The sequence below is a fragment of the Ipomoea triloba genome, chromosome 7 (genome assembly GCF_003576645.1).
Source record: "Ipomoea triloba cultivar NCNSP0323 chromosome 7, ASM357664v1".
NCBI lineage: Eukaryota > Viridiplantae > Streptophyta > Magnoliopsida > Solanales > Convolvulaceae > Ipomoea > Ipomoea triloba.
The window spans coordinates 10,446,134-10,518,222 of record NC_044922.1 but is presented as its reverse complement, the minus strand read 5'-3'; the positions used below and the strand labels follow the sequence as shown (position 1 = coordinate 10,518,222).

Here is a 72,089-nt window from a genome sequence, read left to right as displayed (position 1 = left end):
GATGAGGAGATAGCGGAAGATCATACTAACACGCCTATGACATCCCCAGGATTCACACCTTCTCCGATGTCATTCAATTCCCCGTCTCTCCCGGACATGTATTCGCCGTTGGATTCTTCAATGTATTCTCCACCACCAAGAGAGCCCGGACCGTCTGTACCTCCCGGAAAGGGTGTATGCTTCTTGAAACAGTTGATTGATTAAGTGATAAGGTATAGGAACCTAGAGGGTGTGTTATTGCCAATACTATCTAGGAGGGCTCCTAACCTTGTGCCAAGGATTGAACGTCTTCAATATGCTTTGGAAGCTTCACTTTGCACCAATTTGCACATACCGACCCAAATTGAAAATTTTTGATGAAGTGCTTGCATGCTTTCACCTTGTATTTTGTTTGGACCCCAGTCAAGGATCTCTCGAAGTGGGAGTGTGAATCCTTTGAGTTTTAGAAAGATAAGAATAGCGAAGCCTGGAAACTGAATTAATCTTAGCAGGACATGGGGCAAAAGGAGAGCCTAAGTGAGCTTTGAGTGAAAACAATCCCTAATCCCTAGAAAAAAGGCATGAGGGGTTGATATGGTGAAACGTGAATAAAGGCAAAAGGCCATTCCTAGAGATAAAAGTGAGGTGAGCCATCTTGTCTGGATAAGGGGTAACCATTGCATTGTCTTCGAAAAAGCATGGATCTCCATGTGAAGTCGGTTACCCCGAAGAGATCTTGAAAGATGAGAAAATAGAGAGGAGGTGAGCCACTTCGCTAGGATTCAGGCACCCATTGCACTGACCTTCGAAAAGGCATGGATCTCCATGTGAAGTCAGGTAGCCTGATGACGTTATCCTAGGAAGTGAGAAAATAGAGTGATCGCCCAAGCCATGGCGATGAGCGGTCCATGTCCCTGCCCTCACTTATATAATGTAAAGAGGCTTTGGCGTTAGGTTGGAAATTGGCTAAGGGGTGAGCACCGGTCCCACTAGTCGAATCGGCTTGAGGCCCCTAGAAAATACAAGGTGAAAACTCTTTTGTCACTTACATGCTTGAAGGGTCTAAACAAAATCTTCTCATAAATTATCCATCTCTCGAGACCTTGACTTCCTTAGCATATTTCTCACATTTGGTTGGCACGAGTTTAGCAGTCTTGGTAGATAGTGTAGGGGAATTCACCCGCTCAACTCCGAACACCTACACATCACTTGATCGATTAACCGTGAGAGAAAGAACTATCCTTGGTGCTTATATGATTAGTGTTTAGGAAAGTATGCTTGCTTGAGGACAAGCAAGGTTTAAGTGTGGAAACTTTGATAAGCGCCAAGGATAGCACTTATAAGGGGTCTTTATTAGATTAAAAGCGCTTCGTTTTAGCATCCAATTACAATAATTGCATGCATTTTAGCTCAAATGCGATTAAAATCTTCTAACAACATTTCTAGAAAGAGTTTTGAAGTATTTCACAGGTTGGAAAGGGATTTGAAGCTAAAATAGAGCAAAAGACAAACAAGCCGAAATGCAGTAGCGTCCCACGCAGCCTCACACGCGTGTGGCTAGGCGTGGAATTATTCTAGAGAGCCACCACGCCACTCACACGCGTGTGAACAAGCGTGGTCGGGCCAAAGGCCATTTTGGGAAAGTTGTTCCTTTTTCTTTGTCACCAATATAAATCCCTTTTGCCCTAAACCTAAAGAAGGGAAGGAGATCAGAAAAATTGATAGAATAGAGTAGATAGATCTAGAGGGTTTTCTCCCCTCTTGGGGGAAAATTCCTTCCTTTCATAGTTTAGAATAGATCAAGGGCAAGAATGAAGATTGGGATTTCAAGATCAAGGTTGTAAGACCCCTTTTTCAAGGGTGGTAACCATTCTCTTCAATTTCTAATTCAATACTTGTTTCTTTGAATTTTCCCTTCTTGTTCTTGTTTCTTAGCATGCAAGATTAGATTAGATATGGGATTGGTGGCCCCATGGTAAATCTATGTGGATGTTTAATATTATTGCTTTGATTTGTGAATTGCTTGCTTGTTGGATGATGAACTTGTGTGGATGATGTTCCTCAAGCTTTGTGCCTTTTGTGGCCACATTAGGTAGCAAACCCAAAGGAAGTGAGTGTGTGCGCGATAGCGGCCACTCACGAGTCTAACTCACGAGTCTAACTCACCCACATCTTCGCTCTTAGTCTGGAAGGACAAGATCTGAGAGTAGTGGTAGACAAAGTGTTCAATGAAATGCCCCAACCGAATAAGGATGTGGGAGTCCAAAGTGTGACGTCACTTGGTGATGTGCCACGAACTCCCTAGTCTATTCCACGACTTGAACTCGCAAAACCATCCAAAGATAGACCACATGGAAAAGCCTAAAGCCCAAATCTCCACTTTACTTTTCTTTATTTTACACAACCACTATCAACCTTCCCCTTCTTACAAATGAATCCAACCCTTAGCACTCCCGTAACTCTTCCTCTTCAACTTCTTAGATGCCAACACACTAACTCGATTCCCATTCGTCATCCTTGAGAGACACGACACTCGGGGAGTCTTTACTCTTCGTTTTACTATTTCCATGTCCGACAATTACCTCACCGCAAAACGACTACTTCTTCAATTAGTCTTTTCCACATATAAATACAACCAATCAATCCATAGCCTCCCCCATCATTTCATTCTCCACATTAGTAGGCTTCTCCACCCTGTATCTTCCCCATCATTTTTTTTTGCATCAGTAGGTTGACGAACCAGAGCCGCCTTGCTGGAATGGATCATATTTTCGTTGACTCATCAATCAAACGATCAAAAGCTTCCAAATCTCACTAGCAATAGTAGAAGACAATGTAGAGCGCTTAGACTCATCTCTTTGCGTTCTTTCTGTATGAATTTTCTAATTTTCTAACTATATTCCTAATAAGCACCAAGAATAGCTTATTTTAGGGGTCATTTACGGGCTAGAATTGTAGAGTTTATTACCCATTTCATAAGAATATCATGCATTTAGACTCAGATGTGACCAAAACATCTAACGAGAGTATGGAAGATGTTTTTAAGGTATTCTACAGCCAAAGGGGGGACTTAAGGCCAAAACTGAGCAGAAAATGAAGAAACCGTGAAGCAGGAGCCTCCCACGCAGCCTCAAACGCATGTGGAGGGGTGTGGAAACATTCCAGAAGCTCCCCACGACCACCACCACGCGTTTGGAAAGATCGCGGAAAAATGTCTTCAGGGCTCGACGCGTCGAGTGCCCTGTGACACCCTAAAATTCAGCTTCGGGAAAAATGTCTATTTTGCCCCTGTTTTGTTCCCACTATATAAGGATGCCCTTAGGAATCAGATTTTAGCATACAATAGCATAGATTAGGTCTCTCTTAGGGATTTTATCCCCTCTTGGGGGAAATTCCTCTTCTTCTAGGTTAGATTAGATCAAGGGCAAGGAAGGAGATTGGAGTTTCAAGAACAAAAGTTGTAAAGATCCCCTCCTTGAGGGTGGTAACTATTCTCTCCTATTCTTAATCTAATATTTGTTTCTTTGAAATTTCCTTTCTTTTTCTTGTTTCTTTAGTATGTTAGAGTAAAGTAGAAAGGGGATTGGTTGCCCCAAGGTTAATCTATGTGGATGCTTGATATAAATTACTAGATTAAATGTGAGATTTTTTATTGTTGGATGATGATCTTGTGTGGATGATGTTTATTACTACTTTGTGCCTAAGTGTGCACCTTAGGTAGCAAACTCAAAGGAAGTGCGCGATAGCGGCCACTCACGAGTCTCACTCACCCACATCTCCGCTCTTAGTCCGAAAGCACAAGATCCGAGAGGATTCGTAGACAAAGTGTTCGATGAAATGCCCCAACCGAATGAAGATGTGGGAGTCCAAAGTGTGACGCCACTTGGTGATGTGCCATGAACTCCCTAGTATATTCCACATCTCTAGCTCACGAGACCATACAAAGATAGTCCACATAGAGAAGCCTAAGTCCCCGATCTCCGCCTTTCCATTTATTTTTACCACAACCATTATCAACCTTCCCCTCTCCTACAAATGAATCCAACCCCTAGCCATTCCCGTAACTCTTTCTCTTCAACCTCTTAGATACCAACACACTAATTCGATTCGCATTCGCCATCCTTGAGAGACACAACACTCGGGGAGTCTCGACTCTTCGTTTTACCACTTCACATTCACACCTCATCACCCTAAATTACATCCTTCAATTCCCCGATACTTCAATATTTTTTTGTAGTTTATATCGCTTGGTATGAGCTCGAAGATACTTAAGGAAGCTCTACTTCAACAAAAGGTAAATGAGGAGGAAGTTGCTCGGTAACAGAACCCTAATGGTTTAGTTTATGGAAGGGCGTAGAGATGCGATCGAGGATGACGACGACGGTGATTTTGATAATTTTGTAGGATTTTATTTAACTAATAGTCGGTATGTTGACTTCGAGGTTTGTATATGTTATTCAAGTTTCTATGTTTTCTTATACAAAGCTATAATTGTAAATTTATATTAGGCAATTATATTAATATAATTAATTATTAAGGCAAGTATAATTTATTTTGTACTGTGGACACACTATTTTTAATAATTTCAATTTAATAATATTATATCTTATTTATTATATATTATTGGTATAAAATAAATCATGCATGCCTTAATAATTAATTATTAATATTATTGCCTAATAATTATTTATTGTAATTCTCTTCACTTTTTTAGTGTAATATTATTGACACAAAATAAATTATACTTACTTTAATTCAAAAAATATATAATTATTTCTTAATTTAATTTCTTAATATTTATTATTGGTAATTATTCTGATAATTTTTCACTTTTTTTGTGTTATTATTATGGTAATTTTATGGTAATATATTTCAAAATTGTGACAATTCCATTAATAACTATGCTAATTTATTGTAATATATTTTAATATTAAAAGAGAAAAAATATTATAATTGATATAGTTAATGAAATTATTATAGTAATTGCCACAATATTTGATATTTATAATTTATATAATTAACTTCATTGAGCAATAATCACAACTTTTAAGCAAATACCAAAAGGCGAGGACATGATGAGCCGACAATCTTCAAATAGATGGGTCGTAAACTGAAGACAAAGCTCTAGACGCATCGTATTGTATATCATTCTAACTTTTCTTCCTATTTCTATGAGCATATTTACCTTGGTTCACAAAGGATGAGTCGCATGATTTTGTTATAATGGGTATAGTATTTTTAGAAAATTTATTTGAAGCCCATAGCACACTTTTTAAGTGTGGAAAGATACTTTAATGCACAATCTTTTAAGACCCTAATCCTTTTTCCTCTATTCCTAATGAAAACATCGAGGACGATGTTCACTTTTAAGTGTGGAAAGGATTTATGTTTCTTGAAATAGTTGATTAATTGAGTGATAAGGTATAGGAACTAGAGGGCGTGTTATTGCCAATACTATCTAGGAAGGCTCCTAACCTTGTGCCAAAATTTGAATGTCTTAAATATGCTTTGGAAGTTACACTTTACACCAATTTGCACAATTGACCCGAAAGTGAAAATTTTTATGTGTACTTGCATGTTCTTCACCTTGTATTTTGTTTGGACCTCAGTTAAGGATCTCTCGAAGTGGGAGTGTAAACCCCTTGAGTTTTAGAAAGATAAAAATTGCGAAGCCCGGAAATTGAATTAATCTTAGCTGGACATGGGCAAAAGGTGAGCCTAAGTGAGCTTAGAGTGAATACAATCCCTAATCCCTAGAAAAAGGCATGAGGGGTTGATATGGTGAAAAGAGTAAAAAGGCAAAAAGGCAAATCCTAGAGATAAAACAGAGGTGAGCCATCTAGTTTGGATACGGGGTAACCATTACACCGTCTTCGAAAAAGCATGGAGATCCATGTGAAGTCGGTTATCCCGAAGAGATCTTGATAGATGAGAAAATAGAGAGGATGTGAGCCACTTCGCTGGGATTCAGGCACCCATTGCACTGACCTTCGAAAAAGCATGGAGCTCCACGTGAAGTCGGGTCGCCTGATGACGTTATCCTAGGAAATGAGAAAATAGAGTGATCGCCCAAGCCATGGCGATGAGCGGTCCATGTCCCTGCTGATGTGTAAAATGGTGAGTGTAAATATGTGGGTGTAATGTCGTTCCGCTGAGGATTGGGGCTATGGCACGTATTTATGTGAATTAAGAAATTCTAGGCACCAGAGTATGAGAATAAACTAGAATCCAAATAAATAAGACTGAGATATGGAAGGAAAAAGGAAAGCAGATTATTATGGGAATAAACTGTATGATAAAGGAATGGGTCAGATTAGGGGAATTGCAATCTTGATGTTCTAACGAACTTAGAATTAGGGAAAGAAGAATTAACCAAGGGATTTATGGGCAATGCGCACAAGAATTCAATTCAGCTACTTTCGTAATCAATAAATAGAATTAGGCTAGGATTGCCCCACTTTCGTGATGCATCAATCTTAGTCTTAAGCACCTAAGCATTGTAAGCCCCCAAATTACCACTATTCTTATAGTAGGAAAAATTGGGTTGAAATTTGTAAGGCTCGAGGTCTTCACCCAACTTTCGTTGTAATGAATCCCTCTCCTAAACTAGTAATCAATTGTGGCCATCAATTAATAACAAGTAGAAATTAATCCCCAATTCAACATAAACCCTAGGTAAATAATTCAATCCCTTTATACAATAATCACAAATTGAACATCAAGATTAACAATAGATCCCTAATCTAAACCCATAATCGAACTACTCACTATCCATAATGGAATGCAACAAACTAACAATATTTAAATTCATAAGCATGGTAGATAAATTGTAAAGAGATAAAAGGAATAAGAAAACTTATTGATTGAAGACCAAACTCTTGGAGTTTCCTCCGTACACTCTTGCTTGAAAAAGAACACAACGCTAAAACTAAAATATGAAAACTAGAATGGGAGGAGATAGAAGGAATTGGTGAGGAATGGTGTGTTTCTCCTGCAAAGAAGAGCTCTATTTATACTTGTTCATGAGGAGGCAAAGCAGGATGGGTAGTGGTTGGGAAATTGGAAAAGTGAGGTGCCCACAACATGGTGTATAATGCATATGAGTGTTGAAGGCACATGGAGTCCATGTTCTACCAGATCTGGAGTTTATGGCCTGAATCATAGATGAAGCTCTTGAAGTCTTCTTTCCAATGCCGTTTGAATCATCCCATTTGGATATTCCTATAATGAGATATGATCAAAATACCGAGCAGTGGTCAGATTAGGGCGAAATCTGGAACTTCGACCTCAAGGCTGCTTTTGACCATTTTTCGGTCAGAATTACAAAATTTGTATCTCTGGAAAAGTTGCCTTGAAGTCTTCTTTCTAATGGTTCAAGAATCACTTAATTTGGACATTCCTAGACTGAGATATTGTTGAATTACCGAACAGTGGCAAATTGTGCGTAAATTTCAGCTCATTATTATTTTGCTCCACTTTTGCCTTGATTTGTTGTTGTGATCAAGACCATTAAAAATACCATTCTTTTGACTCCATTATTGGCTGATCTTAAAAATGGACCTAATCTTCTTTGCTTTTGTCTTCCACTTTAATTCATCATCATCCATCTTCTAACTTTTGTTTTTGTCCCTTCATGATTCTTTACATCTTCATGATTTTCCTGATATTTCCACAAGCAATTAAAAACATTAGGATGACTCATTAAAGATGAATATTACAAATTAAACTTTGGTTTTCTCTAAATCATCCAATTAAATGCAATATGACATAATTTTCTTTACTTTATTCCAAATAAGGTGATTGTTGCAAACATTAATCAAAGTAAAGAAAATTAAGGTTATATTGAACACAATTTATACAATCTAGTGGACAAATAAGCTTAAATATGGGGATTAAATATGATCAAATATGCACTTATCAACTCCCCCACACTTAAACTTTTGCTTGTCCTCAAGCAAAAACAAAGAATAAATTGCAAATCATTGCATTGAAATTGTCCAAACTCCCTTATTGCACAACCTATCAAACCACATATCCAACTTGCTACAAAACAACTTGCTACAAGAATCACCTTAGCTTGGCTCACGAGTTCCATTCCCAAGCCAATAACCAAACACCAAAACCATTAAAATGTGTGAGAATCTAGTGTGCACAAATGCTAAGTTGGGATTATGAAAAACTTGGCTTTTAATGAGATTCCATAGGCTTTCCCTTCATACTCCCATTAGATCGATCCTTGAAATACATGAAATGATCAAATAGGTCTTTATTCGGCTTATAACGGGGCTAAGGGTAAAGGTTTTAACAAAGAAGGGGTAGGGAAAGTAAACAAAATGAGAGAATTTCACACATATTCACAAACTAAGCTAGAAGAGATCTTGACAATAAGGAGCACTCTACAAAGAAGACTAGACAACACTCTCAAAAGGTGGGGATTTGACACAAAGAACAAGAAAGGAATATACTTTTTTTTATTCACTTTTCCCTTTTTTTTTTCTTTCCCTTTTCATCATCTCAAACTTCTTTTTCAAACTTTTTCAAACATCTTTTTCTTCATTTTTTTTTCTTTTTCTACTTTTCAAAGACTTTCACTTTTTTTTTCGAAATAACAAACAAACTCCATTTATTTAGCAAAACCCCCACACTAAAACAAGACTAACAAGAGTGATGTAAACAAAGATAAGCTCCAACATGAATCTCTTCTAACTATTGAACAAGTGCTACATTCTCTCAAGGGTGGAAGGGAGATATATTTTTTTCTTTTTGGCTAAAGGTTAAGGGAAAAATTAATAAGGGTAAAACAAAGAAAGACTAACATCAAGGGGAACAAGTGCTAAGCACTTTATTTAGTGAACTAAAGGCTCAAAAGGGGACAACTAGGGGTAAACACATATTAACAGGGTAGGCTTTAAGGCTAAGGGTTAAACAAAAATGGCCTATATCATTTCAAAACATGCAAATCTTAGATTTCACTTGGAGAGTAATGAGGCAAGTTCTAGCAAAACAACTATTACCGGAATCTCACATAAGCCTTCACTAGTAATGCACAACACACTAGATCAAGAATTGATTCAATTATTAAGTGGCTAACAAGGCTATTGGCAAGAGAATAGATCAATCATGTAACCCCTTAGCTCATCAATCACAAGATGAGTTGCAACAAGTTCCACCAAAACAAACCACAAACCAACAAAGAGGGAGTGATCACAATTTCAAGCAAGGAAAGGTAATTTACCCAACATTATGCACAATGAGTCATCCAAGCAAAGTTTCAAAAATTTTCAAAAATTACCCAATTTTAGTCTTCCCCCCACACTTAAAAATGCATCGTCCTCGATGTGAAAGAAAATAAAGCATAAGGGGGAAAGGGTAGCACAATAAGCACAAGGAGCACAATCTCTACTATCTACACCAAGTAAAGCACTATTCACAATTAAAAAGAGTAGAGAAGGTAGATGAGACTCCCCTAATGAATCCCTTATGACAAAGAATTATCATGAAGCCTTCTTGGAATTGAGCATACTCCTTAGTATCATTCCTAGAGTCAAGAGAATATACACATGAAAGCACAAGTGAAAGCATGATATATCAAAAATAAAAGTATAAAGAAAAATAAAGAAGAAAATACAATGCAATAAAATGAAAGATAGCATGGGGTGCCTCCCATGAAGCGCTAAGTTTAACGTCGCTAGCTCGACTTAACCGTATGGTCATCAAGTGTAGATGGGAATAAAAAGATCCCAAACTACTTTAGCCACCTCCTCCTTCGATTCTGGAGCATTGAAGAACTTCAACCTCTGACCATTGACCATAAATGGATCGCCAGTAGTACCAACAATAGTGACCGCACCAGATGGAGATTGCTCAACCACATTAAACGGTCCTGCCCATCTAGACTTGAGCTTTCCAGGAAACAATTTCAAACGGGAATTGTACAACAACACTTTATCACCTGGCTCAAAACTCCTTCTTAGGATCTTCTTATCATGAAAGTACTTGGTCCTCTCTTTGTAAATCTTGGCATTCTCATAGGCATCCATCCTAAACTCCTCAAGCTCATTCAAAGACAACAACCGCTTCTCACGAGACAAACTCTCATCCAAATTCAGCTTTGAAACCGCCCAATATGCCTTGTGCTCATACTCAACCGGCAAATGGCATGACTTCCCAAAAACAAGCTTGAAAGGGGACACACCAATCGGAGTCTTAAACGCAGTTCTAAGCGCCCATAGTGCATCATCCAACTTTAGTGACCAATCCTTTTTGTTAGGACTCACCACCTTCTCAAGAATTGACTTGATTTCTCTATTGGCCAGCTCAACTTGCCCACAAGTTTGCGAATGATATGGTGTAGACAACCTGTGGTAAATCTCATACTTAACTAAAAGTTTCTCCAACAACTTATTGCAAAAGTGAGTCCCATTATCGGTGATAAAGGACCTTGGCATACCAAACCGGGAGAAAATATACTTCTTCACAAACTCCACCACAGTCTTTGCATCATTCTTTGGAGTTGCTATCGCCTCCACCCACTTAGACACATAATCCACTGCTACCAGAATGAACTCATTACCGAAAGATGAAGGAAACGGACCCATGAAGTCCATCCCCCAAACATCAAACAACTCAACCTCTAAAATCTCTCTCTGTGGCATCTCATGTCTCCTACCGATAGTGCCAGTCCGTTGGCAGCTACCACACCTGCTCACAAAGTCTTTAGCAGTAGAAAATAGAGTAGGCCAAAACAAACCTGACTGTAGGACTTTTAAAGCAGTACGATCAGCACTCATATGGCCCCCATATGGTGAAGCATGACAATGATGTAAAACACTCTCAAACTCTTCCTCAGGAATGCACCTCCTCACAATACCATCAGGACATCTCTTAAAAACTAGTGGCTCATCCCAAAAATAATCTTTCACATCATGAATAAATCTCTTTTTCTTATTGTAATCAAAGTCATTTGGAATAAATCTCTTTTTCTTATTGTAATCAAAGTCATTTGGAATAAAACCACTTACCAGGTAATTCACTATGTCTGCAAACCAAGGCACGGAGGTACTCACCGCAAGCAATGTTTCTCCCTTGAATGAATCATCAATGGGCAACTCATCATGCTTCTGTCCCTCAAGCCTGGACAAATGATCCGCAACTACATTTTCTGTGCCCTTCTTGTTTCTTATCTCCAAATCAAACTCTTGAAGCAGGAGTATCCATCGAATCAACTGAGGCTTAGCATCCTTTTTCTGAAACAAATATTTCAAAGCTGCATGGTCAGTATGAACAATTACCTTGCTCCCCGTCAAGTAGGATCTGAACTTATCAATAGCAAACACCACTGCCAAAAGCTCCTTCTCAGTTGTTGCATAGTTCACCTGAGCTTCCTCAAGCGTATGACTAGCGTAATGAATCACAAGGTAACTTTTGTCCTTCTTTTGGCACAACACAGCTCCAACTGCAAAGTCACTAGCATCACACATCAATTCAAAAGGCAAAGACCAATCAGGTGGTTGAATAATGGGAGCATGGCAAAGGGCGTCTTTCAACTTTTCAAAAGCAACGAGACAAGAGTCATCAAAATCAAAGGGAACATCCTTAGCAAGCAAATGGGTGAGAGGCTTAGCAAGCTTAGAGAAATCTTTAATGAACCTCCTGTAGAACCCAGCATGACCCAAAAAACTCCTCACTCCCTTCACAGAATTAGGGGGTGGTAACTTAGCAATCACTTCAACCTTCGTTGGGTCAACTTCAATTCCCCTTGCAGAAACCTTGTGCCCGAGAACAATGCCCTCTGAAACCATAAAGTGACACTTTTCCCAGTTGAGCACAAGATTCACCTCCTCACACCTGCACAACACTCTCTCGAGATTAGTGAGACATTCACCGAATGACTTTCCATAGACAGAGAAGTCATCCATGAACACCTCCATAATCTCCTCAACAAACTCTGAGAAAATGGCCATCATACACCTCTGGAATGTAGCTGGTGCGTTACACAAGCCAAATGACATCCGCTTGAAAGCATAGGTGCCATATTGATATGTGAACGTAGTCATCTCTTGATCATCAGGATGGATAGAAATCTGAAAGTAACCTGAAAAACCATCTAGAAAGCAGAAATATTCATTGCAGGACATTCTCTCAAGCAACTGGTCAATGAAAAGGATGGGAAAGTGGTCCTTCCTAGTAGACTTGTTTAACTTTCTATAATCAATGCACATACAGTGCACAGTGACAAGTCTAGTAGGAATCAACTCATTATTTTCATTCTTAACAACAGTGATACCACCCTTTTTCGGGACAACATGTATGGGACTGATCCACTTGCTATCCGAAATAGGGTAAATAATATCATTATCAAGCAATTTGAAAATTTCCTTCTTAACAACATCTTTCAAATTGGGGTTTAGCCTCCTAAGGGGCTCCACAGTGGGCTTGGCATCACCCTCTAAATAAATTCTATGCATGCAATACTTAGGATCAATGCCAATTAAATCCCCAATCGTATACCCAATAGCTCTTCTGTGCTTTCTAAGCACAGCTAACAATCTCTCAACTTGCTCCTCTTTCAGGGAGGAACTAATGATCACAGGATAAGTAGAATTTGAGCCAAGAAATGCATACCTCAAACTGGAAGGTAAAGGTTTCAATTATACCTTCGGAGCCTGCTCTACTTCAAATGGAGCAAGGGAAACAACTATGTCAGATGAATTCTCATGCTCCTCTGGATCTGTGTCAGAAGAATCCTCTTGCTCCTCTTCCTCCACCTCTGCACTACACTGCTCCAACACTCCGACCATGTGACACTCATCAATGTAAGAGGGTTGGTGTTTGGCCATCTTAAAGATATCAAATTCAATTTTGTGGCCAGCCACCTCCATCACAAGCTTTCCCCTCTTCACATCAATGAGAGCCCCAGCAGTGGCTAGAAAAGGCCTACCAAGGATAATAGGAACCCTAGTATCCTCCTCCATATCCAGAATCACAAAATCCCCCGGTATGAAATATTGATCAACCATCACCGGGATGTCCTCAAGAACTCCTACTGGGTGCTTAATGGAGCGGTCGGCCATCTAAAGAGTCATAGTAGTAGGCTTGGGATTACCCAGGTTAAGCCTCTTACAAAGAGAATATGGCATAAGGCTAACACTTGCACCCAGATCACATAAAGCACTACCCACTACAAATCCCCCAATGATACAAGGAATGGTGAAACTACCTAGATCCTTCAGCTTAGGAGGCAATTTCTGTTGGAGAACCGCACAAGTCAAAGCTCCCTCACTGAGATCCACCACTGCACTCTTCTCCAACTTCTTCTTATTACTCAGAATATCCTTCAAGAATTTCTTGTATGAAGGAATCTGAGTCACTACATCCACGAAAGGCATAGAAATCTCCAACTTGTCTAGCATCATCTTGAACTTGTTCTCTCTCTCAGTCTCCCTGGATCTCCACAATCTCTGTGGAAATGGCAAGAGATTGCAGGGAACGATTGAGTCACCACTCTTCTTATCCTTCTTCTCATGCCTCTTGCTCAGAGCACTTCCTCTTGCACGGGAGCTTTTCTTTTAGCACTACCTGCAGGTTCCTCCTTGTTCTTATCAGGAATGTCATCACCTTCTACTTCAACCTCCTCTCTGGCAGCTACCGTTTCCTCATCTACTCTCCCAAGCACTGGATCATCAGAAGGAAAGGGAGGATCCTTCAAAGATAATCCACTCCTCGTGGTCACTGCATTCACCTGATTCCTTGGATTTTTTGTACTAGCTGGCAGTCTACCACTTGAAGACGAAGCTTGGTTAGGATTCTGATTACCTCATCCTTGTTGCTGAGCCTTGAGACTCTCTATCTCTACTTGTAGCTTGCCCATCTGAGCCATCATAGTGTTCATGAAAGTCCGCATGTCTACATCCTGAGAAGGTTTAGAGAATCCCTGGCCTTGACTATTCCCATAGCCTTGATTGCCTTGGTGAAACTGTCCCTGATTCTGATTCTGGTTATTCCTCCATTGAGATCCTTGATTTCCTCCCTTGTTCCCTTGATTTCCTTGAAAGCCTGGTGGTGGATTTCTCACTTGATTGCCCTGATTGTTCCAAGAGGGAACAAACTGATTTCTCCCTTGCTGCTGGTAATTCCCATAACCTTGCCCTTGTCCCTGTGGTCTAGAGTAACCGACCAAATCAACTTGCTCTACATTAGGCTGAGGAACTTGACTACTAGGATCTAACAGGTAACAAGTCTAAGAAGCATGATTGCCACCACAAACTGCACAACAGGCTATAAGAGGAACCTGTGGCATAGAATAAGGAGTAGGAACATAAGAACCATGAGGAACTGATGAAGGCTGAGTAACAGCCTAAACACTCTGAGTAGGAGCCTGCATCATCTGCTTGAGCATGTGCTGGATGGAATCCAACTGAGCCTGCATCGCCATCTTGTCATCTACTTCAAACATCCCAGCCGATTTCTCTTTCTTCGGTGGATCACTCCTCTCATTGTACCAGTAAGCAGTGTTCGAAGTAATTCTCTCAATCAGCTGCTCGCCATATTCAGGACCCATATCAATGAAAATACCTCCAACAGATGAGGTATCAAGTATGGTCTTTGCACTATCCAACAACCCCTCATAGAATGACGAGATGAAATCTCCTGGAGTCATCAGATTTTTAGGACACTGCCTCCTCAACCCTTTGAACCGCTTCCAAGCCTCGTAGAGACTCTCATTTCCAAACTGCTGAAAATTCTGAATCTACTTCTTAAGCTTAGCAGCCTTGGACGGAGGACAGTATTCCTGCATGAATGCCTTGTATAGCTGTTCCCAAGTAATGAAGTGATTGGCTGGAAACGAATTCAGCCAACTCAATGCTTGATCTCTTAGGGAAAAAGGAAACAGCCTCAGCTTGATGGCATCACTGGGAATTCTATTCATCTTGATAGTCTGGCAGATCCGGTCGAAGTGAACCACATGAGCTTTAGGATCCTCTACTCGAGCACCTCCAAACTGATTTGCTTGGACCATCTGAATTAGAGAAGTCTTCAGCTCAAAATTATTTGCCTCTACTCCTGGATAAACAATACAATCCTCCTCATCAAACTCAGGAGCCAGATGAGCTGCCATGGGTGGCTGACCACCCTGCCGAAACATAGGAGGAACTCCCTGTGGAAACTGCTGAGCAAACTGGTAGAACAAGTTGGGATTCATCTGGTAGAGAAGATTCTGCACCCCAACTTCTTGGCCCTGCTGCTGAACTGCAGGACGCTACTGCATGTGAGGAACTCCCAATCCTCCCCAACATGTGCATTCGGGTTCGGATTGGCCATGAAGTATTGTGCCTGATTCTGAACATTATTCACTGGAGGGTTGACACGAACTCTATGGTTTTCCTCAGTAACCTCTCTCTACCTAGGATTATGCTGTGTATTGACATCCTCATGGGTAAGCTGCTCGGTGTTGCTATTGTCTCTGGTCTCCATGTCTTCTTTGAAGTTCTGGAACTCTCGAAGCCACTCTCGTAGCACCCTTCTTTCCCTCCTTAAATTCCTCTCAAGATCTGGATCGAAGGAATGAAGATTTTCACTCTCCCTAGATCTAGTGCGCATAAAAAGAGGTAACCTGTTGCCAAACACAAACACAAACACCTTTGGAAGAAACTGGTTATGGGTTAGAGCAAATAAAACAACTTGGAAATTTTGTTTTTTTTTTTGAATGAAAACCTGATCTCCTAAAAATTCTCTATTTCTAATGCTAGAAATAAAATAACCACACAATACAACCAAATAAACCAATCCCCGGCAACGGCGCCAAAATTTGATGTGTAAAATGGTGAGTGTAAATATGTGGTGTAATATCGTTCCGCTGAGGATTGGGGCTATGGCACGTATTTATGTGAATTAAGAAATTCTAGGCACCAGAGTATGAGAATAAACTAGAATCCAAGTAAATAAGACTGAGATATGGAAGGAAAAAGGAAAGCAGATTATTATGGGAATAAACTGTATGATAAAGGAATGGGTCAGATTAGGGGAATTGCAATCTTGATGTTCTAACGAACTTAGAATTAGGGAAAGAAGAATTAACCAAGGGATTTATGGGCAATGCGCACAAGAATTCAATTCAGCTACTTTCGTAATCAATAAATAGAATTAGGCTAGGATTACCCCACTTTCGTGATGCATCAATCTTAGCCTTAAGCACCTAAGCATTGTAAGCCCCCAAATTACCACTATTCTCATAGTAGGAAAAATTGGGTTGAAATTGGTAAGGCTCGAGATCTTCACCCAACTTTCGTTGTAATGAATCCCTCTCCTAAACTAGTAATCAATTGTGGCCATCAATTAATAACAAGTAGAAATTAATCCCCAATTCAACATAAACCCTAGGTAAATAATTCAATCCCTTTATACAATAATCACAAATTGAACATCAAGATTAACAATAGATCCCTAATCTAAACCCATAATCGAACTACTCACTATCCATAATGGAATGCAACAAACTAACAATATTTAAATTCATAAGCATGGTAGATAAATTGTAAAGAGATAAAAGGAATAAGAAAACTTATTGATTGAAGACCAAACTCTTGGAGTTTCCTCCGTACACTCTTGCTTGAAAAAGAACACAACGCTAAAACTAAAATATGAAAACTAGAATGGGAGGAGATAGAAGGAATTGGTGAGGAATGGTGTGTTTCTCCTGCAAAGAAGAGCTCTATTTATACTTGTTCATGAGGAGGCAAAGCAGGATGGGTAGTGGTTGGGAAATTGGAAAAGTGAGGTGCCCACAACATGGTGTATAATGCATATGAGTGTTGAAGGCACATGGAGTCCATGTTCTACCAGATCTGGAGTTTATGGCCTGAATCATAGATGAAGCTCTTGAAGTCTTCTTTCCAATGCCGTTTGAATCATCCCATTTGGATATTCCTATAATGAGATATGATCAAAATACCGAGCAGTGGTCAGATTAGGGCGAAATCTGGAACTTCGACCTCAAGGCTGCTTTTGACCATTTTTCGGTCAGAATTACAAAATTTGTATCTCTGGAAAAGTTGTAGTCCTTGAAGTCTTCTTTCTAATGGTTCAAGAATCACTTAATTTGGACATTCCTAGACTGAGATATTGTCGAATTACCGAACAGTGGACAAATTGTGCGTAAATTTCAGCTTATTATTATTTTGCTCCACTTTTGCCTTGGTTTGTCCTTGTTGTGATCAAGACCATTAAAAATACCATTCTTTTGACTCCATTATTGGCTGATCTTAAAAATGGACCTAATCTTCTTTGCTTTTGTCTTCCACTTTAATTCATCATCATCCATCTTCTAACTTTTGTTTTTGTCCCTTCATGATTATTTACATCTTCATGATTTTCCTGATATTTCCACAAGCAATTAAAAACATTAGGATGACTCATTAAAGATGAATATTACAAATTAAACTTTGGTTTTCTCTAAATCATCCAATTAAATGCAATATGACCTAATTTTCTTTACTTTATTCCAAATAAGGTGATTGTTGCAAACATTAATCAAAGTAAAGAAAATTAAGGTTATATTGAACACAATTTATACAATCTAGTGGACAAATAAGCTTAAATATGGGGATTAAATATGATCAAATATGCACTTATCACCTGCCCTCACTTAAATATGGGGCTTTGGCGTTAGGTTGGAAATTGGCTAAGGGGTGAACATCATTCCCACTAGTCGGATCGGCTGGAGGCCCCTAGAAAATACAAGGTGAAACCCTATTGTCATTTGCATGCTTGAAAGGTGTAAAACTTTTTATGTTATATCTATCTCCTGAGACTTAACTTCCTTAGCATATTTCTTACATTTGGTCGGCATGAGTTTAGTGGTCTTGGTAGATAGTGTAGGGGATTTCACCCACTCAACTCCGAACACCTACACATCGCTTGATCAATTGAAAATGAGAGAATGGACTATCCTTGGTGCTTATATGATTAGTGTTTAGAAAAGTATGCTTGCTTGAGGACAAGCAAGTTTAAGTGTGGAAACTTTGATAAGCACCAAGAATAGCTTATTTTAGGGGTCATTTACGGGCTAAAATTGTAGAGTTTATTACCCATTTCATAAGAATATCATGCATTTAGACTCAGATGTGACCAAAACTTCTAACGAGAGGACTTAAGGCCAAAACTGAGCAGAAAATGAAGAAACCGTGAAGCAGGAGCCTCCCACGCAGCCTCAAACGCGTGTGGAGGGGCATGGAAACATTCCAGAAGCTCCCCACGACTACCACCACGCGTGTGGAAAGATCGCGGAAAAATGTCTTCAGGGCTCGACGCGTCGAGAGCCCTGTGACACCCTAAAATTCAGCTTCGGGAAAAATGTCTATTTTGCCCCTGTTTTGTTCCCACTATATAAGGATCATTATCCAAGCCTTAGGAATCAGATTTTAGCATACAATAGCATAGATTAGGTCTCTCTTAGGGATTTTCTCCCCCTTGGGGGAAATTCCTCTTCTTCTAGGTTAGATTAGATCAAGGGCAAGGAAGGAGATTGGAGTTTCAAGAACAAAAGTTGTAAAGATCCCCTCCTTGAGGGTGGTAACTATTCTCTCCTATTCTTAATCTAATATTTGTTTCTTTGAAATTTCCTTTCTTTTTCTTGTTTCTTTAGTATGTTAGAGTAGAGTAGAAAGGGGATTGGTGGCCCCAAGGTTAATATATGTGGATGCTTGATATAAATTGCTAGATTAAATGTGAGCTTTTTTATTGTTGGATGATGATCTTGTGTGGATGATGTTTATTACTGCTTTGTGCCTAAGTGTGCACCTTAGGTAGCAAACTCAAAGGAAGTGAGTGTGTGCGCGATAGCGGCCACTCACGAGTCTCACTCACCCACATCTCCGCTCTTAGTCCGAAAGGACAAGATCCGAGAGGAGTGGTAGACAAAGTGTTCGATGAAATGACCCAACCGAATGAGGATGTGGAAGTCCAAAGTGTGACACCACTTGGTGATGTGTCATGAACTCCCTAGTTTATTCCACATCTCTAGCTCACGAGACCATACAAAGATAGTCCACATAGAGAAGCCTAAGGCCCCGATCTCCGCCTTTCCATTTATTTTTACCACAACCATTATCAACCTTCCCCTCTCCTACAAATGAATCCAACCCCTAGCCATTCCCGTAACTCTTTCTCTTCAACCTCTTAGATACCAACACACTAATTCGATTTCCATTCGCCATCCTTGAGAGACACGACACTCGGGGAGTCTCGACTCTTCGTTTTACCACTTCACATTCACACCTCACCCTAAATTACATCCTTCGATTCCCCGATACTTCAATATTTTTTTGCAGTTTATATCGCTTGGTATGAGCTCGAAGATACTTAAGGAAGCTCTACTTCAACAAAAGGTAAATGAGGAGGAAGATGCTCGGTAACAGAACCCTAATGGTTTAGTTTATGGAAGGGCGTAGAGATGCGATCGAGGATGATGACGACGGTGATTTTGATAATTTTGTAGGGTTTTATTTAACTAATAGTCGGTATGTTGACTTCGAGGTTTGTATATGTCATTCAAGTTTCTATGTTTTCTTATACAAAGCTATAATTGTAAATTTATATTAGGCAATTATATTAATATAATTAATTATTAAGGCAAGTATAATTTATTTTGTACTGTGGACACACTATTTTTAATAATTTCAATTTAATAATATTATATCTTATTTATTATATATTATTAGTACAAAATAAATCATGCATGCCTTAATAATAAATTATTAATATTATTGCCTAATAATTATTTATTGTATTCTCTTCACTTTTTTAGTGTAATATTATTGACACAAAATAAATTATACTTACTTTAATTCAAAAAATATATAATTATTTCTTAATTTAATTTCTTAATATTTATTATTGGTAATTATTCTGATAATTTTTCACTTTTTTTGTGTAATTATTATGGTAATTTTATGGTAATATATTTCAAAATTGTGACAATTCCATTAATAACTATGCTAATTTATGGTTATATATTTTAATATTAAAAGAGAAAAAATATTATAATTGATATAGTTAATGAAATTATTATAGTAATTGCCACAATATTTGATATTTATAATTAATATAATTAACTTCATTGAGAAATATAATATTTCTTCCGTGGCAATATTTTTAGAAATTTCATTAAATTATAATCAATAAAATATGAAATATAATTAAGGAAATGAAATTATAAAATTAACAAAATATGTATTCAAAAATATTTAGAAATTTTTTTAAATACATACATATGCACTGCATTAATCATACAAAATTTAAATGCTAATTTTTTAATTTCCAAATATAAATTTTTAATTATAAATCTAACAATATAAATCTATATACTATATATAAAAGTAAAATCCTCCTATTTATTCTCCCGCCCAAACTTTTGTAATCAATTAATTAAAGATTTTATTGGTCAAATAATTAATAATACTTATTTGGTAAGAAAATGTAAAATGGAAATTAACTAATATCTATAAATTGGTAATATTATTTCTATTCACGTATAATACTGTCAAAATGGGTCAAAGCTCGTGGGCTGACCCGCACCCGCCCCGCGGTACGGCAGGTTAGGGTCATAAAAAATAGGCCCGCGAAAATGCCGGCCTAACGTGGCGCGTCAGCCTGCGGACCAACTAATTAAAAAAAATTACATAAGTAATAAATGAAAACTCCCAAGTCTCCCAATTCTATTTCACTAATTCCCAAACCTAATCGCCTAATCCCTAAACTCTTGCGATTTTCCAGTTTCTTTTTAATCCATAATTTCCAGTTTCTTTAATCACGTTTGTTTTTTTTTTTAACATTTAATCACTTTTGTTTTTTTTTTTTTGAAAGATAATCACTTTTGTTAAGTTTGTGTTGTAAAATTGGGAAGTGTATTATTGCATTATTTATTTATTTGGCAATTTTGCAGTATTCAATTTTGAACTTTGTTAAGTTTTTGAACTGTGAAATTGTGAATTTTGTTTAATTTGTGTTGTGAAATAAAAAAATAAAAATAAAAAACAAAAAGCCCGTGAGGCTCGCGAACCCGCACGGTGCGAGTTAGGGTTGACTAAATTTTAGCCCGCGGGCCTAACGGGCCGGCCCAAAAGCCCGCAAAAATTTAGGGTTCACTATCTCTAGTACAACAGCCTATGTTCATGCTTTGAACACAAAGCCAACCGTGAACACCTCCACCAGGCTTTTCAACTCAAGACGAGTTTACTTTTCTTTCTACTACTATCGAATAGAGATTACAAAGGTTGAAGTAAAGGTATTTCCTTCTTCTCCAACTAGAGAAATTGGCTCTAAAATCCAAATCTTGACATCTTGAGCAGCGCAAATCTCTAAATTATGGATATGATCGTTGTAGCTTTTGTCTCTCTTTTCTTTAGAACATTGGTGGCTAGAATACTTTTTGCATATGAATACTTAGACGATACTTGAAATTGACCAGCACCTTCTTCTTAATTTCAAGAGGGTATTTATAGGCACGTTGAAATAGTTTCGTCGGAGGGAAAACAAATTTAAAACTCCTATGGACCAGCGGGTAATCAGGATAGTAAGTGAGCGTGTCAGATTTTCCAGTCGTTAATGACTATTTTTGCGTTGAACAACGTTACTTTTTGTTATGCACAAATTGTCAGGGCATTAAAGGAAATATCTACATTGGGATATGTTCCTAGAACTTTTTATTCATCGGAGACATATGCTAAAACTTTTAAGGTTTCAGACTGTACAACTCAGAGAATGTCTCGAGCAGTCCTTTCGAATGGTTAACTAGGTTAACGCTTCAAGACCTTAAATCTATTACGTCTCATATACGAATGGTTGACTTTACCATTCGTCTCTTGTTACTCCTCGAAAGGTAGGTCTTTCCTACTCTTTGACCTTTGCGACCTTTCGATTAGGAATGGTTAACCTTACCATTCGTTCTTGCTAACACTTCAAAAGGTAGGCCCTTCCACCTCTCGGCCTTTGTAACCTTTCTTCTTGAGTTCTTTTACTCTTCGAATCTTTAGTCTTCAGTCTTCAATCTTAAACCACTCGAGAGTTAACCACTCAGGTTAGTCTTCGACTTGTTGTTACGACTGACCTTTCGAGTTATCATTCAGATAGATGGAAACGTTACTACTCGATGTACCATTCGGTAGGATTCCAATGTTTAGCAGAATGAATCCTAACTCTAAAATATAAACTAATTGCGGAGATCTAAAATTTCTATCATTTGGTATCATCAAAATCTAAAAACAGATGTTATTTAACACATTTTTTTAAAATTTGATATGATCCGTCAAATTTTTCCAGATGTAAGCCTAAGATTGGTTTTTATTTCTCTTCTAAGGACTTATTCTCATTTGATCCTATATATATATATATAGGCTTAGGATTCATATATAAAGCTAAGATTTGTAACACTTTGCAAAATATTTAAAATTGCATGGCTTCAAATTAGATAATTCAATATAGTTCCCCACGATTCATATGATAACACTGCACAGGTTCACATCGCTTCAAATTAGAATACACAAAATTATGAATATGAAGAAGCTGCAAAAGACGCAAGATTGAGATTCAAATTAGAATACACAAAACTATGAATATGAAGAAGCTGCAAAAGACGCAAGATTGAGATTCAAATTAGAATACACAGAACTATGAATATGAAGAAGCTGCAAAAGACGCAAGATTTAGATTTAGAAGATAATTTGATCTATGAACATATTATATTATACCTTCAAAGGCTCAGGACAGTTATGTTATAATTGTTATCATAGGAATCCTGGGAATTATATTGAATTACATGGCTTCAAATTAATATGTTCTTGAGTGTTTAATATATAGATTTAATAAAAATGATTAGGAAATTAGATATATTATAATTAAATAATAAATATGGTTAAGAAAGTAGATATATTTTGTTAATAAGAAATAAAGAGTTTCATAATTAAATACAAATTTTAAATATTTTGCAAAAAAGGACCCGGTCAATATTGACTTTTTTTTTTAATGATGTGACATCTTCTCCTTCACCGCCGGTGTATAGCATCATTAGGTGTAAGAATGTTACCGAGGTAAATTACTTGCACTTGTAAATGATTTTATTTGCACTTTTTCTAACTTTTAGATGCTATACACCGGCGGTGAAGGAGAAGATGTTACTGAGCTTAAGTTTCAATAACTTTACATAGGTGTACTTAACGATAACATCTAGTGCAACTAATGATAACGTTATGTGTACTTAGTATTGATGCTCAGTGTATATTTTACTTGCATTTGTAATACATTTTACTTGCACTTTTAACACAATTTACTTGCACTTCGATGATTAATTATTTGCGAAAATGCTACCGCATTTTTTTAAAAAATTAGTGTTTCTAATCCATTAGATTTGGACACGTGGATGGGTGTGAGTGGTTCTTAGTTCTCTCCTAAGCTACCCGTTCTCATCTAAACGGAGTCCTATATATATATACATATATATACATATATATACATATATATACATATATATATATATATATATATATATATATATAACTGTTCAAATGTGGTTGGGGTGCTCAGGTGCGGTTGTGCGGTGAGAGGATAATCATTGATATTGCCAAAATCAACGTTCAGTATTACAAACGTTTAAAACACGCAGTGACAATTGGGTCAATTTCCATATGGGTCAAACTTAAGTGTATGATTCTTCTTCTTAAGGTGCATGATTTTTGTGCTTAAGTTGCGTGGTTTTGAGCTTAAGGTGCGTTAGTTGTTGAAACTTAAGTGTGTCGATCTAAAGCATTAGGTGCGTGGTTTGTGTGCTTAAGTTGCGTAGTTTTGAGCTTAAGGTGCGTTTAGTTGTTGAAACTTAAGTATGTTGGTCTAAAGCTTTAGGTGCGTCGTTTTCCATCTTAAGGTGCGTGATTTTCCTTCTTAAGTTGCATGGTTTATGTGCTTAAGGTGCAAAAGTTATTGAAACTTAAGCTGCGTCGGCCTAAGGCTTTAGGTGCATGGTTTTCCTTTTAAAGGTGCATGATTTCCTTCTTAAGGTGCGGTTTTTTTTTTTTTTTTTTTTTTTTTTTTTTTTGCAGTTCCAAAACAAAAGGAATATTCTTTACAAGATTTTCTCCAACTTAAGATGCGTAGATTATAATAAGCTTAAGGTGCATCAATTTAATATTTTAAAAAAAAAAAAAGAATAGATCACCGCATAACCGCACGGGAACGCTTTCCCGCACCTGAACCATTCTCTCTCTCTCTCTCTCTCTCTCTCTCTATATATATATATATATATATATATATATATATATATATATATATATATATATATATATCATACCGTTCAAATGCAGTTGGGGTGCTCAGGTGTGGATGTGCGGTGCGAGGAGAGCCATTGATATTGCCAAAGTCAATGTTTAAGATTAACAACGCTTAAAAAATGCAGTGGCAATTTAGTCATTTTTTATATAGGTCAAACTTAAGGTGCGTGGTTTTCTTTCTTAAGGTGCATGGTTTTTGTGCTTAAGATGCGTAGTTTTGAGCTTAAGGTGTGTTAGTTGTTGAAACTTAAGTGCGTTGGTCTAAAGCTTTAGGTGTGGGGTTTTTCTTAAAGTGTGTGGTTTGTGTGCTTAAGGTGCACCAGTATGGAATCTTAAGGTGTGTCGGCCTAAGATTTTAGGTGCATCGTTTTCCTTCTTAAGGTGCGTGGTTTTTTTGCTTAAGGTGCGTCAGTTGTTGAAACTTAAGGTGCGTCAGTTGTTGAAACTTAAGGTGCGTCAGCCTAAGACTTTAGATGATGGTTTTCCTTCTTAAGGTGTGTTGTTTCCTTTCTTAAGGTGCGTTTTTTTTTTTTTTTTTGCAATTCCAAAACTCAAACAATATACTTTATAATATTTTCTCTACAAAGCCATATTTATGTTAATCTAGCTTAAACTGTGTAGATTAGAAGCTTAAAGTGCATCAGTTTAAATTTAAAAAAATATATATATATATCACTGCACAACCACACGGGTGTGTGTGTGTGTGTGTGTGTGTGTGTGTAGATATATACCTATGATACCCCGAATTTAAATCATGCCTTGAACCCTGGTAATTCTTCCTACTGTGGGTTTTTTTTTTAAAAAAAAAAATTCTTACATTAAATATTTAAGTGAGGAATTGAAGCTAAAAGTATAATTAGAGAGTCCAAGTAGCATTTTCCCAGTAAAGTAATATACAAAACAAAGCTTTATGCCTGGGGCCAGCCACTGCTTTGACAAGCAAACAAGAAGGTTCGTCATTAGCCTACCATCTTTGAATAGTCCTATTTTACAACTGTACTATTCTCCGCGTATGTACGGACGATGTGTGGATCACTTCCACTGATACGTATAAATTGTGGGCATTTCTTGCAACCAGCCCATATGCAACTCAACCTACCTCTCACCATCTACAATGGCAGCTTCTTCCATTATCCAGTTCTTGTCCTTCTCTTTCCTTCTCTTTCTCTGCTCCTCTTTTGCCCAAACCTCCTTTCGCCCTAAAGCTCTCGTCGTGCCCGTCACTAAACACGCTCCCACTCTCCAATACCTCACCAAAATCAACCAAAGAACGCCCCTCGTCCCGGTGAGCCTCGTCGTGCATTTAGGCGGCGAGTTTCTGTGGGTTGACTGCGATAACAACTATGTTTACTCGTCTTACCGCCCGGTCCGGTGCCGGTCCGCGCAATGCTCCCTGGCCACGAAGAACAGCGGCTGCGGGGATTGTTTCTCCGGGCCTAGGCCCGGGTGTAACACCGTGGGGTTAATTTTATTAATTGGGCCTGGTTCCTTTAAATAAAATATATTTCCTATTCTGGTTTATCCAATTGTTAAGAAAGTCCAATTCCTTAATTTAATTTTGTAAGGGATACCACTTGGGTCTTTTTGATCCCTTATAAAAATTGAATATTTAATTAGGCTCAATCTTTGAGGAATCAAACCTTGTACTAATTGAATTAATTCTTGATTTGGATTTAGCACATCCCTTATGTGAGAACCCATATTACATTTAACCACCCTAATATTTCATACATTATGTATGTATATATTTTTCCCCTAGTCTTCTTCTTTCTCCTACAAGAGATTCACACCATTTCTTCATCCCTAAAAACCCTATTCACACCATCTTTCATCCTAGCAAGGTTTCAAGCAAGATTACTCTTTTAGGATTTATTGTGCTTGGGTAAGTACTAGTCATTACTCTTTTAGGATTTATTGTGCTTGGGTAAGTACTAGTCCCTATTTAGATTGCATTTATTGTGCTTGGGTAAGTACTAGTCCCTATTTAGATTGCATTTTATCTTACAATTTCCTAGTCTTTCTATAAGCTTCTTATGGTTTTCTTTGGGGTGTTCTTGGGTCAAGATGACCAAGGTGGTGATGGAGGTTTGGTGGATTGAGCTTAGGATTGGTGTTGCTTCTGGATCATTAAGCTTCAAGAGGTAATCCTCCATGTTACACTAAAACCATCTTCACTCTTGTATATATGTATATGATTTGGTGTTGTGGAATCTTGTGAAATATCTTTGGTTTTAGCCTTTGATTTGTTGGATTGTTGAGTGATGGGCTGTACTTTTCTAGGGTGAGGTGTGGTATGTGTATTGGATGTGGTAATGATAAAACGAAGAGTCTAAACTCCCCGAGTGTCAGTCTCGAAGGAGGGACGTGGAGGTTAGTCTATGCTATTGCTTTCAATCGAATAAACGTGTGATGAGACGTGTGAGGGTGGTGAATGGCATGAAGGAAATGTAAGTGTGCAAGAGGTAACTAAAATCAAAGTAATAAGTGATAAGAAATGAGAAATAACAAATAAGAAATAAGGGGATAAGGGAATGAATTGTGCTTGTCTATGTTGCTTCATCGTGTGTCTCAAGTAGTGGTTTAATGATGCAATTGTGTTGGCTATTCAAGAGTGTGTCATCTTCGTCCTTTTCCACCTTGGTGTACTAGGGCTTCTTAGGCTTAGGAGTACCATTTGGCAACCAAAAGCCCTAAGAGACATTTTATCAAACACCTAGGCTACACACTTTCCTACTATTCCCAATCATGGAATTCCATAGGATCTAAGATTGCAAAAAGCTTCAACTCAACTCAAATCAATACCATGATACAGTCAAGGTCTCAATCTCTCAATAGATTGGCCAAATCTATACAAGATCTAATCAAACCAACAATCAATAGACAAGAATAGATCTTCCAACATCAAAGCAATAAAATCCACAATAAGAAATAGGATCTTCACACTAGCAACATAGATTCACACAACCCAATCCCTAGACAGAACTAGCCAAACATAATCATAGATTTAAGATCATAGACTAATTCAATCCAAGAACTAGATATGTAAATAAAAATAAGATTCAAATAGATATCACCTAGTAAATGAAATGGTAGTCTTCAATCCAAGCTTCAATTCTTCATTCTCAAAGAAAATGTAAAACCTAATCTAAGAATAGAAATTTGGGAACCTCTAAAAACTCTAAGAATTGCTCTTTCCTCCCAATAAACTCTCTCTGAAAAATTCTATCAAGCCTCCTTAAATAGTCTCTCCCAAAATTGCCCTAAAATAATTTCAACGCAATGTCTCGTTCACGTGACCTTCACGCGTGAATGGCCACGTGAATGCATACTGGAATTCATCCATGTGGCATTCACGCATAGACGCAACATCCTGGGCCCACGAGACTTCTGTCCTGCTCGGTTTTGCTAGTTTTGCTCCTCTCTCGTGCCTAACGACTCCCGGGACCTGTGAAATGCCTCAAAATATACCAAGGGTAGCTTTGCGTGTGGTTATTGAATTAAAGCGCATAATCTCGTAAATTAGTCATATAAGGATATCGAAATGCTATAAAACTATCCCTATTTATATCCAAATATATAGGTATCTTGGGAGCTTATCATTGAGCCTATATTGTGGATCTATGGACTTGTGTTCATTGTCCTTCAATCTTGATGTGTATGAGTATCTGTTGTTATGGATTCCATGTATTATTTGGCCTCTGAAATGTCTAATATGATGATATTTTGTGTACTAGAATGAGTTATCATGTATTTTGTTCTAAGTTTGGGATCGGTGCTTTCGGGTTGCGCTTGTGGTGCATCTCAGCAGTATAATGTGTCCCGCTGGGATTTTCCACAAGGTGACCGCGGTGTGGAGTGGCGGACCGAGGGGTTCCGCGGGGTTGCTCCGCCTCTTTCTCACGGAATGGAGCGGCGGACCGTGGCGTTCCGCCGAGTCGTTCTGTCAGCGGGAGTGGGGTGGGTTGGCGGTCTGGTGTGTTCCGTCAGCTTGTTCCTCCAATTCATTTTCCTTCTCTATTCCAGTGGTTGTTTTGTGGTCTATTGACTCTGTTGTTTCACCTTTGATTCTGGAGTATGTTATGTACATGTTGTTGAGTATGCTACCCTAATTGTTGAGTATTGGTTCATGATTATTGGTCGGTTATCTTTGATTATTGATCGAGTATTTATTGGTTAATTCTTTGGCTAATGTTCTGAGCATGTCCTGTATTCATGTTCTAAATCTGAGTACTATTGGTATGAGTATTTCCTTTGGGAATGAACCTGAATTTGTATGAGCTATTGTGAGTAACTCTTCGGCTTCTTGAGTCTTGTGTACCCTTTGGAAGGTGGCTATTCGGAATATGGCTCTATGTGCGCCTCTTGTTATGGGAGGAGTTATTTGGGCTTTACGCCTCTGTGGTAATGGTTTTCATGCTTCTGTGGTTGGGCTTTATGCCTCTGTGATAATGGGCTTTTATGCCTCTGTGGTCGGGCTTCATGCCTCTGTGGTAATGGGCACCATGTGCCTCTGTGGTCGGGCTTTATGCCTCTATGGTAATAGGCACCGTGTGCCTCTACGGTCGGACTTTATGCCTCTGTGATATGACATTGGTGTTATGGTTTGGCAGTTTTGGTTTGGATCTTATCCTATGTACCGTGATTTGGGGTCACTCTAAGGGAGTGATGTGAGGTTGGTGATTGGTTGGTTTCACTTGTGTTGTTCAGTTGAGTTTGTGCTTTCGTTGAGTATCGTATTATGGAACTGTTGTATTGTGCTTTCGTTCTTTGTTAGTGGATTCATTTGAGGTGTCCTTGGTTTGTCATTCATTCAGCCTATTGTTGTTGCGTCATCTGGTTTTTAAACAAAGGACAGTTTCGTTGGCGTATATATTCTATATGCGTGTGAAAAATCTATTTACAACCTATGCTATACTACTCTATTTCTCACGAGTGTGAGTGGTGGATTGCTTAGCATTTCTTTGCGAATATTTTTAACTGTTTTCCAAGTATGGAGTAGATTGAGCCGTGAGAAGGCTAGCAGTAGATTTACTTCGCCTTTATGATTAGCTTAGTGTTTGTTGAGTTTATTCAAACATTTCAGGCCTGCGTGCCTTAGACTCATGATATGTATTGACTTATCTAGATTATGATTGGCTTTGAGGATTGATGAGTTGGATTTTGGATTTTGCCTTAGCATCTAGGTGCTGATTTACCTAGATGTGGCGTAGCACCCTCTGTGGTTTAGTATTGATTCCGCATTAATACAATTTGGTTCTGAGATTTACTAGCTTTTGCCTTAAGTATGTTGCCTATCTTAGCGTGAAATTTTAGGGGTGTTACAATTGGTATCAAAGCCTGTGTTGAGGTCTAAGTAGGAACCCTAGGACTTGACAATTTGAGACTCAAGGACCTGATCAGTAGAAGTTAAGGTATAACGTGACTCCTAGGATGTGTGAGAACTAGGACTCGTGATAAGCTCCCAAGATGACTTATTATTTAGGTCTATAACGAGGTAGTTTATTAGCAATTTAGTATCCTTGTGTGACTAATTCACGATATTTTGTGTGTTGATTAGATAACAACGTGCAAAGCTACCTTTTGTATATTTTAAGACGTTTTACAGGTCCTAGGAGCCACTCGGCAAGAGAGATGGGTATGTATAACGAGCAAACAGAGCAGAAAAGACTCCCGGGACAGCTAGGATGTACCTTCCACGCGTGGGGCCAACATGGACGAATTCCAGTAGTCATCCACGTGCCCATCCACGCATAGATGAGTACATGGATGAGACATGCGAAGGAAATTAAAGTAGGGAAACTTTGGGGAGGTTATTTAAGGAAGCTAGATAGGATTTTTCAGGAGTTCTCAATTTTCTAGTTCTTAGAGGTTCCCAAAAATTCCATCTTAGAATTTAGTTTTCATATTAGAGATTTACATTGAGAGAGATTTCCATTTTGTATGAAGAAGTGAAGATCTAAAGCTTGGATTGAAGTTGTAATTTAATTCACTAGGTGACTTCTATCTTGAATCTTATTTCTAATTTCTATTTCTATTTTGCAATTCATATATATAGATTGAATTAGATTTATGATTTTGAATTCATGAATATGCTTAGCTAATTCTATCTAGGGATTGAGTTGTGTGAATCTATGCTTGCTTAGTGTGATTTCTCATTTCTTAATGTGGATTTGATTCATTTGATGTTGGAGATCTATTATTGTCTATTTATTGTTGATGTGATTTGATCTTGAGTAGATTTGGCCAATCTCTTGAAAGTTAGGACATAGCTTTTGCAATCTTAGATCCTATGGAATTCCATGATTGGGAATAGTAGGAATGTGTAAAGTCTAGGTGTTTGATAAAATGTCTCTTAGGCCGGGCTTTTGGTTGCTAAATGGTATTCCTAAGCCTAAGAAGCCTTAGTACACAAATGTGGAAAAGGACTAAGAGAGCACACTCTTGAATAGCCAACACAATTGAATTATTAGTCCATTACTCAAGACACACCGTGAGGAAACATGGATAACACAATTCATTTCCTTACTTTCTATTATTTGTTATTTTACTTTTGTTTACCGTATTTGATTACACACACTTTAAATGCCACTCCACTTTCACCAACAACCTCGCATGTTCCATCACGCATTCCTTTAAACAAAAGCATAACAATCTCCCACATTGCCTCATTCGAGACCGACACTCGGGGAGTCAAGACTCTTCGTTTTATTCCTTTTTACATCTTTTGACATACCACCACTATCACCGCAATCAAACAACTTGTCAAAATGGCGTCGTTGCCGGGGAGGCAATAGGTTGCTATTCCTTTGCTTTTCTTTTTAAGTGAATGCTTTTGCGAACTTGAGTGTTGTTAATTCCATTTTTTTGTTTTACTTGTTTTGTTACTTTCCCTTCATTGACTACTTCTAGTCAATAGAGGATTATTTGTTTTCTTGATCATTTTAATAGGTGAATGCACACAAGAGCGGAGGGAAACTAATGATTACTTACTTACATACCGGAAATCAATAAGGCAACGAGAAAGAAAAACATCCGAACTGAACAAATGGCTTCTACAAGTGCTACTAGAAACTCTCAAGGGAGAGGAACACTTATACCAACCCCACCACCAATCCCGAATAGTCCACCTGGAATACTTAATCCGAATGAGCCAACAATAGAAAAACCGCAGATTGACCAAGTAAATCAACCGGAGCAGATTAGAGTTGAAGAATATTATGAAATGCCATAGGGATAACAGAGATCGATAGTAGACTACATGACACCGGAATTCAATATGCATAATTTTATTTATGTTCCACCATTGGAGAATATCAATTTTCACGTGCATCCGACGATCCTTACATTGGTACAATCCATATGCAGGATTACCTCAGAGGACCCACGCGGACATATAACGAGATTCCTCCGAGCTTGTGGAATGTATAGACAAGAAGGAGTGAGTGAAGAGGTCATTCAATTGAAACTATTTCCATTCTCAGTGATTGGAGAAGCTGCAAGATGGCTCGAGAGCAAAGATGACCACCACTTCCGTTCTTGGCAGCAACTACATAAGGAATTTGACAACACTTGCGTGCGTAGGGGTGAGATGTCATGTAATGTGGAATGTAAATGTAAAGATAAAACGAAGAGTCTGTGACTCCCTGAGTGTCGGTCTCAAAGGAGGGACGTGGAGGTGTGTCAAATGCTAATACTTTCGATTAATTGAGTCATGTGATGCATTGAGTATGGGTAGTGAATGTGGTAAATGGTAATTTAAAGGTGCAAGTGTTCATAAGGTAGTGCAATGTGAAGATAAAACGAATATAAGAAAGCAAGGGATTGTATCGTGTTCATCTATGTTGCATCCTAGTGTGTCTCAAGCAATGGATAAACGGAGCAATGATGTTGGGTATTCAAGAGTGTGTCTTCTTAGTCCTTTTCCACCTCTTTATACTAGGGCTTCTTAGACTTAGGCGTGCCTTTTAGCAACCAAAGTCCTAAGAGACATTTTATCAAACACCTTAGCTACACACTTTCCTACTATTCCTAATATGAAGTCCATATGATCTACGATTGCCACAAAGCTTCAATCTCAACTCTAATAAAAATCATGAAAGAGTTAAGAGCTCAATCTCTCATTTAGATTGGCCAAATCCATACAAGATCTCATCAAAACAACAATCAATAGACAAGAATATGAATTCCAACAAACAAAGCAATTGAATCCAAAATAAGACACACTAGTAGAGAATGACAATAAAAATTGGACTATTAGCACCTGTTGTTGAAAAAAGAGTTTCTAAAACAGACAAGGTGACATTTTTGTAAATTTTTAAACAACACTAGCATCTGTTAGTTTAAAAAAACAGTCGCCAATCCTTAAAATAAAAATACGCTAGCGTTTTGGAGTCCGTTGTTTTAACAACTGACGCGTGTTGTCTTATTAAAAGCATAAAAAAAACCCTAGCCCCTCCTCATTCTCTCAATCTGTTCGATCAAATCTGCTAAGTATCCCTCTCCTCCCCTCCCCTCCCAAACGCTGGCCTCCATTAACATCTATGGCCGACGGCAGTAGGCTATCCCAAACGACGACGGGCGAACTCTTCTCCACTCGACCCCGGCGATCTGATCTGCTAAGTGCGTTGCTAGTTATCGCCTCTCCCAACCGCGTCGACCTCCGATCCCATCTACGGTCAACGACGAAACTATAGCAACTGACCGGTGACCTGGGCGAGCTCCTCTCCACTCGACCCGGCGATTGCAATAGCTCCAGCGCAGTTCCACTTGACTACGACGCAAATCTTCAATAGGTACGGTATTAGCTAATTTTTACGGCACAGTTCCACTTGACTACGGTATTGACGGAAGCGCATCTGAGATGACCTTGTAGAGAAGGTGAAGAAGCAGGTATTGTATCTGTTTATGTGTCAGTGAACCAGAAACTCTGATGAAATATCCTCAATCATTTTTCCTAGGACCTCAAAGCAAACTGCAATTTGGGTTCTATGTTTTTAGTGAAATTTTGTGCTCTAGGATTGGAACTCCATGGAATATGCTATATATGCTTTCTTCAATTATTTTATTGTCATAGATCCTTTCTAATTCTTATTGTAGACAACTTGACAGAAGCACTGCACTCATGCTCTTATCACATTTTGATGGTATGTCCATCATGTTTGTTTTTCTTTCTCAGCAACCAAGGGAGACTTGCAATAGTGATATCATGACAAGGAAGGTTTTGGCTATTTATGATAGGTAGCTGCAAGGTAATCAACTCTGGTCTAGCACATTTTCTTTTCTGACTTGTTATGGTTTTCATTATTTTTCATTACTAGTGTTTTCCTAATTCTGCATCTACTCATGGAAACAATTCTAGTTCATCATATAACAACTATAATTATTTACATATTTGTACAGTGGGACAAAATTTAGTATGTTACTATGAGTGATTGATCAAAATGCTTAAATTATGATGATATGCTCAAAACAGTTAGTTATTAAATTTACATTTCTTATACTAAAGGTTATGGGACTTAAAAGGGTACTTCTTCCAATCTTATTCTGGTTAAGAGATCAATAAGAAGTCTAATTTGGTTTCTAGCATTTTATTCTTGTGTTTATGTGTCATCTTCATTTGAAACCTTAACTAATATTCCCTTTGTAGAAATTAACTAACAGTTCTAGCTCATTTTAAACCTCATCATACTTAACAAATCACAAATGTCATAACTGCAAAAAGAACTATTGTTCTACAACTTTATGTCAACTAACAATCTGTCAAGAATGATCATTTGCTTCCTATTATGTTATTCATGTGCCAAATGCCCAGATTATATTTTAATAATTATTGAATGAATACTTGTTATTCCTTTCATTTTTCTTTTTATGCATAAATGGTAAGGCCTAATTTTATTTTGTAACCAATCTGCTTATCCCAACTCCACTAAGTCTTAGTTTAATCTATTACAACTGCTGATCCAATTGTTGCTGCATAGGTGGTTTAATCAGCATGTCTTGACAATCCCTTGCATATTGTCTGTTGCAAGTCCTTGAGCAGCACAAGTTTATGGACTTAATGTACTAGATGAAAGGATTCAGGTATGAGCATCTTTATGTTTATGGAATATATATATATATGTGTGTGTGTGTGTGCGTGTGAGCCTATATTGTAGATCTATGGACTTGTGTTCATTATCCTTCAATCTTGATGTGTATGAGTATTTGTTGTTATGGATTCCACGTATTATTTGCCCTCTGAAATGTGTAATCTGATGATATTCTGAGTACTAGAATGAGCTATCGTGTATTCGGTTTTAAGTCTGGGATCAGTGCTTTGGGGTTGCGCTTGTGGTGCATCTCAGTGGTATAATGTGTCCCGCTGGGATCTTCCGCAAGGTGACGACGGTGTGGAGTGGTGGACCAAGGGGTTCCGTAGGGTTGCTCCGCCAGCTTGTTCCTCTAGTTCATTTTCCTTCTCTGTTCCAGTGGTTGTTTTGTGGTCTATTGACTCTGTTGTTTCACCTTTGATTCGGGAGTATGTTCTTTACATGTTGTTGAGTATGCTACCCTAATTTTTGTGTATTGGTTCATGATTGTTGGTCGGTTATCTTGGATTATTGATCGAGTATTTGTTGGTTAATTCTTTGGCTAATGTTCTAAGCATGTCCTGTATTCATGTTCTAAATCTGAGTACTATTGGTATGAGTATTTCCTTTGGGAATGAATCTGAGTTTGTTATGAGCTCTTGTGAGTAACTCTTTGGCTTCTTGAGTCTTGTGTACCCTTTGGAAGGTGGCTATTCGGAATATGGCTCTATGTGCGTCTGTTGTTATGGGAGGAGTTATTTGGGCTTTACACCTCTGTGGTAATGGGCTTTTATGCCTCTGTGGTTGGGCTTTATGCCTTTGTGGTAATGGGCTTTTATGCCTCTGTGGTCGGGCTTTATACCTCTGCGGTAATGGGCACCATGTGCCTCTGTGGTCGGGCTTTATGCCTCTATGGTAATGAGCACCATGTGCCTCTGTGGTTAGGCTTTATGCCTTTGTGATATGGCATTGGTGTTATAGTTTTGTGGTTTTAGTTTGGATCTTATCCTATGTACCGTGGTATGGATCACTCTCTAAGAGAGTGATGTGAGGTTGGTGATTGGTTGGTTTCACTTGTGTTGTTCAGTTGAGCTTGTGCTTTCGTTGAGTATCGTATTATGGAACTGTTGCATTGTAGTTTCGTTATTTGTTTGTGGATTCATTTGAAGTGTCCTTGGTTTGTGATTCATTCAGCCTATTGTTCTTGAGTCATCTGGTTTTTAAACAAAGGACAGTTTCGTTGGCGTATATATTCTATATGCGTGTGTAAAATCTATTTACAACCTATGGTATACTACTGTATTTCTCATGAGTGTGAGTGGTGGATTGCTTAGAATTTCTTTGCTAATATTTCTAACTGTTTTTCAGGTATGGAGTAGATTGAGCCGTGAGAGTGCTAGCAGTAGATCTACTTCGCCTTTATGATTAGCTTAGTGTTTGTTGAGTTTATTCAAACATTTCAGGCCTGCGTGCCTTAGACTCTTGATATGTATTGACTTATCTAGATTATGATTGCCTTTGAGGATTAATGAGTTGGATTTTGGATTTTGCCTTAGCATATAGGTGCTGGTTTACCTAGATGTGGCGTAGCACCCTCTGTGGTTTAGTATCGGTTCCGCATTAATATAATTTGGTTATGAGATTTGCTAGCTTTTGCCTTAAGTATATTGCCTATCTCAGCGTGAAAATTTAGGGGTGTTACAATACCCGCCAAGAGATTGCCACGGGACAGGGGCAAGAGTATAGTTCGCATTCTGTGACCTCACCCGACTCCTCAAGATAAGAACCTAGTCCAAGGTTCAAATAAGATGGAGTATTGTCCAAGATAGCTCTCAATGCCTGGATAGAGATGAATCAAAATACCTTAGACCTCATGAGAAACCCTTAGTCCTGAATCATCAAAGACTTAGAAACATCCCATTGTAGCTTCAAGTACCTCAATGATGCAATCTTCAATCAACTAGAGTTAGATCTAGTTTTCTTCGATTCAAGAACAAATCCACGAACCTGAATCTAAGGTTCAAGAAAAAAAGATTGATTCAATTCCAAGAATAAATTTGCTAGTCGAGTCCACGAACGGACCACTAATTTAGTCCACAATTAGCCATAAGATTTCTTACACAAGTGTAAAGAAATACTTAAGAATTTTATTCAATGAAATCCTCCTTAAAACTACTATGGTTGTGCTCTATTTATAGCTATAGAGGCAGCATTATAATTCTAAATACAATGGAAAAAAAGATTCTTAAACCTAATCTAGAAAGCAAGTAAATATAGTCCTATTTAGAAAAGGGTTTAAGGAATCCTTTCTAAATACAAAGTAATGTTCTTTTTCATGCCAAACTATTTAAATTAATGATGACAAAAAATAATATGGCTGATTTGGGCCTAATTTAATCTCCAAAATCAGCACTTAAACAATTATAAATAGCCTTGAGTTCTTCTTCATCTTTAGCAATTGATCTTGACTTGGATTTTCACCATCTTTGAACATAACCAATGAAGAGTTGTCTTCATTGTTTGGACTTGGACTTATGATTTAGCCAATTGGTACTCTTAATGGATCTTTAGTCTGCTGGGCCACATCACCTCGTCCCCATTCTCATTCTTACCAGGGAATAGAAACTATATATCGTCCTAGGGATTGCCACGGGGTAGGGGCGGCAAGAGTATAGTCCCCATCCCGTGACCCCACCCCACTCCTTGTCCCCATCATCATTCCTATCAGGGAATAAAAACTCCTCATTTCTGTACCTGCTGAAAATTTTCAAGAACGAAAAATCCCCACCCAATAAATGCTATACTACAATTTTTAATAATTAAGTAAAATTTTTAAATTTAAATTTTTAATTTTTAATTTTTTTAGTACTCAAAAAAGTAAAAATTTTAAATTTATATTTAAATATTAGAATTTAATTTAAATTTAAATTATCAAATTCCAATTGATACTATTAATAATTAAAAAAAATCATCATTTTAACTTCCCATCCAAAACACTCTTATACTATTAAATTTTGCGTAATATTGTAAAAAATATGATAATACTATTCATATTCGTACTGTACTATAATTGTACATTAGAATATGGTAATACAATTCCTAATACAATATATTCTTTCGCACTTTCCTATTCTTAATACAATTCTAGATTAAAATTACTAATATATCAATACAACTAATAAAAACAAAATCTTACTTTTACAACTCCCGGCCCAAACTACCTCCCAAGCTATTACTATACAAAATCTAATGCGGAGTAACTATAATAGTAAATAATAGCTTAATAAATATGACAACTTATATATATATATATATATATATATATATATATATATATATATATATATACATATATATATATATACATATATATATATATAAGTATATATATATATATATATATATATATATATATATATATATATATATATATATATATATATATATATATATATATATATATATATATATATATATGTACATATATATGTACATATATATATGTACATATATATGTACATATTTATACATATATATATACATATATATATGTACATATATATGTACATATCTATTCAAATGTGGCCGCGCCTTCCCGTGTTGTCGGTGCAGTTCACACCATTCAATATTAGAAAATGCACCAGTCAATGTTAGAAAATGCAACACTCAATGTTAGAAAACGCACCACAATGAAAATACACAAAAACACCATTAAACACACCACACACCCAAAATAATGCACCATAACTCCCCTGCCCCTAGTGGTGCATTTGCTAACACTGTGCGGTGTATATTTATATACCTAATGGTGTGTTTTTTTATGATGCGTACCTAATGATGCACATTTGTGTGGTATATTTTCTAACATTGAGTGGTGTATATTTGTATACATAGTGATGTGACCGCACTGACCGCACGTTAAGGGCCGGCCACACTTGATCATGACCTTATATATATATATATATATATATATAGAGAGAGAGAGAGAGAGAGAGAGAGAGAGTCATCATTAGGTGCGGTCTGGTCATTAGCTGTGGCCGTGCGGTATATTTTCAGCCATTATATATGTTACAAAACACACTATTCTACATACTAAAACGCACCAGATGACCGATAAAACACATTCCAGACTATAACCAAATGCACCTATTCACTTAAAATTCATCAATATACGTGATAAAACGCATCATTCTACATATTAAAATGTACCACAACGTGCCTCATGTTAGATTATAAGTATACACTATTTACACATATTAGAAAACATGTGCTAAAATATGCACCATTCTACGTATTAAAATGCACCACAACATGTGTTAAAATACACAATTTCACTCGTTGAAAATTTCCATCCCAGATTATAAACATGCACTATTACACTTATTAAAAAATATGTGTTAAAATACACACCATTTAACATATTAAAATGCACCAGAGGACAGATTAAAACACACCATTCCACAACACACTTATTAGAAACACATATGTTAAATACACATCATTATTCGTATTAAAATGCACCAGAGAGCGTATTAAAACACACCATTCCACAACACAATTACACACCAGTCTACGTATGAAAATACACCAACGAATAGATTAAAACACATCATTCCACAACACAGTTAATGCACCAACATACGTAATAAAACGCACCACAGTATGTATTCAAACGCACCACACTATGTACTAAAATGCACCATTTCAATTCACGTAATATAGATACTAAAATTACCATAATACCCCCACTTAATCATACGCGAATTTCAGTTGGATTAATGAAATCGGACGACGCAGATTAGGCTGCACGACCGCATGGGAGCTCCCCGTCGCATTTGAATAAAAATCTATACACACACACACACACACACACACACACACACACACACACACACTTAAGTTATAATAGTATAATTGCACAAATATTAGTATAATTGATTAATAGTTATTATGATAATTAAGTTAATAATTACTATAATAATATTATTATTATTACAATTAAACATGGGTTGTTAGATTTTTTCTTTATAATTATTACAATTAATTTTTTGATAATCTATATACATATATTTTTATAAACTTAAGGTATAATACTATTAGAACAAAATAAATTATCATTCCTATTCTCCCATGTAATTATTATGGTGAAATATATATATATATATATATATATATATATATATATATATATATATATATATATATATATATATATATATATATATATATATAGGGAAGGGTTCCCGTGCGAAGACAAGTTTCAGTGTGGTATTGCGGTTAACACACAATGGATGCACCTTAAATTTGACCTAGATGTAAAACGACCAAATTGTCACCGCGTTTTTTAATCATTGTTGATCTAGAACGTTTACTTAGGCAAAATCAATGACTCATATATATATATATATATATATATATATATATATATATATATATATATATATATATATATATATATAAAGATCAACTAAGGACCTACAGTTAGGTAAGGACCCTGCGGACTTATTTGATCTTTTGATTTAAATAATTCAATGGTTGTGATTAATTATATGCAATAGATTAAATTTTTCGCGCTCAGTTTGTTGTGCATTGGTACTCATTTTGTTGTGAATCCGCTCTCAATGTGCATTCGTTACTGAACATATAAAAGTATAATTGCATAATATTAATATAATTATCTAATCATTATTATGATAATTAAGGAATTAACTGCACATATAATAGTATAATTGGCTAATAATTATTTTGTTAATTAAGCTAATAATTACATAGATATAAATATAATTACAATTAAACATGGGTCGTTGGATATTATTTTTTATAATAATTACAATTGATTCTGGAGGAGGAAGAAAAAAGTAAAGGCAATATGGTTAAAGGAATATACTTAAGGTATAAAAGTAAACTTGCACGGATATTAGTATAATTTCCTAATAATTATTATGATGATTTAACTAAACATGGGTTGTTGGATTTATTTTTATAATAATTACAATTAAATTATTTTTTCTTTTTTTTTCTCATATTTATTTTAGTAATAATATAATTACATAAATCATGTTACATATCGATTTTTTGAAGATAATTGCAGACAAACGAGTCATATATTATTCAATTAATTGAATGATACTTTTACACTAATATTATAATCAAATAAGTGTACACTTTCAAATATTAGAATATTTTATAATTTCATCTTTACTTAGCTATGAAGAGATACTACATTTGTTTTTGGTAAATTTACAGGGTCTTTCTCTATGTCCGTTTAACGGTCCGGGAGGCACAGGAGCTGGCCCAGGGTAACAGAGTCAATAGTACTCAAAAAAAATCTTTACTTTTATTATCTAAATATATAATAGAAAAAATGAGTTAACACCACAAATGGCATTTGACTACTGGGCTAGTACTCATTTTAGTCCTCGACTTTCATTTCGACCACAAATGGTCTGACTTTCATTTTTGACCACAAATAGCCCTCAATTAAAATTTCTACTTATATATATATATATATNATATATCTACTATACTAATAAGAGCCAAAGAGAGTTAGGCCTAAAATGGGTAGAAAAAATGGCGGTCAAATTATTTAATCAAATGGATGGTTCAGATGAATTATTTAATCAAATAGATGCTTAAGATAATTCAGATTAATATTATTAATAGAGATTACCTAATTTAACCTTACTTTTATGATTATCCCTTAAGTTTTCCGTTAAATATTCTCTTCTCCGTTAATATTCCGTTAACTTTTAACTTACCCATTAATTTCTATAAGAAAGATCATAGGTTCGAACCCCATCTCAATCAAATTTGACATAATTAAGTTTCTCACTCTACTTACTCTTATTAAATTAAATAAATTAGTAGCTACAACAAAAAATGATACATATGTATTTCTTTAATTTAGAATTATGTGTCTACAATACCTTTATTTGAAAAAATTATTCATTATCAAAAAATTAAATTAAATAAGATAAATAATTTCATTAGTTATATTGTCTTTATTTTCTCTCATGCAAAGATTCTTTACATTCAAATTTATCAATTGATATTCATTACATTATCCATTATCTTATTTTTACAATATCTTGTAATTAAATATCAAAGTTATAGTACAAAATAATGCTATATATTTATTTACCAAGTATTTTATTAATACTATGAAAAAAAATTTTAAAATAATTTGAAGCTAATTATATTAACTACTTGGGGATTGGTTGACAAAGAGAGTACTCAAATAACCCAACAAATTGAAGTGGAATCGATGTATTTTCCTCTTATTGAATTAAATAAATTAGTAGTTACACCAAAAAATGATACATATGTATTTCTTTAATATCATGAAAAAAATAAAAAAGAATAGTTTGAAACCAATCATATTAACTACTTGGAGGATTGGTTGACCCCTCAAATAACCTATTACCCAGCAAATTGAAGCGAGAAACTTCCTTTTAATATCTTTGGAATATATAATATTTTAAATTTTCAAATTTTTATTAATTTATTTAATCTTTTTTCTTAAACTATGGATTTCTTTATCCACAATAACTTATTCAACAATAATGGTTGAACCAAATGAACCCCAAGCAGAACACCTAAAGGAAAGTCCATAGCTCCTATATCATAATCTCATTGCACGACGTTGTCATCTATGCTACCAACAATAACCGAATTACAAATAACACACTACCAACAAAAAGGAAGAGAACAAATAGTACAAATAACACACTACCAACAAAAAGGAAGAGAACAAATAGTAAAAATAACACACTACCAACAAAAAGGAAGAGAACAAATAGTAAAGATGACACACTACCAACAAAAAGGAAGAGAACAAATAGTAAAGATGAAGAAAATGACAATGTTACTCAAAGAACAAATAGTAAAGATGAAGAAAATGACAATGTTACTCAAAAAACAAATAGTAAAGATGAAGAAAATGACAATGTTACTCAAAAGAGAATTAAGAACACTTAGAAAAATTCAAATGAAAAGTAGTATTTATTTAGACTACCATTTTTAGACCAAATATTTAGACTATCGATTTTACAAGGCTGCAAACATTTATTTTAGTAATAATTATAATGAATTTTCTATATTATCTTAGATTCATATACTTTGAGTTAGATATTTAAATAAAAAAATTCGACATTCAATTACCCATGTATAAACTTCTCTTATATAATCTTGCATTGATATACTTTCAAATATTTATTTAAATATAAACGTTGGGCATTAACCCATACGCGTAGGGGTGGAAATAGGCTAGGCCGAGCCAGGCTTTAGAAAATTAGGCCTGGGCCTGCTATAGAAATCTAAAGCCTGAGCCTGTATGTAGGCTTTTTTTAAGGCTCAAGCCTGAGCCTACAGTTGGCCTGGCCTGGCCTGAATCCTTTTTTAAAAGCCTATTTAACATATAGACTTTTAAAAAGACTTCAAAATAGATCCTAAATAGGCTTTGAACCTATTTAAGGCCAATATTTTTAATCCTTTAAAGTATACCTGTAAAAAAATTTACAAAAAATACCTAAGTTCATATTTCATAATGAATGACAAAACCATAAGTTCATATTTCATAATACAATATCCAACACCACAAGTCTAATAAGTAAAAGTTCGTAATACAAAATTCAATAATACATTGTTTACTAATTACTAGTATTACTAAAAATCTATAAATCCTGCAATCAATTACTCGTAGGCTCATATTATATATATATACATACATATATATATATATACATACATATATATATATATACATATAGGCTAGGCATGCGGGCTTGTAGGTTAGGCTTTTAAATATAGGCCTAGGCCTATTTAACTAAATAGGCTTCTAATTAGGCCTAGGCCTGGCCTTTTTACTAAATATGCTAGGCCAAGCTAGGCCCTAAGTAGTCCAGGTCGTAGGCTCCTATGAAGGGGTCTAGCCTATTCCCACCCCTACATACGCGCAATGCGCGTATAAAACTAGTATGTTAAATAAGTGTTAAAAATAGATAGCTCTAATATTAAATTTTCATTTTGTACGCATAATTACGAGAATAAGGTGTATTGCCTTTTTATTTAGGAGTATTTATATTCGTTAATTGTTTCAATTATGCTTGTTGGTGAAAAATTCTAAATATTTTTATTTTATGACCATTATATATATATATATATATNTATATATATATATATATATATATATATATATATATATATATATATATATATATATATATATATAGGATCGCGTTCAGGTGCGAACTGGCCGCCCAGGAGAGAATTGCGGACGAATCATAACGCGCCACGTGTCCGGAATGTAGTTGCACCTAACGTTATAACTAGGTGCACGTCATGTTATAACTAGGTGCACATAGGTGTACCCAGGTGCATAAGTGTTAACAAGGTAAATTAATTGCACCTACAAGTGAAAATAGGTGCACACGTGCAAGTAAAATGTATTACAAGTGCAAGTAAATTATACAATGTGCATCAATACTAAGTGCACCTAATGTTATAACTAGGTGCACCTATTGCTATAACTAGGTGCACATATGTTGCAACCAGGTGCATGAATGTTAACAAAGTAAATTACTTGCACAAGTGCAAATAAATGTATTACAGATGCAAGTAAAATGTATTACAGGTGCAAGTGAATTGTACAGTGAACATCAATACTAAGTGCACCTAATGTTATAACTAGGTGCACCTAATGTTATAACTAGGTGCAACCTATGTTATAACTAGGTGCACCTAATGTTATAACTAGGTGCAACCTATGTTATAACTAGGTGCACCTAGGTTGCACCCAGGTGCATGAATATTAACAAGGTAAATTATTTGCATTTGTAAGTGAAAGTATTTGCGAAAATAGGTGCATGAATATTAATAAGGTAAATTACTTGCACTTGTAAGTGAAAATATGTGCGCAAATAGGTGCACTTGTAAGTGTAACTAGGTGCACTTTTAAGTGAAACTAGGTGCACTTGTAAGTGAAACTAGGTGTACCAAAGTTCCAGTTATTTACGAAAATGCCACTGCGTCATTTTTTTTTAAATTGCATCTGATTCGTTGATCTGGACACGTGGACAACTGTGGAGCGTTCTCATTTCCTACTTGAGCGAGAGTTCGCACGAGAGTGCAACCCTATATATATATATATATATATATATATATATATATATATATATCAATTTGACGATAATACCCCTAGATTTAACACCTAGTTAACCGAAATTTTAATGGAAAATACTACTTGGACTCCCAAGCTATACTCCCTACTTTTACTCCGTCACACAAAAGTTTGATGTTGACACTTTCCTTGGGACCACAGGATGAAGATAACCTATCATATCTTGTCACGTCAGGGAGTGAAGGTGAGGGACTAGAAAATGGGAGTCCATGTAATAGAACTCAATTTTAATGGAGGACTATTTGTGGTTAAAAAGAGTTTTTACCCATTTTGGTCCCTTTACTATTGCATTTTCTCAATTTTACATTTTAACTTTTAATTTCACCTAATGTGGTCCCTTGACTTTAAAAAATTCCCCTATTTTAGTCCTCCGTTAGGTTAATCGTGAAGCCAACGTTAAAAGTGAGGGTATTGTCGTCCATTCACCTCTTTGACTCCTTTGATAGCTGCCTTTGACTGAATAAACCCAATTACTCCCCCAATTAAGAGCATAGAAGAACATAGACGAACAAAAACCCTTTTCCGACGATGACAGACTTTTCGACGGAAACGATGGCGAGTTCAATAGTTTCAAGGTGGTCGGCGAAGACCTGAGTGATGGCGCCGATGATGTATTGACAGAGGGAAGTGAAAATGGCCGGAGCGGAGAGGAACCAAAGTTTCTTTGACTCAGAACAAAAGTGCTTTAGGAGATGGCGGCAATCTGAAGATCAAAAGAATGGGAGTGGCAAAGATAATAATATAGGGTTTTGCATGGGTAGTGTTTTAGGAGATGGCGGCAGTGAAGAAGATGAAGAAGAAGCTGAAAGTGGGAGCCCTGTTGATGAAGAGCCGTCGCTGCAACTTGCTCTTTTGCCTCTCTCTCCTTGTGCCGCCCAGCCTCGTTAGTTTTCCATGGCTATCCCACAACTGTAATATAATATAATTTAATTTCCTTGTTTTTTCATTAATTTGTTGTTTTTTCGATTTTTGCCTCTCTTACGTCTTTATTAATGTTTGGTTTTGGTGTAACACACATATACGCAGTGGGTTCTAAGCAGGGATTGTTGTCAAATTTACTGGGCGGAAAGGGGTGGGGCTCCGGCGGTGGAGCAAAGGAGGCGGCGGAGGCAGTCAGCGGCACGTCATCTTTTCCGGAGAGATGGTGGTCTAGGAAGAGAGATATGGAAGGAGATATGATGAGAGAGAGAGGAGGTTCTTCTAACAATAACTCTGTAGGCAGTGATGAATTGGAAGACGAGATTAATGGCGGTTTGGGCAGAAAAAAAACCGAAGCTCCTATCAAACTGGGTTTTTGTTCGTCTATGTTCTTCTATGTTCTTAATTAGGGGAGTAATTGGGTTTATTCAGTCAAAGGCTCCTATCAAAGGAGTCAAAGAGGTGAATGGACGACAATACCCTCACTTTTAACGTTGGCTTCACGATCAACCTAACGGAGGACTAAAATAGGGAAATTTTTGAAAGTCAAGGGACCACATTAGGTGAAATTAAAAGTCAAAATGTAAAATTGAGAAAATGCAATAGTCAATGGACCAAAATGGGTAAAAACTCTGGTTAAAAATGAAAGTCAGATGACCATTTGTGGTCAAATTGAAAGTCGAGGACTAAAAGTATTACTAGTCCAATAGTCAGATGACCATTTGTGGTATTAACTCTAAAAAAACTTTATCCGTGCGTCCATCACACACGGGTAATTAGGCAACTATTTGCTCGAATTTAAGTAAGAATAACATCAGAAAACATAATCAATCCAACTCATTTAATCAATTGCACTATATAATATTCGTTATTATATTTTATATAATTGTATATCCATCCAAAAATTAAAAATTATGTATATATAACTCCCTGTCTCAATTCCACATATTTGGTCCTTGAATCTGTTAGAGCAGGGATATTTAGTGCATATACTATTTTTCATATTAATTAGAACTTGTGTGTGTGCGTGTAATATGCATGTATGCCTAACTGTGGTTCGATTTTAATTTGTGGAATAAAATTTCAACCGGCAAAAATCAACTACAAACACAAATGCACAATGGAAGGCACGGCTCGGAAGCGAGAAGAAATAGCAATGCTTTCCAGAGTGCGAGCTAGAGCCGAGTTTCAAGATTTGTTAAAAAAAAAATAGAATCGGAGTTGCCCTTGGACCAGAACAAAGATTCAAATTCAAGCACTACATCATGATGATGATGATTCTTCAAAGCATTGAAGAACAAGCAAACTGCTAGCATGAAAAGTAAGAATAGCTCACACCAAGCCACTACTAGAATATATTACACTGCTAAGCATAAGAGATACTAGATTTAACAGGGTCACTTTCCCTATACTACAGTCAAAATGCAACTTACATCATTCATTCCGTAACTAATTCCCTAGCCTTCTTCTCCTGCAAGACACTTAAATTGCTTTCGGAGCAAAAACACATTCAGATTTTAACTATTCCCCTGTTGCAACCGCCTTGTGAATTTCTTCCACATGTTCACGAAGTACCTTCCACTGCAAAAAATCAGGACATCAAGCAAAGCTGACTACTTTAAACTTAACATAACTTATAAACACTAAAAAAAGAAGATAAGCAACAGAGCATACCTGATCCATGGTTAATGAAATGCCTGGATAAGAAAAAAGGAACTCAGTAAATAATTAGGAATAATGTGTACAACTTACAAAGTTAGTGCAGTCAGTCATCAAGCCAAACAAGTATATTCCCACAAACAAAATCCTAAATGCAACCGAAATGTAAAGATGTTTTTACTCAACAAAGACAATATTTCACATAAAAACACATATCACCAAAATAACTTCAGTACTTCAATCACCATGAAAAAATATGTTCCCCACTTTATTCAATTCATCATACCATCAAACAATTTTTTTCATCCCTTTCCTACAGGCTTACCAAGCTGACTAAAACACCTGCACATTTGACCTCTTCAACCTGAACTACCTTCTTCTTCACCACTTAGCAGAATACACAGTTGAAATAATTTATATGAAACTATCCTCCAGGGTCTAGCATATGCCATCTGGCCATCCACAAATGCACAATCCAATCTATGAATCATGCACTGTAACCCTATATATACATCTTGCCAACCCTTTACTTAAAATTGTTTTCTTATTCTTTAACAAAATGCACTATCTATGCATACATAAATATTATAAAATTCTGCTAAACAGTTTTTAGAGAATTCATGGATTAAAAAGTTCAAGGGGATAAAACATAAAATGTGAAAGAAATCATTCTCCTTTCAAGTTGAAAAGTAAAAATATGCAAAAAACAAAACAAAACAAAAAAAAAAAGTAGCCAAGGCATTGCCTTCCACACACATAATTCATGAAACTTAGCATGTGAAAAATTCATACGCATCTCCCATTCTCCCAATAAGGCAGAAGCTAAGAACAGCATTTTGCAAATGACGCATCATGATACAATCTCACAACTCCTAATATCATATCATATCTTTATAAAATACAAACAATCATTCTCACAATCTTTTAACTCCATTCTAATGGTTGACAGAATGGCAGACACCAATCTGCTACATAACTAGCACAAACACTACATTTCTGCCACTTTAGCTTGACATGAAATAAGCATAACTGATCTATCCACACTGGTACAATAGGTCACCTCAAAGGTGCTCTAGTCTCTAGCTGATTGAGATTGAGGGTGCAGATAATGTGAATCTTATGGCAGGTAATAATCATGTACCAAAAATCTCCATCTAGATCTTATCAAGGATTTATACATCCACCTGATAGGGGCATTGCACAAATGCAGAGGTTTACACTATAATTCGTCCCCAGTTAGAAAAGAGTAAGCAACAGAACTTACAGAAGTTATTTTTCCACTTTCTTAATTGCCTAGTGTCAAGGGAAAACACTTCTGCAAACAAATTTTTAAAAAGTACTGGACAACAATGTTCTTTTTCATTTTTCCATTTCCGTTCTGCAATTTTTTCTGGAAACTTTCCAATTAGTGAAAGTGCCCCTAATTTTGCACACAATATATTCATATAAATATATACTTACATGCACCAAGAAACATATTTATATAATTATGTATACCAAGAAATGCATTCATACAATCAGCATAACTAATAAGAATGTTAGAATTTAAAAAAAAAAAAAAAAAAAAAAAAAACATGAATAAAACCTTTTTTGCCAGGCATTTCCTTTCCATCTTTCACATAGAACTCGCGGAAATCAACCACGAGCTTCCCCTGCCAGTTCCTCACAGCCACTCTACGGTTCTTCGAAATCTATAAAATCCCAACCAAAAATAAATGACTAAAAAGTAGAGGTACTGGAGTGTATACATTTCAGGCACACAGCATACCTCCCAGACGAGGTTATCGTCGGAATCATCGGAATCGTCGGTCTTTGAAGTCTTCTTGGGACGGTCGTTGCTTTCAGAGGCAAAGCCGTCGTCTTCCTTCCGCTTTCCGAACCTTTTAGACATTTTCTTTCTCTAGTCTCTAGCAGAGAGGGGTTAGCAATTTCACTGTTGTCCGCCCAGAGAAACCGCCAAGAGTGAGCAAGAGAGCCATTCTCAAAACCCTTATTTAATAACATCAAATCTACAATTACTTTTCGGCGTTTTCGCCTTTCCCTCTTCCGTATTTTTAGGCAAAAGTAGGAGTGTAAATGAGCCGATCCGTTCGCGAACCGCTCGTGAGCGGCTCGGTCAAAGCTCGGCTCGAGCTCGTCAAAGTCGAGCTCGAGCCGAACTCGAGCGGCTCGATTATTTAACGAGCTCGAGCCGAGCGTACATACTCCAACCTCGTTGGCTCGTCGAGCTACTCGCGAGCATTATATTATAATAATAATAATAATAATAATAATAATAATAATAATAATAATAATAAAATTTGTAATTGTGTATGTTTCATAATTCACTTTCAAGTTTCAACGCTAACTCAAATCCCAAGCCCTAACGGCCTAACCTAACTTAACGTTGTCAAGAGTTGAAGACGAGACGACGATGTTACTGCCTTAGCCGTTGTCCGTCCGCAAAAGTGCAGAACTCAGACCTCAAAAGACGAGACGAAGACGACTCCTTGCCGACGACCTTGTCTCCGGTTTCCACCCTTACGGACGACGAACGGACGAACGGACGAAAGGAGGAAGCTTCTGCTGCTACCGACGACATACAGAGTTTGCCTTTGCTGCCGACGACGAACACAGGAAGCCTCTGCCCTGCGGTGTTGCGGACTCTCCTTCTTCCGGTACAGTTTACGTACAGTACAGTTAAAGTGATTAATAATCCTTATACTTATTTCCTACTAATTAATAATCTTTATATTTAATTCTTAGTTCCTAGGGATTAACAATTATATTCTATATTGTATATTCATATTATGTAATATTTACGTGTTTAGGTGTTTGTAAGACTGCACTGTTTACTATTTAATGTTTACTATTTAGGGCTTTAGGAGTTTAGGTTTACTCTTTAGGGTTTTAGGAGTTTAGGTTTACTCTTTAGGGTTTTAGGAGTTTAGGCTGTTAGTGTATATTGTATAATCCTAATTCCTAACTGTTAGTGTATAATTATATTCTGTTAGTGTAGCATGCTAAATGATATGATGTTAGTGCTACTACTAAATGATGTCTAATAAGTGTTCCTTACTAAATGATGTTAGTGTATAATGATATTCATGTGAGAGTATAATACTATAATCCTTACTGTTTACTGTTTAGTATATTCCTATTTTTTTTTTACATACTGACTAGTTGATTACTTGATATTATTATTGTTTTTTATTAGGTATGTCTACCGAGAATTCATCCGTCCCGCCAAATCCACACAGTTTAAATAGTGTGATTGGTGAAAGCAATGAAACACTTAATGAAATACAAAAACAAGTTGAAGGACTTGAAAGGATAGGCTTGCATTCAAATGGTCCTGACACACAAGAAAATGAAGAAATAACAAACGAACAAGAGATTCAAACACAGAAGAGAAAAAAGACTTCAGGGGTGTGGACTGATTTTCACATGGTCAACATAGGTGGAGTGCAGAAGGTACAATGTAATCATTGTGGTCATCAATTCCAATTCACTAAAACGGGCACAACAACTAGCTACAAGAGGCATCAAGACAAATGCGCTAAGAGAAAGTTAAATTTGAGGGTAACTACTTAAATTTGAAAATAAATTTATGTATTTCAATTTTTCAATTCATCAATAATAGTAATTGTATTGGTTTTGTAGGTGGTTGATCAACAAACAAAGTTAAATTTTATGCCTAGTGATGGAGTTTCATCTTCTATTCCTCCATTACATCCTGGAAAGTTTGACATGGAACTAATGAGGGAGTATGCTGCTAATTGGATCATGATGCATGAACATCCATTTACCATTTTGGAAGAAGTAGGATTCAACCTCATGATGAAACAAGGATGGCCTGAGTGGAAAAAAATTAGTAGAAATACAATCAAATCGGATTGTTTGAAGGTTTATGAGATTGAAAAGAAGAAGTTGAAGAACAATCTTGAAAGTGTTAGTAAAGTAAGTTTGACAACAGATTGTTGGAAGTCAAAAAATCAAAAGATTGAGTATATGGTTGTCACTGGACACTGGATTGATTCTTCTTGGAGGTTGCAGAAGAGAGTTTTAAGTTTCATTAACATTCCACCACCCAGGGGAGGTCTTCAGCTTTCTGATGCTATATTTGGATGCATGAAAGAGTGGGGCATTGAAAAGAAAGTGTTTACAATTACAGTTGATAATGCTTTAAGTAATGATTCTGCTATTCGGTACATGAAGGATACGCTCCAAAGGTCAAGAAGTTTGGTATGTGGGGGGCGTTTTTTCCATGTTCGTTGTTGTGAACACATCTTGAACCTGTGTGTTCAAGATGGATTAGATAAGATTCAACATGTCATTAGTGATGTTAGAGATAGTGTGGAATATGTGAACCGGTCGGAGGCAAGACGTATACAATTTGCTAACTGTGTGCAGCAATTGAAATTGAAAGATAGGAAATTGCTTCGTGATTGTAAAACTAGATGGAACTCGACTTTTGAGATGTTAAGTTGTGCACTCAAGTTTAAAGAAGCTTTTAAAATGCTAAAAGATCGTGATCCATTCTTTGACAGTTGTCCGTTGGAAGATGATTGGGACAATGTTGCCAAAGTTTGCTCAATTTTAGAGGCTTTCTGGACAGCTACTCACATTATTTCAGGTTTGTGTGTTTTAATTTTTTTTTTATACAAATTTGGTTAAGGTTGTGACTTGTGAGTATGTAAATTTAAATTTGTTTTAGGTTATGAGTACCCTACTTCAAATTTGTTCCTTCAAGAAGTTCAAAAAATCAAAGCAGCATTGGATAGTCATGTAGATGATGGAGATGACTTTATTAGGGATTTGATTAAGAGAATGAAGATGAAGTTTGATAAATATTGGGGAGAGTGCAATTTGTTAATGGCTATAGGTGCTGTCTTTGATCCAACAAAGAAAATGCTTGCATTTGAGTTCTGTTTTCCTAGACTTTATTCTGATCAAGAAGCTAGGGAGAATATAGCAAAAGTGAAGGAGATCATCAATACTCTTTATGAAGAGTATGTTGTTGAATCAGTGAATAAACATTCTGAAAATCCAAGTTCTTCTAGCACTTTTAGAAGCCAAGTCAGTCACCCGAAGTCTGTATATGCTTGGGAAGATTTTGATGCATTTTGTGCACAAGTTGAAACTTCAGTGCCTAACAAATCAGAGCTGGTAGACTATTTAGAAAAGGGGCGTCTTAAGACTACTGAGGTTCCTAGCAACTTTTGTTGCTTAGACTGGTGGAAGATGAATAGATTGCAATATCCAATATTATCAAGAATGGCAGCCGATATTTTAGCTATACCTATTAGCACTGTGGCTTCAGAAGCAACATTTAGTGCTGGGACAAGGGTAATTGATTCGTATCGTGCATCTTTGTTGCCTGAAACAGCACAAGCTTTACTTTGTGGGGGTGATTGTCTTCGACATATACATGGAGTTACCAAAAGTAAAGTAAGTTAACTTTTATGCTAAATGATACATTATCTTTTTAAAGCATTTATGTAATTATACACTTATTTATCTTTTTTTTTTTCAGAAAGAAAAATCATACCAAGAAATATTCCTTCCGGCATCCAACCCATGAAAGTAAGTTACTAAGTTACACTTGATGAATTTAATATTCTTGGCTTATTTAAAATATATGTTTAATTATACACTTATTTATCTTTTATTTGTTATCTAATATTATTCATATTATTTGCAAGTTGAACAGATATTTCTCTTTTGGAAATTGGAAATTTGAACGGCTTATCCCGGAAGAAATATATATGTAGAAGGAATCAAAGACTGTTATTGTAGTGTTGTTGACTTTTATTTTGATGCGAAGTTGTGACTTGTTATCTTATTTTGAATGCTTTGAAGTTTGAACAATGTTGTTGACTTGTAGTTTGTTGCGATTTGCGAATTTTTTTTTGATAAAATAAAGTAATTTATTCTTAATTTAAAATCAAATAGGTAAAATTCGAGCTCAAATTCGAACTCGAGCTCGAGTTCGAGCCTGAACTCGAGCTCGAAATCAAGCTCGAACTCGAGCTCAAGATCGAGCTCGAGCTCAAGATCGAGCTTGAGCTCAAGATCGAACAAACGAGCTACTCGAGCCGAGCTCGAGCAGCTCGACAATTGCCGATCTCGAGCTCGAGCTCAAATTCTCGAGCTCGAGCTCGAGCTCGAGCAAGGCCACCCTTAACGAGCTCGAGCTCGAGCCACCCTAGGCTCGAGCTCGGCTCGTTTACACCCCTAGGCAAAAGGGTAAAAGAGGCCCATGTACCCCTAATTATTTTTCATTTAATATTTTTAAAAAAATGCTGAAATGTTCCATCTATGCAAATTATACTGTGGATTATGATCCACAATGCATTGTGGAACATGGTCATAGTTGATACTGCAGTTGTGTTAAATGATACTTCAGTTGTGTTGAAAGGTAACTGTAGTTGCGCGGAACGGAGGTTGTTTCATCCGTTCAACATAATTGCAGTATTAGTTCAATACAACTGTACTTCCAGACGGATGAAACGACTTCTGTTCCGCACAATTTCAGTTCCCTTTCAACACAACTGCAATATCATTTCAACACAATTGCAGTATCAATCATGGTGCATGGTCCATGGTATAACGATTGGTCCATCTAAGCTATTATATGAAAATTAAATTATTTTTATAATAACTTAAGAAATTGTATTAGGTAAATTTTATTATATTTTTAAACAATAATTTAATTTTTATATATCGATTTTCATGGAATTTCATTGGCCAACGATACCGAATACCCCGTTATATATACAGTTAGGGATGTCAATCGGGTCAGCCCTGTCGATTTCGGGCTAACCCTGTCGGGCTTATCGGATTCGGGTTGTCAGTTAATTATTATTTTATTCTCGGATTTGGGTTAGCCCTAACCCTAAACTTCGGGTTGTCGAACTTATCGGGCTGACTAAACTATTTGAACTAAAATCGAAAATGAATACTTACATTCGATAAAACAGGTCAAGTCGTCAACCGGATCCGGATTCGAAAGAACGGGTCAACCGGATGAGCATTGGCACTTTAAAATTTAAATAAAAAATAAATGAATACTTGCATTTGAATATTCGATAGAACATTAGAAGTTAGAATGGGTAAATCGGATGAGCATTAAGCACATTAAAATTTAATAAATGCAATTGCAAAATTAAAAGTTTAGAGAAAAACGACATTGGTTCTCAACAAGAAAGCATGTGTATAGCTTACAATTTTTAAAATATTCATAATAGGATTAATAGCCTAACTTTAGCATTTGACAGTGTTCACGTGCATTCAGAGGGAAATTGAAAAGTTTTCCCTAAGGTCAGGCCCCCCCCCCCCCCTTATTCTTCTTTTTAAAATGTCTTCCTCCCAGTCCCTTTTACCATTTTCTTATCGCCATCAAGGCGTCACTGCCAACCCTATGGCATCCTCTTCTCGGCCGGCGACCGCCACCCCTGCCACCTCCATTGCCCTGGTCAAACCCGTGATCAACAAAGATCTGGGTCATTTTTTAGGACCTAGAGTAGCCGATGGGCCATCACTCCACTCTCTCTGTTGTTGACTATAACCACGCTCGCCGACTACTCGTCTGGCCACGAAAACCCAAGAGGCCGGGCAACGGCTGATTACCGAACCCTAGAGGGCGGTTTTGTGGGCGGTTGATTACCGATGTTGCATCTCTTTGAGATTCTTAGGGGGTTGCATGTCTAGGATGGCTTTTACTTTCTCCGGATTGGGTTCGATCCCGCGCTTGGTCACCATGTAACCCAAAAATTGTCCCCCCGACTACAAAGGCACACTTCTTAGGGTTCAACCGCATGTTGTACTATCTCATGATGCGAAAGCAATCGGCCAAGCCTTTCACGTGCTCTTCTTCCTCCTTGCTTTTGACCAGCATGTCATCCACATAGGTAGCCATTGACTTGCCTATCAGGCTCTTGAACAGCCTGACTACCAAAGGGCATCACTTTATAACAATAACCCTCGTGATAGCCCCTAAAGGCATCCATGAAGCTGAGTAGGGCGCAGCCAGCCATCTTGTCGACTAGCTAGTGATGTGAGGGACAGGAAACTGGTCTTTTAGGCAGGCCTTATGAGTAGGGCGCAACCAATCGTCTCGTCGACTAGCTGGTGATGTGAGGGAGAGGAAACAGGTCTTTTGGACAGGCTTTATTCAGGTTTATATAATCGATGCACGTTCGCCACGCTGGCGGCTTGGGCACCAACACCACGTTGGCCAGCCAACCGGGGTACTTCACTTCCTGAACATGATCGGCCGCCAATAACATGTCCACTTCCTTTATTACGACGTCTCAGCGGTTATTCGACAAGTAATGCCTCTTTTGACCCACGGGCTTGAGTCTCTCAGCATATCCTCAAGTCCATAGACAAAGATTTCCTTGTAGTCTCTCAGCACGTGAACAACTACCTTCTTGATGGATTCGGTCAACCCCACGCAGATCCTAACCATACGATCAGGGTAGTTAAGGTCGAGAACGACTTCCTCTAGTTCGACTACCGGCTTAGGGTGCTCAACCATTCTTTCCTCAGCCTGGTGGGCGATGGTATTGATCTGAAGGTCCTTCTCTCCCACCTATCGATAGGCTTGCATGTAACAACTCCTAGCTATTTTTAATCACACCGCACTATGCCTACACTAGTCGGTGTGTGAAATTTCATGTAGAGATGCACGATGGAAATCAAGGCACCTAGATCCTCCAAGCCTAGTCTGCCGAGGATCACATTATGTGCACACTCCAGGCCGACTACTACGAACTCCATTTCAATCTTTTTCACATGGGGCCAAGTGCCCAATTTGACTATTAGTGAGGTAGAGCCCTCGGCATCAATTGAATCTTCAGTGAACCCTGCCAACGGAGTCTTGACCGGGCTAAGTCAATCCACGGGCATGACGTTAAGCTTCGTCTTCACCTCCTTACTCGTGTGATTCGAGGCTACCACCACTACATAACCAACCAACCACCACAAAGGTAGAATCGCAAGAGCTTCGACCAGGGGTAAATTGTATCAATATCTAGGCCTGTGCATCGGACGGGTTCGGACAGATCGGTTTTGTAACACCCCGGCTCGGCTTGTAACCCCTCGTCTTTCCGATAAGTCTAAGGGTCGGAAAATATATCTTTAGGCTATGACATTCATAAGATGATCTCCCGATATGTCAAGGGAATTTTTATACGGAGGTATAGTTGTCATTAAGCTGCGATCGTTCGTGCCGGTCACGAACCGTAAAATTTTCGAGGACGAATTTTCAGCTCGGATTTCCTTAGAAATTGATGATTAGGCATGTTATGACTAAGTATGAACTTCCTGCTTAGTTAAGTTGAAATTGGATGAGCTATAAGGGTCGAAATTTATTTCTGATCGTACACCGCGAAATTTCCGCAGTGTACCGAACCTAGCCCATTTTGGAGCTTTTGACTGGAATAAATTTGTGGTTTCGGAAATTATTCTTTCTGGATTATTTTCCACCGAAACTTTATCTGTTTGGACCACAACTGATATGTTGTGGAGATATTTTATTATTTTATTATTTTTTTTCCTAAAGCTTATCCCATAAGTTGGGATTAAATATAAAAGGAATTTTTTTTCCCTTTTCTTCCCCAAATGCCGAAAAGAGAGAGAGAGAGGTGTGATCATCTTCCACCATTTTTTCTTCCAAAGTTCCATAGCCAAATCCTTCTAAACTTCCAATTTATTCGGTAAGTTTTCGATATTATTCGGTAGAAAGCTTTGTAATCCTTCCTAGGTTATGAATCTATGTTTAATTTCTTGATACATGATGTTATGGTGTTGATTTTGAATCTAGGTTTTAAGGTGAAAATTGGGGAAAGGATCCAAAATTTGCTAGGTTTTAAGGTGAAAATTGGGGAAAGGATCCAAAATTTGCTTCCTAAGGTGTTAGAAATCCTTTACAAGGTAAGGAATTTGCTTCCTAAGGTGTTAGAAATCCTTTACAAGGTAAGGAATTCCCTTAAGTTGGTGTTAGAAATCCTTTACAAGGTAAGGAATTCCCTTAAGTTGGTGTTAGAAATCCTTTACAAGGTAAGGAATTCCCTTAAGTTGGAATTAGAAATCCTTTACAAGGTAAGGAATTCCCTTAAGTTGGAATTAGTCACTTGAATTTGGATAATTGATTTTTGGTTGAAATATGGTGTTTTTGAGCTTGGGAAATATTTTTATACATGTTCATAACTTGGATATGCATGTATATGTTATATTTATGTTCATATAGGCTTATACTTGTGAAAATAGTGAAAAGAAATCAGGATAGATTCTGGCAGTAGCATCCGAGATTTATTGGGAAAAATTGGTAAGGTATTTTGATCCAATTTTTTTTAGACATGTATTTCTATAAGTTTAGAACCCGCATATAAAATTTCATAATGATCGGAGTAGTGGAAGTATGGTTTTCGGAATTTTTCCCAAAACTGGTCCAGGGAGAGACAGAATTCCGGACAGCCCACTGCCAAGGGCAAAAATGGAATTTTCTGTGTTTATTCGTGGATCAAAATGACCAAAATTTTTTATGGACATCAAGTACTATAAGTTGGGGTTCTACCATAAAAATTTCAAGTGAAAAAGAGTTCGGGAACTATTTTTACCGGCTCAATCTTTCGGACTGCGCCAAGCTGAAATTTTCTGAATTACGCTTAGTATGATTATTGATGTGTTAATGATAATTGTGAGTGTGTGTAATATATATATGATGTGTGCGTGTGGTATATATATACTGTATATGTATGTGTGTGATATATTTATATATATGAAAATAGTATTACATATTTATATATATTGGATGTGTAGCATAACCTACGTATGTGTATATAAGTAATATATACATATTATATATGGTATGAGTATTAAGTATATATATATATATGTGGTATGTATATATATATATATACGTGTAATGTGTGTATTATAATATATGTACATATATGAGTATGTATATATATTTAAATGGAGTGTTGTAATATGTATATATTTGGTATGTGTACCTTAAGTGAATATGCATAAATATGTGGAAAGTGTTAGGTTTATGTGGTATGCATATATACAAATGTGTAGTGTGATGATAGAAAATGTTTTGAGAAAGATGTTTTGAGAGACGAGACTTGTGAACCAAGTTGAGAATGGTAATTGTTTTCAAAATAGGGACTTGATTTTGTGGAAAATGTCCAAAAGAAGATGAGAAAGGAGGGGAAATGTTTTTAAAACCTTAGTTTCAAGAAGTTAAAGAGGACCTTGTCATTTATATTACCTCGGGCTATAGTACCGATGGTCTTCTTCAATATATGTACGGCAGTATACGCNAGGTAAGGAATTCCCTTAAGTTGGAATTAGTCACTTGAATTTGGATAATTGATTTTGGTTGAAATATGGTGTTTTTGGAGCTTTGGGAATATTTTTGTATACATGTTCATAGCTTGGATATGCTTGTATATGTTGTATTTATGTTCATATGAGCTTATACTTGTGAAAATAGTGAAAGGAAATCAGGGTAGATTCTGGCAGTAACTTCCGAAATTTATTGGGAAAAATTGGTAAGGTATTTTGATCCAATTTTTTTTAGACATGTATTTCTATAAGTGTAGAACCCGCATATAAAATTTCATAATGATCGGAGTAGTGGAAGTATGGTTTTCGGAATTTTTCCCAAAACTGGTCCAGGGAGAGACAGAATTCCGGACAGCCCACTGCCAAGGGCAAAAATGGAATTTTCTGTGTTTATTCGTGGATCAAAATGACCAAAATTTTTTATGGACATCAAGTACTATAAGTTGGGGTTCTACCATAAAAATTTCAAGTGAAAAAGAGTTCGGGAACTATTTTTACCGGCTCAATCTTTCGGACTGCGCCAAGCTGAAATTTTCTGAATTACGCTTAGTATGATTATTGATGTGTTAATGATAATTGTGAGTGTGTGTAATATATATATGATGTGTGCGTGTGGTATATATATACTGTATATGTATGTGTGTGATATATTTATATATATGAAAATAGTATTACATATTTATATATATTGGATGTGTAGCATAACCTACGTATGTGTATATAAGTAATATATACATATTATATATGGTATGAGTATTAAGTATATATATATGTGGTATGTATATATATATACGTGTAATGTGTGTATTATAATATATGTACATATATGAGTATGTATGTATATTTAAATGGAGTGTTGTAATATGTATATATTTGGTATGTGTACCTTAAGTGAATATGCATAAATATGTGGAAAGTGTTAGGTTTATGTGGTATGCATATATACAAATGTGTAGTGTGATGATGGAAAATGTTTTGAGAAAGATGTTTTGAGAGACGAGACTTGTGAACCAAGTTGAGAATGGTAATTGTTTTCAAAATAGGGACTTGATTTTGTGGAAAATGTCCAAAAGAAGATGAGAAAGGAGGGGAAATGTTTTTAAAACCTTAGTTTCAAGAAGTTAAAGAGGACCTTGTCATTTATATTACCTCGGGCTATAGTACCGATGGTCTTCTTCAATATATGTACGGCAGTATACGCCAAGCCTCTACGTCACTTCGTCAGGCGTAGGGAGTTTCTGCGTCACTCAGTCAGGCGCAGGTTTTATTCATACGTAAAGCGAAGTCTATTCGCCAAGTCTCTACGTCACTTCGTCAGGCGTAGGGAGTCTCTACGTCACTTCGTCAGGCGTAGGGAGGCTCTGCGTCACTCAGTCAGGCGCAGGGGAGTTTTCTATATCACTCAGTCAGGCGTAGGCCGTGGGGGTGTGCACACTTAAGTATAGATACTCATGTCATTTCGGGTTGGTATCAGCTTTATGGACCTAGGTGGGGCCAAACTAGGGACCATAATGATGAACCTTCGTCCAAGGGATCACGAACGAGACTTGGGGCAGGACCGTAATCCCCATGTCCAGATCCGATTTCGGTCTAGTCAAAGAAACTTGTATCCTCAATAAGGTCTCTTGCTTCTAGTCAGAAACTAAGTAACGTTTTCATAATTGAAGACAACTAGAAGTCATAATTGTGGCATTGACATGTGTGATAGACAGGGATAGTTCTGAAAACCTATCCTGTATGAAAAGAAATCAAAGGCAACCTAGTTTGATGAACTAGGAAGTTTGATAAGGAAATGTGTTGTGACTTATATACTCATTATATGCTTGTGATTATATGGCATTAATTGTTGATTGCAGTAATGAAAGGCATGGACACCATATTTGGTAATGTGTATTTACCTTTATGAATTATTTGTCAAAACTTTTATCTGATGGAAGTGACAAATGGATTACCTTACTTAGCCGTTGTGCTAATTACACTTCACCGTGTACGTCATTTCAGATGTCATACAGTGAAGGATCATGTAGCCCGGCAAACACTCCTGATCATGTTTGCCCGGGACCTACTTTTGTTGGTCAGACTTTGCATGACACGCCGGACAGAGACCCCTATTCTCCACCCGATTCTCAAAGCTCTCCAGACTATACTCCAGCGTCCCCTGACTATACTCCAGCAACCCCAGTCAGCCCAGTCAATCCTTATTCCTTTTTGGACTTAGTAGATGAGTTAAATGCTCAGTATGGGTACTACCCCATAGAGCTTATTCCCGGTTCTGACCCTATCGAGTTCATTGTCCGCTACCCGTGTCCGTGGGACTCCGACCCACGAGATTTTCGTGACGAGTGGTCAATGATGTTAGTCGAGTGTCGCTTCCTCGATCACATCATGTGGTTCGAGGGAGAGTGGCACCTCGTTTGGGGCACGTACACCACACCGGTGTACCGAAGTTTGGATTAGAGGGCCAGAGTTGGGAAGTTTTTGGATGGTTTTCTCTTTTTGTGTATATATATCTTTTGGTAGCCTTAGTTTTGGCTGGCTCTAGTCTGTTAGGGCAGTGGAGGACCCGAAGTTTGTAAATAACAGCCGTCGGGCAAATTCTTATAAATACCTTTTGATATTAATATATATGCCTAAAATATTATATTTTGATGTTTGGGGTGTTGATGTTGAGTGTGTTTCTTTTAGCCTGTGCACTTATAGTGGAAGTTTTATCAAAGAGGTGATAGGCTTCACTCTAAGTGTGGCGGTAGCACCCAGTTTACTGCTGTAAGATGTAAGCTTCCGCAGCGTTATATTACGCATATTGTAATAGTTGTCGGAGCAGAAATTGGGGTGTTACACGGCTATACCATACATCCGGAGTAGTTACCGCCACACCTAGACTAAACCCAATCAGATCCCGATAGAGTTCACTCTAGATGCACAGGCTGAAGACAAGGAAACGATAGAGTTCACTCTAGATGCACAGGCTGAAGACAAGGAAACTGTTTCATATCGTCATTACCCATCATAACTTCATATATATATATTAGCAGTAAAAGGGTAGCTATACTAGCTACAAATATGTACAAGANGATAGAGTTCACTCTAGATGCACAGGCTGAAGACAAGGAAACTGTTTCATATCGTCATTACCCATCATAACTTCATATATATATATTAGCAGTAAAAGGGTAGCTATACTAGCTACAAATATGTACAAGAGTTTTCTTACGGCCCATTAGAACAAAAGTTTGGGCTATTCTCGACCTTACTAGCCAACTTGGAACTACCATGGCTAAAAAAAGGTATTTACACAAAAAGGTCAGCTTTGACTTCTTCCCTGGGACACGATCTACTCTAGTGGGCAGTACACTGGGCCGGTATATGTTCCCCAAACAAGGTACCACTCGCCCTCAAACCAGGTGATATGATCTAAGAAATTACATGGGGTGTTTACCATCATCCACTCGTCATAACTTTCCGGGGGACTAGGGTCCCACGGATAAGGGTAGTGAACAACGAACTCGAGAGGGTCGCTCCCCTCTAAAACCTCGATGGGGTAGAACCCATAACTCGCCTGAATAGCATCAATGAAACTCAATGGACTACTGGGAGCAGGAGGACAGACAGGTACAACTAGGTGAACAGGAGCAGGAATAGGATCAAGAGCATAAGTCAGAGCTGGAGGGACAGGAGTGAAGCCGGGAGTATACGGGTCGTCACCCGCTAGATACTGCACATAATCATCATAATCTAGTATGGGGAACATGAACTCTGATGAACCACCAGAGTTTTCTGGGCTAAAAGAGCCCGCGCTAGACTGCATCTAATAAGGAACACAATGAAGTGTAGTTAGCACGACGGCTAAGCAAGGAAATCCATTGTCACTCAAAAGTAAACAAAGGTTTTGAAAAATATAATAATTTGAAAGCTGTAAAGTTTTACCCATAAGTTGAAACTCTACCTGCAACCAGATTATCAACAGTAGAAAGTATAGTAGAGTATGTGAGTTGAATCAACATGTAAAACTTTTCTCAATTAAAGATAATGGCATAACTGCCGCTCAAAATCACTTTTCCGTCTTTCAGACAAGTTTGCAAAACTTTTCATTTCAAGGAATTTTCATCATTTTTATCTCAAAAAAAAAAAGAGTTCAGCAGCACACTTCAGTGCTCAAAATTCGTCACATTTTGCTCTTCTGTATAGTTACGGAGTAACTAAATTTTCATAGTTAAAATTCACTTAGTTTTCCCCTAGGTAAGCGTGAGGCCTTTTTGGTGTGTTTTCTTAACTCCCTTCTTCCAACCCCGGGCCATGGCATTTAAGCCCTCCCGTAGGTCAATCATGTCTTCCTCAATCTTGTAACAACCCCGGGCCATGGCACTTAAGCCCTCCCGTAGGTCAATCATCTCAACAACCTCGGGCCATGGCATTCAAGCCCTCCCGTAGGTCAATCATCTCAACAACCTCGGGCCATGGCATTCAAGCCCCCCCCGTAGGTCAATCATCTCAACAACCTCGGGCCATGGCATTCAAGCCCTCCCGTAGGTCAATCATCTCAACAACCTCGGGCCATGGCATTTAAGCCCTCCCGTAGGTCAATCTTGTAAACAACCGCTGGGCTATGGCAATTAAGCCCTCCCGTGGGTTAATCAAGTCCTCCACAACTTATCCAGAAACTAAGGTTTTCAAAACACTCTTTCTTTCCTGGATTCAAATAGCATTTTCACATAATGCCTCCCAAAAACAGCTTATTTCTTTCAAACTATGTTTCCAAAATATTCACATTTGCCAATGGCTTTTCAACACAAATTTCTCAAGTGACAAGGGTTATACTTATTCCTCAAAAACAATATTTTTCTTCCAAAGTGATGTTCATAACTTCCAAAACAATGTTTGTTCTTTCAAAAATTGAACTTAGTTGCCCATAGGCCTTTCAAACATCATATCATGTATGAGCAAAAATTTTGGAAGAAAACTCAGTTGAAAACAGATCCATGCAAAACTTGGACGCATAGGAGAACGCACCGGTGGACGCGCGTCCGGCCTCGTGTCCGCACCACCGTTCTGCCTGGTTTCGAGCCTACTGGACGCGCATTGGACGCGCGTCCAGGGTCGCGTCCCTGAATTCTGCCAGTTTTGGGCAATGAAAACAGTGTGGTAACAACTTGAATTTCCAATATTTTCATCAGTATAAGCTTATATGGACATAATTATAACATATACATGCATATACTAGCTATATATGGACATAATTATAACATATACATGCATATACTAGCTATGAACATGTATAATTATAACATATACATGCATATACTAGCTATGAACATGTATAATTATAACATATACATGCATATACTAGCTATGAACATGTATACATATAACATATACATGCATATACTAGCTATGAACATGTATACAAATAACATATACATGCATATACTAGCTATGAACATGTATACAAAAATTTCCAAAATTCAAAGAGTAGTCTCATGAGCTAACTAAGAAATCCTCAAACTTTACACATAATTTCCACGTAAAACTCCTAGTCTCATAGTTCACTAGCAATTGTCCATTTTTAACTGACTAAACCGACTTAAGGGATTCCTTACCTTTTAAGTAGCTTTTAACACCGTAGAAATTGTTGTGATCCTTTCCTCCAAATTCCCACCGAAGATCCTAAGTAATTTATACCATAATAACAATATTTTCAAGAATTCTTAGCTTAAAATACTGGAGGAAAAATTGTTGGTCTCGATAGGTGAGTAAGTGAGTCTAGAGGGGGGGGAGGGGGTGTTGAATAGACTCACTAGCGTTTTGAAAAATTCTTTTACAAGTATACTCTTTTGAGATAAGACTTGATCAAGAGTTTTGGCAGCGAAAAAATAGAATGTTGTTCGTTTTAATATTTACTTTGCACGGATTTTTTTATGAAAATTTTAGGCTGGGTTGGTGGTATGCAAATGCAACAAATAAGGAGATAATAAATAAAAGAGTAGGGAGAGAAGGATTTTATAGTGGTTCGGCTGTTAACGAAGCCTACTCCACTCTTCTTCACAACTTGTAAAGGTTTGCACTATTTTCTCCTCTGATAGTACAACTCGTCCCCAACGTGCTCCTTTGATCACTAAGCCGGACAGTCACATTGTTGAAGGGTTTTCAACTCCTCTTTGAGTTTACTCCCCCCCTTTCTACTTATCTCCAAGTAGAGATTGGTTGGTGAATGGTTGAACTTTTGATCGGTCACTATTTAAAAGAAAGATTATCAAGCAAGGAATTCACCTAGATAGGGTTCTAGATCCTAATTCCCAAAACTCCCAATTAACCAAAACCATTCACAACATGCAAATGCCTAAAGTTAGCCTAACTTCCCACCTTGACTGAATAAGGTCGGGTAGCGCTTCCTCATCTCGTCCTCCATCTCCCAGGTTGCCTCCTCGACTCCGTGGTTGGACCAGCATACTTTCACTAGCTTTACTGCTTTGCGGCGAGTCTCTCGGGTCTTGAAATCCATAATGTTCACTAGCTTCTCTTCATATGATAGAGTCTCATCTATGCTTAGGGTCTCGGGTGAAATCACATGTGAAGCATCATGCATGTATTTCTTTAGCTGCAAGACATAGAACACATCATGCACACGATCCAACTCGGCTGGTAGAGTTAAGCGATACGCCACCGAACCAATCCTCTCCAGGATCTCATATGGGCCAAGAAACCTGGGAATCAGCTTCCCCTTCTTCCCGAATCTCATCACACCTCTAGAAGGAGAAATCTTCAACCACACTTTTTCCCCTTCCTGGAGTTCAGCCGCTTTCCTCCCTAAATAAGCGTAATATTTTTGGCGATCTTGAGCGGTTTTCATCCTTTCCTGAATCAGCTTGACTTTTTTAGTTGCTTCCTGCAGATATTGCGATCCTAATGTCACAGGATTCACCAAATCTTCCCAGCATAATGGGTTTCTACACTTCTTCCCGTAGAGGGCCTCGTACGACGCCATCCGAATGCTCGCGTGATAACTGCTATTGTAGGAAAACTCAATCAGATCAAGATGTTCTTCCCACGACCCTGGAAAATCCAGAACACAAGCCCATAACATATCTTCCAATGTCTGAATAGTTCGCTCGGTCTAACCATCAGTGGCTGGGTGAAGAGTAGTGCTCATTTTTCAGTTTAGTACCCATGGCCGCCTGCAGAGCTTTCCAAAACTGGGACAGGAACCTCGAGTCTCTGTCGGACACAATGTTGCGAGGCACACCATGGTATTTCACTACTTGATTCACATAAGCTTTGGCCAGCTGGTTCATAGTCCAAGTTTCCTTCATTGCAATGAAGCGTGCGGTCTTGGTGAGACAGTCCACGATTACCCAAATCTTAATCTTTCCCAGTCTTGGTCAGTGGTAACCCACCTACAAAATCTATAGAGATCGAGTCCCACTTTCCCTCGGGTATTTGTAGTGACTACACCAGTCCCTTGGACTTATATCTTTCTACTTTAACTTTCTGGCAATTTAAGCATCGGCTCACGAAGTCTACTATTTCCTTTTTCATATTCGACCACCAGAACAGTCTCTTTATGTCCTTATACAACTTGTCACCACCAGGATGTACTGAGTACGGAGTGTCGTGCCCTTCTTCCAGAATTTGCCTTTTAATTCCTCCACACGAGTGTGGTACGCACCAACGCCTCTGGTAGCGCAAACTACCATATTTATGTAGCTCAAAGGGTCCTTTCTTCCCATCCATCAAACCTGCTCTTATCTTGTCCAACCTCGTGTCCCCAATCTGGCTTCTTCGGATCTCGTCGAGCCATGCTGGTATAACTTGCATGTTAAAGAGTCTGATGTCACGGTCCACCTGCCCTTCCTCCATTACTTTAATGTTCATCTTTTGAAATTCTTTGCACAGCTTATCTGTAAGTACCCTAGTGGCACTAAGAGAGTGTCTAGTCTTTCTACTTAACGTGTCTGCCATCACGTTCGCTTTCCCCTCATGGTATTGAATGATTAAATCATAATCCTTAATGAGCTCCAGCCAACGCCTTTGTCGCATGTTTAGCTCTTTCTGTCTGAAGATGTACTTTAAGCTCTTGTGATTTGTATAGATCTTGCACTGCACCCCATAGAGATAATGCCTCCAAATCTTTAAGGCGAAGACCATCGCATCCAGCTCCAGGTCATGCGTGAGGTAATTTTCCTCGTGACTCTTTAGCTGCCGGGATGCATAAGCGATCACCCTACTATTCTGCATCAGTACGCATCCTAGTCCCTTCTTTGAAGCATCGCTGAATACCTCGAAACCCTCGGTCTCAGATGGTAAGCTCAAGATTGGGGCGGACATCAACCTCTTCTTCAATTCTTGAAAGGCATCTATACAATTGTCGTCCCATTTGAATGGCATGGTCTTCTTCATGAGTTGCGTTATGGGCTGCGCTATCTTCGAGAAGTTTGGCACGAACCGTCTATAGTACCCTGCCAATCCCAGAAAACTTCAGACCCGGATCTTTGCGGGATCTACCAAGATTCCCTCCTTGGCTATCACGTGGCCTAGAAATGCTACACTAGTCTTGTAACACCCCTAAATTTCCAAGTTGAAATAGATAATAACTTAAAGCAAAAGCTAGCAAATCTTAGAACCCAATTAAATTAAAGCGGAAGCGATACTAGTTCATAGAGGGTGTCACGCCACATCTAGGTAAACCATCTCCTAGATGCTAAGAGGGTGTCACGACACACCTATTCTGAATTAATTCTTTTTTTATTTTTGCAGGTAGTAACACGGATACAAGAGCACACCAGTAAAGGCAGATCTGACATTCATTTGTTGGATCTGCAGTTTTGTTTTGATTAGTTATTCGATTGAAGTGGGACTATTGTTGTTTAGGGATGGGTTTGGGGGGCTGTTTTATGTGGCATTCTTTATCTTAAACCCATAGTCTCTGTAACCCCTCACCTATTCGAGTAAAATTAAGGTTCGAAAAACATTTCTTTAGGTTATAACATTCATGAGATGATCTCCCGATGCCTCAAAAGAATTATTATAAGTAAGGACAGTTAGTAATAAGCTGCGATCGTACGTCCCGGTCACGAACCGTAAAAATTTTAGGAACTAGTATTCGGACCCGTTTGTCCTAGGAAATGGATTTTTAGGCATCATACTATTATTCTTGAATTTCCTATTTAATTAGATTAGCCCATAGCAGCCAAAATTTATTTGTGATCGTACATCGCGAAATTTCGCGGTGTACTGAACCTAGCCCAATTTTGAGTTCTAGACTGGAATAAATTTTTGGGTACGAGAATTATTTGAATTGAATTAGTTTCTACCAAGAATTTATCTGATTTAATCCCAATCAGTCTAAGCTAAGATATTTTAGATTATTTTATTCCATTTTATTTTGGATCTTATCCCCAAGAGTGGACTAGTCAACCAAGTGGGTAGATATTTAAGCCAATTTTTTTCCCATTTTGCTAGTGTTGGCCGAAAAAAAAGAGAGAGGGAGAGAGAGTGGGATCTTCATCATCTTCATCAAGCTTCAAGACTCCATAGCTAGCAACTTCTTCACAATTATCAAGTTATTCGGTAAAACTCCAATTTTATTCGGTAGATAGCTTTATTTTTCATCCTAGAACATGAATCTAAGTTAAGATTTCTTAAAATCATGTGTTATGTGGTTGATGGAATTCTAGGGTTTAAGGTGAATCGGGGGAAAAATCATCCACAAAGATCTCCTACAAAATTTGAAACCCGGTTGAGGTAAGGAATCCCTTTAATTGGTTGAGGTTGTTTGAAACTAGATAATTGATAGTTGGTTGAAATATAATGGCTCTAGGTGGAATTTTTGGGTACATGATGAATGTATATATATATAAATTGTGTACACATTTGAGTATATGTACGTATGGTACAAAGCATCCAGCTCCAGGTCATGCGTGAGGTAATTTTCCTCGTGACTCTTTAGCTGCCGGGATGCATAAGCGATCACCCTACTATTCTGCATCAGTACGCATCCTAGTCCCTTCTTTGAAGCATCGCTGAATACCTCGAAACCCTCGGTCTCAGATGGTAAGCTCAAGATTGGGGCGGACATCAACCTCTTCTTCAATTCTTGAAAGGCATCTATACAATTGTCGTCCCATTTGAATGGCATGGTCTTCTTCATGAGTTGCGTTATGGGCTGCGCTATCTTCGAGAAGTTTGGCACGAACCGTCTATAGTACCCTGCCAATCCCAGAAAACTTCAGACCCGGATCTTTGCGGGATCTACCAAGATTCCCTCCTTGGCTATCACGTGGCCTAGAAATGCTACACTAGTCTTGTAACACCCCTAAATTTCCAAGTTGAAATAGATAATAACTTAAAGCAAAAGCTAGCAAATCTTAGAACCCAATTAAATTAAAGCGGAAGCGATACTAGTTCATAGAGGGTGTCACGCCACATCTAGGTAAACCATCTCCTAGATGCTAAGAGGGTGTCACGACACACCTATTCTGAATTAATTCTTTTTTTATTTTTGCAGGTAGTAACACGGATACAAGAGCACACCAGTAAAGGCAGATCTGACATTCATTTGTTGGATCTGCAGTTTTGTTTTGATTAGTTATTCGATTGAAGTGGGACTATTGTTGTTTAGGGATGGGTTTGGGGGGCTGTTTTATGTGGCATTCTTTATCTTAAACCCATAGTCTCTGTAACCCCTCACCTATTCGAGTAAAATTAAGGTTCGAAAAACATTTCTTTAGGTTATAACATTCATGAGATGATCTCCCGATGCCTCAAAAGAATTATTATAAGTAAGGACAGTTAGTAATAAGCTGCGATCGTACGTCCCGGTCACGAACCGTAAAAATTTTAGGAACTAGTATTCGGACCCGTTTGTCCTAGGAAATGGATTTTTAGGCATCATACTATTATTCTTGAATTTCCTATTTAATTAGATTAGCCCATAGCAGCCAAAATTTATTTGTGATCGTACATCGCGAAATTTCGCGGTGTACTGAACCTAGCCCAATTTTGAGTTCTAGACTGGAATAAATTTTTGGGTACGAGAATTATTTGAATTGAATTAGTTTCTACCAAGAATTTATCTGATTTAATCCCAATCAGTCTAAGCTAAGATATTTTAGATTATTTTATTCCATTTTATTTTGGATCTTATCCCCAAGAGTGGACTAGTCAACCAAGTGGGTAGATATTTAAGCCAATTTTTTTCCCATTTTGCTAGTGTTGGCCGAAAAAAAAGAGAGAGGGAGAGAGAGTGGGATCTTCATCATCTTCATCAAGCTTCAAGACTCCATAGCTAGCAACTTCTTCACAATTATCAAGTTATTCGGTAAAACTCCAATTTTATTCGGTAGATAGCTTTATTTTTCATCCTAGAACATGAATCTAAGTTAAGATTTCTTAAAATCATGTGTTATGTGGTTGATGGAATTCTAGGGTTTAAGGTGAATCGGGGGAAAAATCATCCACAAAGATCTCCTACAAAATTTGAAACCCGGTTGAGGTAAGGAATCCCTTTAATTGGTTGAGGTTGTTTGAAACTAGATAATTNCGTATGGCTCTCGCAATGGAACAGATGGCTGGATTTATGATGGCTCAACAAGTCCAGAATCAAAATAACAGACAGCCGCGAGTTGATTTTGCAAAGGCCATAGCAAGCAGGCAGCCACCATACTATGCGGGTGAAGAAGACCCGGTGATCTTAGAAGAATGGATTAGGACATTTGACAAGCTACTCGATGCAGTCAACTGTCCTGCAAATCAGCGAGTATCCTCTGCCGTGTACTATCTGACAAAAGCGGCAGACAACTGGTGGTCAACAGCTGGACCCGACTTGCTGCAAGACCTAGACTTCGGCTGGGAGGAATTCAAGGAAGAATTGAGAGGACAATTCTATACAGAAAGGATCAAGGGAATCAAGTGTGAGGAATTCCTGCGGTTGAAACAAAAGGGAGCGACTGTGCAGGCCTATTATGATCAGTACGTGGAGCTGGTGAGGTTTGCTCAGAACATTGTGCCTGACGAAGCCAGTAAGGCGAGGAGGTTCGTACGTGGACTGGATTGGGCTGTGAGAGGGGCGATTGCACCGTTTATGTGCACTACGCTCAAGGAGGCATATGACAGAGCATCTGACCACTACCAAGTGTACCTGGATCAACAGGAGGTCTACAGCAAGAATAATAGGAAGGGGGATGATAGACAGGGAAAGTTTAAGTCGGATAACAAGAAAACCAGCCAGGGAAGATTCAATCCGATGCAAGGGGAAAGGAAGGGAGGAATGAATCAGAGGAGAAGTTCAACTTGCCGGAGGTGTGGACGAGATCACCTTGGAGAGAATTGCCAAGGAGAGAAGATCAGGTGCTTTAAGTGCGGGTTCTTGGGGCACAAGTACTACGAGTGCCAAACTAGGATGGACAATCATCGGGACCCCTCGCAGAAAAAAATCAAAGAGGAGGATTCGGGGGGAACACCAGCCAGAGGCCCNGCACTACGCTCAAGGAGGCATATGACAGAGCATCTGACCACTACCAAGTGTACCTGGATCAACAGGAGGTCTACAGCAAGAATAAGAGGAAGGGGGATGATAGACAGGGAAAGTTTAAGTCGGATAACAAGAAAACCAGCCAGGGAAGATTCAATCCGATGCAAGGGGAAAGGAAGGGAGGAATGAATCAGAGGAGAAGTTCAACTTGCCGGAGGTGTGGACGAGATCACCTTGGAGAGAATTGCCAAGGAGAGAAGATCAGGTGCTTTAAGTGCGGGTTCTTGGGGCACAAGTACTACGAGTGCCAAACTAGGATGGACAATCATCGGGACCCCTCGCAGAAAAACAATCAAAGAGGAGGATTCGGTGGGAACACCAGCCAGAGGCCCGCGGAGACGAGAAATGGGGGAGGCAACTCTCAACATGGAAACCGGGGGAGGCCGGCTAATGCAGCTCCAAATCCCACCAACAAAGGGAAAGCACCCGTGGGAGAAAGCAGCACGGCAAACCAAGGCAAGATATATGTCGTTAACAGCAAGCAAGCTCAGGCTAGCGACGTTGTGACCGGTACATTCCTTATTAACTCAGTACCTGGCTTAGTATTGTTCGATACAGGAGCTACCAATTCATTTATATCCTCTACATTTGCGGATAAATTAAAGTTAAGGCCTACTATCGAGTTAGATTTGAATGTAAGAACTGCCTCGGGAATAGTAGTGACCTGTAAGGAGGGATATGACAATATCACAATAGAAATAGCGGGATCCAACTGTCCCGGAAACCTCATTCGTTTCGGTCTAGAGGGTATTGATGTGATACTAGGAATGGACTGGTTGGATAAACATAAAGCTCAGATAGTATGCAGTGAGCGAAAGGTTGTCTTGCGAGGACCGAAGGGGAGGAGGATATCCTATCGAGGAATGGAAAAGCAACCTGAACCAAGGTTGATGACGATGCAAAGGCTGATGAAGTACGCTCGCAAGGGGTGTGAAGTGTACCTCTGTTTAATGCAGGAAGCTGGGATGGAAGAACCTGAACTAAATCAAATCCCGGTGGTGCGTGAATTTCCCGATGTGTTCCCGGATGACCTCACGGAAATGCCGCCAGAGAGGGAAGTGGAATTTACCATCGACCTCGTACCGGGGACCGCACCAGTATCGAAG

General features: G+C 37.6%; 3 protein-coding genes and 1 long non-coding RNA gene across 5 annotated transcripts; 2 read left to right on the top strand and 2 right to left on the bottom strand.

Moving 5' to 3' along the window:
- Window positions 1-13,052: 13,052 nt before the first annotated feature.
- LOC116024099 lies at window positions 13,053-14,638 on the bottom strand. The gene is made up of 4 exons (XM_031265004.1): window positions 14,344-14,638; window positions 13,835-14,202; window positions 13,523-13,720; window positions 13,053-13,439 (listed from the first exon to the last, which is right to left on the bottom strand). The coding sequence occupies exons 1-4, from the start codon at window positions 14,636-14,638 to the stop codon at window positions 13,053-13,055; spliced, it is 1,248 nt and encodes a 415-aa protein (XP_031120864.1).
- An 18,135-nt stretch (window positions 14,639-32,773) lies between these two features.
- On the top strand, window positions 32,774-36,005 carry LOC116025019. Of its 2 annotated transcripts, none has more exons than XR_004099570.1 (4): window positions 32,774-33,088; window positions 33,472-33,544; window positions 34,274-34,376; window positions 35,732-36,005. It is a non-coding gene; the product is annotated as an uncharacterized LOC116025019 (long non-coding RNA). The 2 variants fall into 2 exon arrangements; XR_004099571.1 differs by having other exon boundaries at window positions 33,075-33,185.
- A 10,655-nt stretch (window positions 36,006-46,660) lies between these two features.
- LOC116024914 (RNA polymerase II transcriptional coactivator KIWI-like) lies at window positions 46,661-49,096 on the bottom strand. Its single transcript, XM_031265949.1, has 4 exons — window positions 48,886-49,096; window positions 48,703-48,808; window positions 47,133-47,155; window positions 46,661-47,039 (listed from the first exon to the last, which is right to left on the bottom strand). Exons 1-4 carry the CDS (start codon window positions 49,006-49,008, stop codon window positions 46,980-46,982), a joined length of 312 nt encoding a protein of 103 aa, XP_031121809.1. The 5' UTR covers window positions 49,009-49,096; the 3' UTR covers window positions 46,661-46,979.
- A 1,219-nt stretch (window positions 49,097-50,315) lies between these two features.
- LOC116024098 (zinc finger BED domain-containing protein RICESLEEPER 2-like) lies at window positions 50,316-52,556 on the top strand. Its single transcript, XM_031265003.1, has 3 exons — window positions 50,316-50,570; window positions 50,760-51,732; window positions 51,814-52,556. Exons 1-3 carry the CDS (start codon window positions 50,316-50,318, stop codon window positions 52,554-52,556), a joined length of 1,971 nt encoding a protein of 656 aa, XP_031120863.1.
- Window positions 52,557-72,089: the final 19,533 nt, after the last annotated feature.

Coding starts and splice junctions, on each gene's coding strand:
- LOC116024099 (XM_031265004.1), bottom strand. CDS start 14,638: ATGACTCCAGGAGATTTCATCTCGTCATTCTATGAGGGGTTGTTGGAT. Junction 14,203..14,343: donor GATGCAGGCTCCTACTCAGA/GTGTTTAGGCTG, acceptor GTTACCTGTTAG/ATCCTAGTAGTCAAGTTCCT. Junction 13,440..13,522: donor AAGCTCCCGTGCAAGAGGAA/GTGCTCTGAGCA, acceptor CCATTTCCACAG/AGATTGTGGAGATCCAGGGA.
- LOC116024914 (XM_031265949.1), bottom strand. CDS start 49,008: ATGTCTAAAAGGTTCGGAAAGCGGAAGGAAGACGACGGCTTTGCCTCT. Junction 48,809..48,885: donor ACGATAACCTCGTCTGGGAG/GTATGCTGTGTG, acceptor GGGATTTTATAG/ATTTCGAAGAACCGTAGAGT. Junction 47,040..47,132: donor TTTCATTAACCATGGATCAG/GTATGCTCTGTT, acceptor GATTTTTTGCAG/TGGAAGGTACTTCGTGAACA.
- LOC116024098 (XM_031265003.1), top strand. CDS start 50,316: ATGTCTACCGAGAATTCATCCGTCCCGCCAAATCCACACAGTTTAAAT. Junction 50,571..50,759: donor ACATAGGTGGAGTGCAGAAG/GTACAATGTAAT, acceptor TTGGTTTTGTAG/GTGGTTGATCAACAAACAAA. Junction 51,733..51,813: donor AGCTACTCACATTATTTCAG/GTTTGTGTGTTT, acceptor AATTTGTTTTAG/GTTATGAGTACCCTACTTCA.